Genomic DNA, 71494 nt, shown 5'->3' on the forward strand with positions numbered 1-71494 from the left:
TCCATGTCTGGAGAAGGGATTTGTGATTGGAGCTCATGCATGGTCTGGGAATTAAATGAGATATGACAGAAAGATTCTTCATTCCACTTGACAAAATTTATGCAAGGATTCATGGTGGGAACACACAAAGGCAAATCAAAGACATTCTCAAAATTCTATTCAACTTTTATTTTATTTTTTAGATTTATTTATTTATTTATACAAGAACCGGGGTACAGGCCAGATGTGCGGGAGGGTGAGAGGATTCACCAGAGAAAGAGCCAGGAACAGAACAGGCAGATTGACCAAACACACTGCTGAGGGGAGCAGCGGGCGGGGCAGGAGAGGTCTGCACGCCGTGCGGGACCCTCGCTGGCAGGTCGGGATGGAACCTGCGCGGACAACCTCACAGCCCAGCGCTCAACTGCTGTGCCACGGGACGGGCCCCTATTCAACTTTTAGAAACTAACTTAGAACCCCAAGTAATTGTCCCAGCTCCCCCAAACTGGGCTGGTTTCTCCTCCCATCAACTCAGGTTTCTCCTCAGCAAAGCTTTTCATTAAGGGCATTGAAAGTTCTGCAATTCTTGTCACACCCTCTTTCCCCTTGCAAGTTTGACAAGGGCAGGGATTGTGTTTATTCATTCCAGCCTTCTCAGAATTGAGCTTGACTGACTCCTAGTAGATGCTACAGAAATATTTAATTAAATTGAACAAAACCACCCTCCTTTCACACCTCAGATCTCAAGCGCATTCAGTGTGCCCACAGATGAGCACATAGCTAGTCCTAAAATATTCGTAGACTGAATAAAAGAACACATCCTGGGACTCAGGGACCTCACCACCGATTGAGGGGCAGTAGCAGAGGAAAGACTATTATCCCTCGTACCCCTCTCCTCGGCAGCTGCAGTCCCCAGTGCAGGAGAAGCAAAGCAACGAGACTCATGGGGACTTCACGGAGGCTTTATGGAAAAGTGACAGCATCAGTGGAACTTCTCGTGGAAGGGAATCCAGGGAAAGTCTGAGAGCAGGGGAAATGCTGGGTACGATCTGGAGCGGAAAGGGCAGCCAATTGAGGTGTGCCAGGAGTGGGCAGCTGACTCCAGTTTGGGGAGGGGCACCAGGGTGTAGCTCGCTGTCCGGCACGGCCCGACGGCCCCAGGTGTGGAGAGTGGGGTGCGGGACACGCTCTTGCCTCCACTCTGTCCACAGAGATCTGGAGCCCCAGGGCGGACTATCCCCACCCTCGCGCCCGCAGTGTCCGCCAGGGAGGGGCGGGCCCTGTCTCGGGTGTGAAGTAGCGGACCCGAGGGGGTTGCGTAACCCTTGGCTGCTGGCAGGCGCGACCCGGCTGGAGCAGGCCAAATTCTAAGACGATGATAATTTGGCCTGGAGCGGGGCGCGGCGGACGCACCGAGGGCGAATAAAAGGGCCGGGCTGCGCGGGGGCCGCTTTCTCCGCGCGGTGCCTGCAGCGTCCTCGCGGGCGGGCGGCCGGGCGGGGAGGCGTCTGAGCCGCCGCCGCGCTCCGGAGGACCCGGCACCTGAGGGCGGAGGACGGATCGAGCCTGGGCGTGCGGCTGCTTTCGGGCACCTTCCGGTACCCAGTGGGGTCGGCTGCAAAAGGGCCGACGACAGAGCCATGGCGGGGGCTGAGTGTGTGCCCCCGGCCAGGCCGAGCCTGACCTCCATCTCGTCGGGGGAGCTGCGCAGCCTGTGGACGTGCGACTGCGAGCTGGCCGTGCTGCCCCTGGTGCAGCTGCTGCGCCTGCAGCCCGGAGCCTTCCAACTGCGCGGCGACCAGCTCCTAGTGCACGGCCCCGCCGAGCCCGTAGCCGCGCGCGGGGGCTTCAACGTCTTTGGCGATGGCCTGGTGCGCCTGGACGGGCAGTCCTATCGCCTCAGCAGCTACATCAAGAGGTGGGTGGCCTCGCCATGCTTCCCAGCCAGCTGCCTGTCCTCGTAGAGGCCTCCACCCTGCTGCTGCTCCCGGGAGCCCTGACTGACTTGGCTTTACTCAACCCTGCCTCAGACAACCCCTTCCCTCTCTACTCCCTCCCCTTCCAGCTGTTTCTAGATATTTCTCATGCTAAGGTCACCTGGGGCTGCAAAAGTCTCCCTGACCTCACTTTTTCTGCCTTTTGCATTGACTTTTTTTGCAGCTGCCACTGAAGCCGCCCAGGAGGGCATCAGGGCAGGCTAATGGGGGAGGTAGGGTGGATAGCACATAACTGCCTGATGAGTTTCCCTTTCTGGCTCAACTGGTCAGATGAGCTCAAATTGGGGGCACACCCTACAGGGGATGTTTACAGAGAAGAGACTTACACCCTGGCTTTAGGTTTTGGAGAGAGGTAGTAGGAGAGGGTGCTCAATTCTGTGCACGGCTCCTTTTATTAGTGAGGAGCCCCAGTGAGCAAAACGTGCAAAAGTTCAAAGTTTCCTATCTTTGGCCTCCCTTTGTGTTTGTTTGTTTGTTTGTTTGTTTGTTTTAAAGAAATAGATAAACTGTGGCTCTGAAGGGAACAAAGCCAATTAAGTCCAGCCCAGAGTCTACTCAATGGGCTATCTTGCAGGCAGATTTAGGTTCTAGGGAAAATAAGCAGTTTCCTAGATCGTGGCTGGCACAACCACATTTGATGGTGGAACCCCAGTTTAGCCATTGTGGCTCAAGTGCCTGAAGATATGGAGCAGACTCCATATCTGTGGGGAATGTTGTCTATCTGAAGCTGGCTTTGATCACCCCTGTGTAAAGGAAGAGGGCACTTCACAATTGACTACGTGCCTGGTGCCTCCAGAGGTCACTCTGGGCACATATGAGTCTTATATTTGTGCTGCACAGCTGAGTTCCCAGAAGTCAGCAAGTACAGTCCAGAGTCTGATTCAGAGATGAGTAAGCCTACCGACTCTTAAGGTATGAAGAGTGCTACTAGAAAAGAGCAGCACTGTGGCACCCAAGAGGGGCAGACAAACAAAATGAGATGCTTAAAAGCCTTTTCCAAGGTGTCAGTAAAAAAAACCTCTCCCTCCACCCCCAAGCAAAGAGAGTGAGAGCTTTGAATATCTGAAAAACATTCCCCAGCAAGAATTTCTCCCTTTCTTACTGAATTGAAAATTCCAACCCCTTAGCAGGGGACTCTAGGAGGAACTGAGTTAGAAATCATATTTGCAAAGATTTAAAAAGAAGATAACCACTGCATTTGAGAACAGAGAATAAAAAATAAAAAGGTCCAGAATTAATGGAAGCTACAGGTTGGAGCCAGTTCCCCCAATCTCAGCAAACAGTGCTACAAATTTAAAATGATTTATTATTTTTTTTTTAAAGATTTATTTTATTTATTTATACAAGCACTGGGTACAGTCAGAAGCACGGGAGGGTGAGAGAATTCACCAGAGCCAGAGCGGGGAGCAGAGCAGGCAGAAGGACCGAAGTACACTGCTGAGGGGAGCAGCGGGCGGCAGAAGAGGTCTGCGCGCCATGTGGGACCCTCCTCCGGTGGCCGGGGAGCAGCCGGGGATCGAACCGGCACTGCAGAGGCAGCGGGCAGCTTCGCAACCCAGCGTTCAACCGCTGCGCGAATGATTTAGAAGTCTGGTTGTTAAACTCTTGCTTTGAACACCTCCTACACAAAAGGATTTTTAACGGTGCTGGTCCTCTGGCAGTTTAGAGTCCAGAAGAAACAATGACAGGCCAGGGCACAAATAGGAATTAACAAATAAAAGGTTCTTGGTGTCTAAGCAATTGTGTGAGGGCTTTTTACCCTGGGAAAAGGCAGGGAGCATCTAAGAATAATTTGAGTGATGGAAGGAATGTTCTAACTTCCTCTTAGAGGATGTACTATGGCAGGGGAAGTGGACTTTTATAACTGGTTTTATAACTGAGGATGACTGGCAGGGGTCTGGTCTGAATGGACAAAGTCTTCTAGAAAGAACCAGAACACTGGGTAGTAGGCAGCAGTCACAGATTTTGCCCTCATGGATCAGGAGTTGGGTGGCCAGTCAGGATTCTGACATCTGAAGTTGCTGCACCTCAGATATGCCAAATTTGCTCAGTTGTTCTTGGCTTTGGGGATAGCATTCAACTTCCCCTCTTAAAATATTGCTCTAAAGCAGACATTCATTCTCTATCTCTCTCTAACCCTCAATCCCTCCCTCTTCCTTCTTTCCTTCTTTCTTTCTTAAATAAGCTCTGGCCGGTTATACTAAGGAAAAACCTAGAATGATTTACTTTTTACCAGTCTGTTCTGGCACACTTCTAAAGATGACAGACTCATTGGATCAATGACAGCTAGTGTGCATACTCTGCAGTATTTTCTCCTCCCAATGCTCAATTCAGTATTATTGCCTCTGTAGTGTTGGACACCAGTTTCAGTCACTACGGCCTACTTCAGATTTCCTCCAGGCTATGCGGCCATTGGTAAAGATGAGTTTGGCTTTGCCTTGCTATCATCTTAGAGTCGGCCTGTTCCCCAGCACACACTTCCCACTTTTCATAAGGAGATGGAACTTAAAATTGATGGACCCTGGGCACGTTTTCCTCTTCTGTGCTACCACCATATTCCTGCCTTATGTGTGGGACAGCCCCCAACCAAGAGCAGCTGCTCAGATGGCAGGGGGAGGTGAGAAGGGCAAAAGGATGATTCTTAATCTCTTTGGGCCATAGAGCTCCTGAGATTCAGATATAGATTTTTTTCCCCCCAGAAATGTAGATGAATACCCAGTGTCACCTGTCACTTAAGGAGTTTAGAAGATGCTTGGATCCAGTTAGAATCCTGGTTCTATTCACTAGTTGCTTGTTTGTTGTTGTTTGTTGTTGTTTTTTTTTTTTTTTTCCCCCGGTTTGTGTTTCATTCAAAAAATATTTTTGGCATGAGATTAAGCCCACAACAAAAGCAGGATTTCTCTTCTCAGTCTCAGAAGTGATGCTGTGATTTTCTTAAGGGCCTTTCTCAAAGTAGCTCCAAAAGGCTAGGAGCTACTAACCTTTGCTGCTATAAGTCACTTGCTCAGAGAACCAGAGGACGAGTTGGTGGCTCCAATTACTCCAGTTTGTTTTCTAATACTTGAATATTTTTCTAAATACATACTTTGTAGATAAACCTAAGGAAATCTTGGGTGGTGGGTAGGTAGTGATGGTCACAAAGGTCTTTAAAGCACCTTCAAGAAATTGCTTTAAAAATTCCCCTATTTGGGGGAATTTTTGGCAAGATTCTTATTGTTATCTTCTTTCTTCCAAGCTTTGAATTTCCATCCACATTATAGACAAAAACCTATTCAACATACCAGGTGTAAATCACTACTAACTCTCTCTCCCTCTCGATTTCTTTCTTACACATACATATTTTTCCCCTATAATTTACTCTATCGGTGAGATGAACTGATGAATGCTTGTCAAAGGGGAAGTCTGATTCCTCATTTCAATGGTCTCCTAGTAAGAAAGAAGCTGCTCAAGTAGTAAAAGAAGTACAGCAATAATAATGGTGGTTACTGATGTTTCCTTGAATACTAGGAATGGAGCAAAATACTTCACAGTTACTAGCTCAAGAGATCTTACAAAAGCATCACTATTTCTCTTTTTCCCAGATGAAAACATCAGGACCCAGAGCGATTAAGTCATTCCCCTGAGTAAGATGCGGGTGAGCAGTAGTGTCAGGGCTTTTAGGTAGCACAGTCCAGGTACAAGGCCTGTGCGTTCAGCAAACTGCCTAAAATCTGGATATAATTCTGGGTTGCTATAGATCACAGCAGGTTTCTCAGAAATTTCTCAATCTGCAAACAAAAAACTGGAATTTTATATACTTCCTGAATAATTGGTCTAAAAAGTAAGTCCAGCGATTTTTTTTTTAAAGATTTTTTATTTATACAAGAGCTAGGGTACAGGCCAGAGTCGTGGGAGGGTGAGAGGATTCACTAGAGACAGAGCAGGGAGCAGAACAGGCAGACAGATCGAAGGCATTGCTGAGGGGAGCAGCGGGTGAGACAAGAGAGGTCTGCCGTGCCATGTGGGATTCTCCCTGGCCTGCCAGGAATCGAACTGGTGCTGCGGAGGCTGCAGACAGCTTCACAACGCTGCGCTGAACCCACTGCGCCACCAGGGAGGCTCAGGTCCAGCGATTTTAAGGGAGCTGCTAAATGTGAAGATGTGACCTGCTCCTGCCCAGGTCTGACCAGCTGTTCGGTGATGACAGTCACACTCTCCCAGGGTAGGCAGCAGGCATGGAGGGTGGTGAGAGGAATGAAATGGGGAAAGTGAGAGTTACTTCAGCACTGGAACACACTCAGATTTTTACCCAGAGGGGTGGGGAAGTGGGAGGTGAGGGGACATGCTCAGGCTCTGTGTGCCCTCCCCCAACACCCAGGGCCACCTCTCAGGCCACCCTGACTTGAGGGGAAGATGTGGGAACACTCCCATGCCATGTGCAATGCTGTCATCCTGTCCTGTCCTCCTATCTGGTCCTTTGTCTTAATCCCTCTGTCTGAGTCTTGGATTGGGTGACTTGTCTAGAACAGCAGCCCCTTAAAAAGATGCATAATGATACTGAAGAAGTTATTATATATGTGTTGGGCCATGATTTTTATGAAATTTAATCTAGAGGAAATGTGGGGCAGCATGAGGACTAGGACTGAACTGCCTTGGTTTGGATCCTAGCTCTGCTGCTTGAAGTTGAGTGACTTGGGAAAGTTATATCATCTCTGTGACTCAGTCTCCTCATTATAAAATGGAAATAGTAATAACCTTATAGGGTTGTTGTTCAGAGTTTAAATTTTTAAAACCCATAAGACAGTTATTGGCACATTTGATCACTTGACAAGTTGTAGTTTTATGAAACAGCCCCATAAACCAAGTACACCCACATGTTGTGGGTGTTAAAAAAATCTGTTACCAGATTTTCTCAGTGAGGAAACGAGTCTCAGCAAAGTTTGAAAATTGGCTGAGGTCAGAGACAGAACTTGAACCCTGACCTGATGATTCAAAAACCACAAGCCATTGATATCTACCTTCTGGACTTCCATCCACTCCCTGGTCTACCTCTTACTCTCAGCTCACCTGTACTGTGTGCCCACGTCCCCCAAGTTTCAGCTAAACTGTAACTTCTCCTGGGGTGCTCATCTCCCCACATTTTGCTGCATAGTGTATTTCATTGGAAAGAAAATCCCTCTTTTAACACCTCAGATGAATTAGTGGTTCTAACCCCAGGTCCCTCCCACTTTGCTCCTTCTTACTTAAATAACTAGGACAAACTCCCACTGGAACTTGGACAAATGAATGACAAGAACTATGCTTTCCCTTGGCATTTATGATTTGAATGATTAATTTATTTGTAAACCTCTGAATGAGAGGGACCATGTCTTAGGCATCTCAGACTTAAAATAAGCTTGAAAGTCTCCTGAGGATCTTGTTAATAGGCAGATTTTAGAAGACTGAAGCTGGGACGGGACCTGAACTTCTGCAGTTTGATAAGCTCCTGGGTGGCGCCCAGGTGTCTCAGGATCACTTTTTTAAGCAAACTATCATCTATCATTTTCATATCAAAGAGATGCATTTTCTTTGTCTTCCAAAAAGACTGTATGCTTCTTGAAAGCAAGTCTATTTACTAAGCAGCTTCCTGGCAAATGTTTATTCAGTGAATGAGTGAATGAGTCATTCTCTGTCCCATCATGGTGTTTTACTCACATTGGGCATCCACAGTTGATGAATGAATGAATATATGTGTTCTTGAACGGCGTCACAAACATTAGAGTAATACATCTGAAAAGTTTGCTTACTGTCACTAGAGTTGGGGCAGAAGAAGGAAAGGTAGAGAAAGAAGGAGCTGTTTAAGAAGTTAGGGTAAGGCTCTGCTTGAAGCTATCAAGTTAGCTCTGGAAACAGGGCAGGACTTCCTGCTGGCTCTCTGGGGCAGAATACCCCTGCTCGCATTTGCTTAGTGTCACAGCAAAGGGTGATGAAAGCGAGAAGCAACCTCTGGATCTTCTACACAACTATTTCAACATGTGTTTCTCTTTTTCACTGCCCTATATTCCAAATTTAAAAAAAAAAAATGAGTGCATGCACACACAGCCTCAGGTAGAGCCATTGGCTTGAATTCTTATTTGTCTTTGAGCAGCAAATTGTCAGAACCAAGGAAAATTGGGAACAGCTTTTCAGGTCATGCTAGAGGTGATATGAAACCTGAATGAACATCTGGACAAAGGTAACATCTTCAAGGGTGGGGGATATTTTAGCCACTCCTAGTTTTCTAGAAGCAAAATCAGTGCCTTCACCAACTTGTTCCCTATAGCCTTCAAGCTGAAAAGATTAAGAAAGCAACTGGAGCAAGGAAGGGCCACTCTTGCTCTGTTATTTTTTAGATATTCATTTTGTCCTCATAATCTGGTAATTCAATGGATACACACCTGGTGTGTGTCTCGAGCTTACAGAACAGCAGCCTGTGGCCAACAGACTTGGCCAGGATTAAAGATACTAACAATATTTTTCAGGCATTTACTATGGGCCCAAGTGCTTATGTCTACATTACATGCACTGCATCAGGTCATCAAACAGAATACTGTTATATACTGTAATACTGTTATATTCCTTTTACAGATGAGGGGACAGGTTCAGGCAAGTTAAGTAACTCACTCAAGGTCACAGTAAGTTGCTGCTCTGGAACTGAATTCACATAACCAGTCAATTAGGACATGAATTGGATCTTCTCATTTCAAATCACTATGCTTTCCACCACGTTGTTCTGCCTTTCAATCTTTGCATTGAATCAGACATAGAAAATCTCAGTCTACAAACATTTGGGGGCTGGGGTAAAAGTAATGAAGAAATGAAAGTTTGAAAGACTATCTTTTAACTGTTTGCTTTTCATCCCTAATGATAACTTCAGCAAATGTAATAAATATCCAACACACAGAAGCAATATTTGCCTTAGTAATTCAGAAATACACTTGATTAAAGATAAGATAACAAGTCCCTGATGTAGCCTAGTAAGGCTCCACTTAAAACCAATGATTGACTGTCAGATACTGAAATACCTGCAAGACTTAATAAGTAGGACTTCAATCCTTTTGCACTTTAGTGACTTACATATCCAAATTTTCTAACAGTGAATTTCAAAAGAATGCTCATTATTTCTTTCACTGAAATTGTGAGTTATATTCACTGGAAAAAATTGAATCATAATTGGGAGGCTAGGAATGGAAGAGTTAGAAGGTATTTCTTATTTGTAACCTGGTTTAAATAGTGAGTTTAATTAATTAGGGATCTTGCCAACATCTCTTATCTTAAATTCTGTATCAGAGTCTCATACAGCTGCGTTTTCACACGTCTATGGTACAGTGCTAACTGATGTGTGCTGTGATGATCTTTACAGCCCCACTAAGATCCTAAAAGTGCCTCTAAGTCATCAAAAGAAAACTAAATTAGTTTCCACATGGTTTTATTATTCAGGGCATCTTATTAAATTCAGGCTCCAAAATGGTTGATACATGTATAAGCTATACATTAAACTCAATGTAGGACTATCCAGAAGCACCACTTCCCCAGTCCCATTCTCTGATTATACCAAGTAACAGTTCTTTGAACCCCACAGCGTTCAAACAAACCTTCCATGGAATTCTGAGGGAAAACCAATCATCCTCCCAACCAGTGATCAATTATAGTTGTTTTTTTTTTTTTTAATCTTTTCTCTGTGAGCTGCTGATTCATTGAAACAAAATCATTGTTTCCTCCAATAGGATTGTCAATTGATTTTGTAGGCAGAGGGAAGTACTGCACTATCATTTGTGCCATCGGAAAAGTAATAAAAGCTTTGAATTTTCTAAATGATCTGTACAAATGCCTTGTGTGTGCCCTGGACAATGACAGTCAAGCCATGGGTATTATGAGAACAGAAATAGCGTCCTGAGGAAAATACGAAGTATTTTAAGTGACTATAAATTAACTACATGATGAACATGGTGGGAGAACATGAAAATCCACCTTGGATGGGTCAAAGGTGGTACCCGATTCCCACCTCAGTGTCACACATTACTTTTTCATGTTTACTACAGTCAGACTCAATTTTCTTCTGCTGCTGCTGCAGGAGTTTTCTTCCCCTTTTCTCCCTCTGCATCTCCTCAACTCCCAGCCCTCTATCCTACAACCATAAACCTCACCAGTCTCTCTCCATCTTCTTCCTGAGCAGCTCTGGCCTGCCCCAGCAGGGTCCTTGGTATAGCAGGAGATTCGAGGGCACAGGGATACCCCTGTCCTGCCACCCTCTGCCCCGCCCCCACTTCCTAGGCCTGAGCTCCTTGGAGGTAATAAGGCACATGTGAAGGCCTACCTGGTGCATAACTGGTGCGTGATTAGTGTTGCTGAGGGAAGGAAGGAAGGAAGGAAGGTCACATGAACTAGCACATGGTGATTCCCTTTCTCTTTCCTTCTTTGCTTCCTTTCTTCAGTACCTTTAAGCAGTTGGTCAATTGGGGAAAAAAAATAACAAGTAGTTTCTCCCTGCTGATGCGGAACACAAATGCTTCTCCACTGCCTGTGCCCCCACCTCACCCCGTTCTCTCTCCACACTGTGCTGACAGGTGAGGGGAGGGTGGAAAGGGACAAAAATTCCATCTATAGTATCTGACCTAGTCCATTCTCCGGATACTCTGCAGGGTCCTTGCCCTTCTTCATCCCCACCCTCCTCTCCTCTACTGCAGCATTCTTCACCTGCACCCCTGAACATCAACCACAGCAACCCCCTATTCTTTCTTGGAATGCGACAGCCCATTGTCTTCCCCCTCCCCCATCCCAGGACCAGCCCCCTAACTACCACAGTACCCAGGGGTTGAGAGATCACATAAAATGTCTGGTGAGACAGAAGGCAGGAAGAATTTTAGAGGCCTCTTCAGGGGTCAGGTTTTAAAAGCTTTCCAAATCAGGTCTAGCAAGCCCAGAAAATAGATAATAACACAGATTTTAAGAAACCAAGCTGGGGAACAGACACGCTAAAGTTGTGTTTTTCTGACTTGGGGATAGATATTTTCCTGTGTACTCTTGACTCATGCTTGGGTCACTGTGCTATGTGCTGGCCCCTCTAAATGGATTATGGAAAGTAGGTTGGAGGGGGCAAAGGGGCTGAGAGAACTGTGTGACCACTGTTCCCTGCAGCATGCTCGCCAAGGCTGTGATTTTCATGTCAGGCGTTGGAAAGACAAGTCAGAAAAAAATGCTGGAGCTGTCTCTTCTCACTGTTAGATGTAAGAAGGCAACACACTACAGTGTAGCAAACCCAGGGAGTGCTGTCGGCAAGGCAGCGCATTCACTCCATGCAGACTCTGTGCTTCCCAAGGGGAATTCAGCTCCGAAGTGAAGAGGGACAGTGGCAGAAGCATCACCAACCTGCTGGATGCCATTCAAAGGGTGTCCATGTGGTATCAGAAACTTTGGTTAGAAACTTGACCATCTTCTTAAAGGAAGTCCATTTGAGTATGGATCTTTCCTCTATCAACAATGTGGGTAAAGATAAGAGAAGGACTCCTTGGAAAATTTGTAAAGCAGGGAGAGAACTGACATGTAGAATGACAGTCACAAAGCAAAAAAAAAAAAAAAATCTTTCCAGACTGGAATAATAAACTAAACCCAAGGAGATTAAATTTAACAGGACCATGAGCAAAAATCCAACATTAATTGTTGGGTTTTGTTTTTCTAATTACACAAACTCAAGATCAGGGAGACGAAGGGAGAGCTGAGTTTATCTGGAGGTTAGAGAAAGAGGGGAGGAGAATGAAAAGAAAATTTCAGACCCACCAGTTAAACTGGCCTGGAGAAGACCCAGCTAATTCCACTTATTGAGTGTAATTTATTCTCAATCCAGAAACATAGAGTTCTTATAGCTGCAAATAAATGCTTCCAGCCCCGAAGATAAATAGTGTTGGTGGTCTTATGGAAAAGGCTGCCCCTGAGAGACAGGCATTAGTGCCAGGTCCCCCGAAGATCATGTCCATCTCTAGATTGCACACTGATGTCACAGCACACCATGGGAAGATTTATGTGTATGGTACAAATATGGCTGCCTCCAGCAGGATACATTTTGGGGGACTTCCCTCAAAAGATTACTCTGGTACAGCCCCTTCATGATTACGTTGAAATTGCCTCTGCTTTCTTCATAGATATGTGGAAATAACCAACTACTTCGATTATAAAGATTACAGAGAGACTATATTGAGCAAACCAATGCTGTTCTTTATTAATGTACTGACCAAAACAGACACCTCAAAAGGTAAGTATAGAAGTACGTTTGGTTTGACGCTGCTTTGCTGGATTGTGTACTGTGGCATGCTGATGAGGTGCAAAACAGAGTAGATGTCAGCTTGAGATGAGGCTGGGAAAGAGAAGCCTGGTGTGTTAGACCATCTGAAGCACAGCACAAACTTGCAGAACAAATCTCTAAATGAGCCTAGGGCAGAAGCCATCTGTCTCTTAGTTTCTTTTGTACTTCCTCTCTAGACAGGAAGTGATTCAATGTTCTCAGCCTGTGGGGGGTACAAAAATGACTAGAGTGTTGAAGGTGATATTTAAAAATACCTACAGTGTATCAAACACATATGCAAGGCATAGTCTAATGTCATTTATTGTCACAGTGGCCCTGTAGACTTACCATTCAAATAGAAACACATTGAGCTGAAAGGCTGTTAGTAAGTGTACAAAGATATAAACTAGGACTGGCCAGGAAAACTAGAATTTGAGGTACCCTACCTAGGAAGACTTCACTATCCCTATTGTGTAGGTGAGGAAATAAAGGTAAAAATAACAGCAGCTATAAACGCTTTTGTATTTCATTTTCCAGTGTTCAAATTTCAGTTTTAAACATCTTATTATTTCTTCCAGTAAATCCGACTAATTGATAAGCAATATATTAACTCAAAATTCCAATATGAGAATATCTCAGTTTTCCTTCTTCCTCCTGCTCAGAGTAATATGGAGGGAAAGTTATGGGCATAATATTCTGTGATAGGAGTAGAATTTCTTAAACTTACTTCTAAATAACATTTTTACAATGAGTCCAAGGTAATAAAGAAGATCTACAAATTCCAAATAGACTTCCAGAAACATTCACTCTCATTCAAATTCTCTGCTCATTTCATTCTGAATCATTTTGATTTTCTGCTCACTTCATAATGCAAAGTCTCTCTGCTCTCTCAGCAGGAAGAGTCAGGACAGATGCAAGGTAACAAGCAATGCTCCTTAGAGCATCTGAATCACTGATTTTATTTGACTTGATGATGACCAGAAAGGCAGAGAACTCTCTGGGAATGTAATTCACAGATGTGTCAAGTACACCTCCTGCCTCAATCTCTCAGGAGGAATTTTAAGAAAGAATAAGAGACCTCTCCATTTTAATATGTTAATGAAAGTGCAGGGAATGGCACAAGAAGATGTTTGCAGGTGGCGTACAAAGGTACCCAGTTGTATGACAACAATTGTGGAAGCAGTACAGACACCCAGCACTGGTTAGTGTGAGGAAAGTTATGAAATGAAGAGATTGCATAATACAGAAGCTCAAGATGGTCGAGTTTAAATTAGGAGAATTGTGGTTAAGACAGTAGCCAGTCCTGCTGCTATCCTAAAGTGTACTTTAGTGCAAATTGGAAAAAGACCATTATTAGTTCACCACCATTTGCTAATTCTCCTTAGAAGTTAGTTTGTCAAAATTAATATACAAATAGACAATGTCTGTGAATATGAATAACATCCTCTAAGCTTGAGCAGTGCACAACCTGGGGTATCCAGCACAACGGTGGAGTATGGTGATGCTGACGATCTAAACAACCTGGCTTAGTTTGTGTAAAAATTAATTAAATTAATCAAATTGCTTGCTTGCTTGCCTGATTGTTTAGTTTGTTTATTATCTTAGAGAGAATATAAAGTAGTTTATATGTAAAGTTCCCCCAAAAATGGGAGAAATAAGGATAGGAAAAATAAGATGATGTTAATGCCAAGGTTAGTAGAAATGTATTCTTCAAGGATTTAACATTTTCATTGGTGGATCAGAGGTTTGGTTATCAAAGCTAATGCAAAATTTTCAGTTCCCCAAAACGGTGGGCATGGCTGGGCCGTGGCCCTTAAACATAGGGTGACTATTAGCGTTCTGTGTCTCCCTAGGAAAAGTACTTGAGTAATTAAAGCCATGAGCTTGATTCTGGGGCCTGGAAGAGTTAAGAAGTTATTGGTTAATAATATTCAAATTTTCTAATGAGTAAGCAGCTTTCCCTTACTTAGATTATATAGAATTAGACAGAATTAGATTTAAGGGATTACCAAAAACAAAACAACTATCCACCTGGACTTCAGAAACACGATAGTGTTTAAACAAAGGGCAGGACTTCTCTTCCCATTGGGGACTGTTTTGGGGGTAGGGCAGAGAGATCAATCTCAGCTTGCCTTGATCCCTTAGAAACCTGGACTGGTTCTCTGGCAGAATGAATGTCAGGTCTCTAGTGGCTGTGAAGAGAAATGAGAAGGGAGTGGGGCAGACTCCTTCCTAGGACTTCACAGATTTTCTGCTTTGCATATGAGGACAAGGTGGGAGCCAAGTGCTTTTTAAATATCCAGGAAGGTGGTGCCTTGAAAAGCAGCCGTCTGAGTTTTCTCTCTAGCTCCCTGTGCTGGGTGCGGTGGCGAAGGCTCAGGTCTCATCTGCGACAATTACAGAATGGGGTTTTTGATTTCTGAGACACAAGTGACAAACTGCAGCCTGGGAGAGCCGATTCTCTAACCTGCTTTTACACTATCCCAGATCTTCCTTCAAGTCTGTAAAATACTCTGCAACATTTCTAGAAATCTGGTTAGGCTTTGTGGTAAGGGTTTGAAGGAGCAGCGAGGGAGATTACAAATGAGAGAAATCTCCAAATAAGGTGTGAATCACGGCTTTATCAAGCACTAAGAAGAGGGTTTATGTCATACATGCCTACTTTTTGAATTCTGCTTCCTCATTTCTAGAAAGGACATATGCATTTCTTGTGAACACAAGACACCCCAAGATAAGAAGACAGATAGAGCAGGGGATGGACATGATCATTTCCTCAGTGATTGGAGAAAGCTACCGGCTCCAGGTAAGCCTTGGTCTCTCTGAACCCAGGCTGCCAACCACACCCTAGTGGTCTGTGCATTTCTTGCCAGGACTGTGTCCCTAGAGCCTCGCTATACCTTAAGTGTATCCAGGCACCATCAGCTCCCCACTGCTTCAATATATTTACTAATAAAGTGAGCTTAGCTTCTAGTAACTAGAAATCACTTATTAGAAATGTGGTAAATTTAACTTTGAGTAAGCTGTTGAAGGTCTTTCGATGGATTATGATGCCATTACAAAGACCTGTTTAAAAAAGTAATAAAGGCAATAACCTTAAACTGTATCAGGGTGAAAGAGGAGTAAGAGGTATGCTATTTTGGATATTTAGCCAGCCAATTCTATTGTAATACATATTACATTCTCTAATATAATTATATTCTCTAATAAAGGCTATAGTTAATTCATGAAATTAATTAAATGCTTCTTTCTCTTTCAGTTTGATTTTCAAGATGTAGTGAAGGATTTCTTCCCTCCAGGAAATGAGGTGGTTAATGGTGAAAATTTGAGCTTTGCATATGAGTTCAAAGCTGATGCATTATTTGATTTCTTCTATTGGTTTGGGCTCAGCAATTCCACTGTCAAGGTGAATGGAAAAGTTTTGAATTTATCGAGTACAAGACCAGAAAAGAAGGAGACAATTAAATTATTTCTGGAAAAAATGAGTGAACCTTTAATCCGAAGGAGCAGTTTTTCTGACCGAAAATTCAGTGTAACTTCCAGAGGTAAGTTAAAAATTCTCAAGTACCTGGGGACAGTAGCTCCATAACAGGGTAGAAGACTGCATGGGTGAGGAGGGCTGACTCATGGAAACAGCAAGGCCCCTTGTAACAGTGCAATATAATAACACATAATTCAGAAATGAGAAGTGTTTACTACCAAAAAGAAAGGTAGTGACTTTTCCTTTTATATGGCTTAATGTTTTTGGACATAGTTCTATTGTGCAGCACACCGAGGTAATAATTTTTAAAGGTATTGACTTAAATACATATTACTATCATTTAAGTATTATTAACAATAATTTAAATATTACAAGACTTTCATGGTGTGTATATTTGGGATAACAGAATGTTATTTCAAAAGGCCAGCTCAGAGAGGACACTTCATGGTCAACATCTTTAAAAATATTTGGAAGGGTTCTCCAGAGTTTGCAAGAACACAGAAGGATAACTCTTGAGAATGCTTTGCTTAACAAACTATGAATTATAGATGGCGGATCTGGATTTTAATATCCAGTGCCTCCTCCGCAAGAGCTGGCCAGACTTTTGTCTGGTGTGGCTGAGGCAGGTGACATCAATCAAGACCTGTCTGGACTTGTCTTCTGCTGAGCCCATTCACCAGGCCCTGCTAGTCTGCTCCGGAAAGCAACTTCCTGGAAGCAGGACTTTTACTGGTGGTTGCCAAAAAAAAAAAAAAAAAACCAAAAAAAACCAAAAAACAACCAAACAATCAAAAAAAAAAAAAACCAAACCACCATAAAAAGCACCAGCACCAGTCTGTATGAACCTGCAGTTCTCAAAAAGTTCAGATATCAAATAATCTTGTCTTTATTGATTGTATTTAATATAGTTTCTTTCTTCCAGTGTTTATAACAAGAATGCTTATGCCTAATTATTCTTATGCCAAAAGTTCTCTCTCTTCCTCACGCCCCTCCTTATTTCCCCCTCTCTTTTCCTGCCTCCTTCTCCCCCATTCCACAGTCTTTAACTTTCTCTGCCTGAAGGCTTACAAAGATACTTTAGTGGGGGATTATATAGCTAATAATCTTGGAGAAGATTAACTCACCAAGTCTTGGCTCAAAAACTGACCTCTGCCCTAGGTATCTGTCCCCCAAACATGTACCTTTTGTCATCAAGTAGAAAGGGTGCAGCCAACTCACTGCAGACTACTCCAGCCCAGAGAAGGAAATGACAGTTCACATCCTACTGATAAGTACAAAGCAACACATTTCTGTTTAGCTTTTTGTATTTTTTCTGAGAAAGCTGGGATTCTCTATTAATTATTGTCATGGTTACATTGTATGTTGTGTGAGTTGTAAAGACTCTTGTTTTTTCAGTAATGGTAATGAGGCATGTCTTGTTTGCTGTCTTCAGGTTCAATAGATGACGTTTTTAACTGCAATCTGTCACCCAGATCATCTCTGACAGATCCACTCTTGGCAGAATTACCATTTCCAAGTGTTCTGGAATGTGAAGAGACGCCCAATCAATTGATCTGATTGGACTGAACATCTTGCAGTTACTCCTACACTCCAGACCCATACCAGAACTGGAGGCTGAGAGGAGAAAGTGGGAGGTGAAGGTTGAGGGAACAGGTTGGTGGGAACCTGGCACTTCCTCCAACTTGTCAACCTCTCTGTTCCTCCTTGGTTTCTACAGATGGCCCTTTTTTCCCATTTGCCTGGGTGGCACACTGGCAGCTGACTTTAGGATGTGAGGATTTTGGCTCCATGACTGAGGGGAGCACAGGTATCCTCTCCTTTTAACCCTTTTCCAAAGAGGCAGAGGGAGCATCAGGGTCCTGCTACCCTGACCACTTTGCTTAGTGCGTTTGTAGCCTGGGACTTTTCTTACAGGCCCTGTGGGAGCAGTCTGACCTGGTGTTGACCCATGAGGCTTCATAAATCCGGGTTTGCTCCTCTGCTGGGACCTCTGTCTGAACCCAAACACAGCAAATATGGGGTCAGTGGTGCTGGTCTCTCACAAACCTGGCTAGGCAAAAATTCTAGGACACCTTTCACTAGAAGGCAAGCTTGTTTTTCATCCGGCTTACAATATACCTTAGGAGAAACATTCACGATAAGGTTCATTAGGGGATTGGCCAGGTTGATAGGATGGAAACTGTCTCCTACTGCCTGAAATTTAAACTTCCTTGGCCGCCTTCTTAACAAAGTGGTCTCTGTAGAACTAGGATAGATGATGTGGTACCAAGCAATGGCAGGGGATGGATAATTTATACAGCAGTGTCCTCTTCATTGAAAGCACATTATGCCAGTTGGGTATTTTAAATAAGCATTTAGCAATCCTAACACAAAAAGCAAGATAGAAGAAAGTTGTAACATTACCATAATCTATTGTAACATCAATACATTTTCATCTCATAACTACAATTCTTTTTGAATTCTTCAAGAAGAAAAAAAATCATCTTATCTACATGTAGAAACCTGCAAGAATGAATTACTACATATGCTTATAATGAAGATTTATGGGCCCCAAGTTTAATTTTTCTATTTTTTTAAAAGTATTCCTGTATTACACCTTTTGATAACACTACTGATTGTTCTTTCATTTTTATTTGAAATGTTATGTATCATGTTTGTGCAATTAAAATTTTTCTTAGCAGTCAACTGGTTAAATTTGTGGACAAATGTGTATGTGATCTTTCATTTGTAGTCTACAGGTCATATATTTGTCTTGTAACTTACTAAATTACATAAGAATTCACAGCCACTTTCTTAAGATGAGCCTTTTGAACAATGGTTTTATTATTTGGAGGAAAGAAGCACAATTTGATAATGACCTTTCAGAAAAGCAAAGGGAAATGTTCCTTAATAGCAGAAAAGAGTAAACACTTGTTATTCAACTTAGTGAAAAGTGGAGTATTAACAATATGTTTTCTACCAGTGCAAACAAACCTTAAGAATCAAAAATTAAATGCTTCCCAAAGGAAATAGAAGTTCTATTCACAAAAACTGACAAAGAAGATGTTTTAAACATAGCTGAATTGAGAAAAACCATCAAAATTTATTTCAGCAGTGGATTCTTTAATCTGAAATGTGTCTTTTATCATTAGAAATTTATTTTTCCAATTGACTCTAAACCAAATGCGTTCACTTATTCAATATTCACTCAGCAAAGCTTTGTCAGCTGTCTATAAAGAAATAAATATGGGGCCTCCCCTGGTGGCGCAGCGGTTGAGTGCTGGGCTGTGAAGCTGCCCACAGCCTCTGCAGCGCTAGTTCGATCCCTGGCCACCAGAGAGAGTCCCACGTGGCGTGCAGACCTCTCCTGCCACACCCGCTGCTCCCCTCACCAGTGTATTTCGTCACTCTGCTTGTTCTGTTTCTGGCTCTGGTGAATTCTCTCACCCTCCCCGCTTCTGACTGTACCTAGTGCTTGTATAAATAAATAAATAAATCTTTAAAAAAATACATTTCAGAAGTATCATGCCTCTGAAATAATTTTAGGAAAAAAAAAAGAAATAAATATGGAGCAAGTATATTTTATTGGCAAATATCACACAAGTGATATTGGAAAATCTTTTAAATAGATGAAAAATCTAAAGGGATAGATATTTTTCGGTGAAAGAGGCATCCATCTGGGTGTCAGCGTGGAGTTATTCAGACTTTTTTTTTTTTTTTAACACTGTAAGATTCATAGAAAATCCCTTTATCCATCCATCTGTCCATCCATCCACCCATTTATTCCATATGTGTACAGTACACTGAGACACCGAGATGGATGCTGGAATAGAAAATGCCTAGCCATTGCTTTTGAAGGGTTCCCAGTCTTATATAAGAAGACGCTTACAGGGGCTCCCCTGATGGCGCAGCGGTTGAGCTCTGCGAGGGCGAAGCTGCCCGCAGACTCTGCAGCGCTGGTTGGAGACCCGGCCGCTGGTGAGGGTCCCACATGGCATGCAGACCTCTCCTGCTACGTCCGCTACTTGCCTTAGCAGTGTATATCGTCAGCCTGCTTGTTCTGTTCCCTGCTCTGGCTCTGGTGAATTCTCTCACCCTCCCGCACTTCTGACTGTACCCAGTGCTTGTATAAATAAATAAATAAATCTTTAAAAAAAGAAAAAAGACGTGTACAAACTAATAAGAACAATATAGCAATGCTATGAGAGAAGTTCAAAAAAGAAAACATCTAAGATGCTTATGGTACAGTTTTGGAAATAATGAAGTATAGCCATAGAATTTAATTTCAGAACAAATAAGGATTGACTTACCCAAGTGACCAATTTGTTGAAACTCTCAGTGATTGAGGGTCTGTTAATTTATTCCAAAAACATGCAAATCCAATATTATCTACACAATGCAACAATTTTTTTTTTTCATTGCCTCATGGTTATAGATTGATTTCCAGTCAAGGATAGTGTGGCCCTTCTTGACCACTACCTTAATTGTCAGCTCAAATGTTTTTTATGCACCTATTTTAAAAATTTCATTGGAAAGTGTATCAGTTTGTAAAGGCAGTTTCTGAAGCACTTCAAAAATGCTGAAGAATTTCAAGAATTTCATTGGAATAAATCATTACTTTGAAGAAGAATTAACTTGAATGAATAAATGCCTATATAATTTAGAATGAGCATTCACACTTGATATTTACCACCGGAATAAATATGAGAAAACGAACAGTATGAGGCATTGGTAACTCCTCAGTGACTGGTGTGGCCAGCTTACCTCTTAATAGCTTAGAGGAAAACACAAGAATTCGAGGCAGCAGGGATGCTCCTGCCATTTATGTCCCTGTGTCATTTAGACAGGATTTGTTAGGGGGAAATGATGTCCTGAGTTAATCCCATACAGGCTTTGTGGACCCCACCCCCACTCCAGACTAAAGCCATCAGGACATTGGGAAAGACAAATCCCATCACCACCAAGGGGAGGGTGGCTGGGACCTGAGGGTGGAGTTGGGTAGCCAGGTTGGATATAAAAACCAGACACGTGGGCCTTGGGCTCTCTCTGGCTCGGGATCCCTCATCCCTCGCCTCCTGGCTTCACCGCTCCTGGCTGGCGGCCAACTCTGAGAGCGCCATTTTGGGATTCCTGATCGGCGGATCGGGTAGGACGCATTTAAAACTTTGTCCCCCACTTTTCTCCCAGAGCTGTACATTTCCTCATTTCCCCTTCCCTTGTAAATAAACCTTTTATTAACCTTTCACGTGTGCCTGCAGTAGAGCATTGATAAGTCCTTTAAAGCGCGCGGGTAAGGACCCACAGTCAGGCACCCCGTTTTGTATCGGGGTTGCTCTACAACAGTTTGACAAGGCTGTTATAGAATCAACAGTTTGAATCCACTGCTATGGCTTTATCTGGAAAAATATAAGTTTGGTGAGTGGTCAGTCAGAAGCAAAGCTTATAACTGACCCCATTAAGTTGGACTGCTCTAATAGAGAGTGTTATAGAATTTTCTTTGCTGATTTTTTCAATAAAAGGATAGCAAACATTTTTGAACTGCTTAGTGGTGTGTTTGAACTAAATGACCTCAGGGAGATTCAATTCTATGATGGCTGATTTTATGTGTTAACTTGGTTGGACCACAGTGCCCAAAATATTCTGCCAAACATTATCGTAGAAGTTTCTATGTAGGTATTTTTTAATGAGATTAACATCTGGACACATGAACTATAGGGAATACAGCAGCTTGCCCTCCACAGCATGAGTTGGCCTCTCCTATCAGCTAAAGGCCTAAACAGAACAAAAAACTGACCTCTGCAAGCAAGAGTAAATCCCATAAAGTAGCTTTCCACCTGAAATGCAGTGTCACCTTCTGGTCTCCAGCCAGTTGTCACGCCCTGGAGATTTTGGGCTCCCCAGGTTCCATAATTGTAAGTCAATTCCTCAAAATATTTCTCTCTCTTTCTACACACACAAAGAAACACACACACATATGCACACACACAAACACACACACTATTGGTTCTGTTTTTCTAATGAACTCTGAATGGTGGAGTCCATCACAGAAATGGAGAAAATGTTTTAAGAGTTCATCAATCAACTAAAACCAAGGAGAAAATAATTTTTTGACATGAGGACCCTTGAATAAAAGCACAGCATGCTATATAGCAATGGAAAATCTTTGGTCCAAATATAACAACCAAACCAGAAAACCAGAGACACTCCACTCAGTGTTCACAATCAAAATTTGAGTGTTCTGAAATTGCTGACTCCTCCCTCCACAACCTTCCCATCTTTACTCCTTCATATTATATTTGCTCTGCACACGTGCTGTGCATGTAGAGAAAGAACCTTATTATGATAATTTAAATTGGAAACAACCAATTAATATGTTACTCATTCAATATAACTACTCTCATTGTTTTTTGATCAAAACTCTGTAAAAGGCACATTAGTGATTTAGTCTTAATTTCTGAATGATTCACTTATTTTGGCAGGATGATAGTGGAACCTTGCTTCTCAAACTCCCTCTTAGAATACGAGAACAGGACTTCTTAAACTTCTGACCTAACCCCTTCACCTTGTGTTTAACCTACTTCAGTGAATTCTCCTTGCACTCAGGTGAAGTCCAAGCTTCTCAGCATGAACTGCAGGGTTTCTGCCTCAGTTACCTCTCGGCTTAACCCCTGTTCTTTACAAAATGGCAATGCCAAGAGACTCGTGGTCCCTGGAGTCCACAGGCTGCTCCATCCCTCCTGAGCCTCCCTTCACCTGGCTACCCCTCAGGCATCTTGAAGAGCTCGGCTCTAATATTTCCTTCTCCAGGACAGCCTGCCTAGCTCCCATAACATCCATTGCCCTCAGTGTCATCAGACAGCCCCTGCCCAGGGCACAGATACTGGAGGAAGGCAGGGAATCTACTTAATCCTTAAAGGAGGTTGCCATAAGCAACCCACATTCAAAGGCAGGGGTACTGCTGGACTGCACACAATAAATGGTTCTGCATCAAAGGCCATTTGAAATAGAAGAGAGTCTATAAAAAGAATAGCAATAAGACAGAGGAGCAATACCTTAGGTTTCTGTGTTTTCAAAATTTATAAATTGTTGTTAGAATTATTCATATTTACAGACAAGGGTAGGTCAATTTACAGATCAGGAAACTGGGGCTCAGAGAAGAATCTACTTTACCCCAAATTCCCCACATAGGAAGTACAAGGAGATCTTCTGGTTTTTGACTCAGTGAGTATCCCACCACTTCACAGCCTGTCTGAGATGAGACAAATGGAAGATATTAATAAAAATGCACTTTTAAAATTCTATATACTCACTGCTCTATTTTAAAAATACATTTCTCTTCAATTATGCTATGCTAATTAGCTCTACCATTTCCAGACAGTAATCTGTTATTGGGTGTTACTTTCTTAATTTAGCTGCCACTACCTAATCCTAATTTAGACTCATTCCTTTTAATAACGTTGACAGAAGTTGATGCGTTCTCATGTGCTCCACCATTCATTGCTTTAAAATCTGCGAGTCTAAAATGTGTTATATTCATTCCATCATATGGCTAGGAATCTATCCTCAGAAAATTCTAGTTTAGCTCTTCCTTTTTAACAAATTGAAAGCACATCAACCTGGTATTCTTACCTTTATGCCTACTCTGTCTCCTTTGATACACTCCCCTTTGTTGCACATGACTATTCACCTAAGTTTCTATTTTAAAATAACCCCTCAGGGCCTCCCCAGTGGCACAGCGGTTGAGCGCTGGGTTGCGAAGCTGCCCGCGGCCTCTGCAGCGCCGGTTCGATCCCCGGCTGCTCCCCGACCACTGGAGGAGGGTCCCGCATGGCACGCAGACCTCTCCTGCCGCCCGCTGCTCCCCTCAGCAGTGTACTTCGGTCCTTCTGCCTGCTCTGCTCCCCGCTCTGGCTCTGGTGAATTCTCTCATCCTCCCGCGCTTCTGACTGTACCCAGTGCTTTATAAAGAAAGAAAGAAAGAAAGAAAGAAAGAAAGAAAGAAAGAAAGAAAGAAAGAAAGAAAGAAAGAAAGAAAGAAAGAAAGAAAGAAAGAAAGAAAGAAAGAAAGAAAGAAAGAAAGAAAGAAAGAAAGAAAGAAAGAAAGAAAGAAAGAAAGAAAGAAAGAAAGAAAGAAAGAAAGAAAGAAAGAAAGAAAGAAAGAAAGAAAGAGAAAGTAAAAAACTCTCCAAAAATTTGTTTACAAATATAAATAAAATAAAATAACCCCTTCACAGATAAGATGGCTGGAAGTTACTTTCTAAACATGGCACCTGTATCCTCCAAGGTGTACTTACTGTCTCCTCTTGGCACCCAAGTGGGTAGTAGCTTTTCCCAGCCAGGAGGCAGTCAGTATTACTAACTATCTACTATGGGTCAATTTACTGGTTAGTTGCAAAGAATACAAAGATGAAATTATCTCCACACAAAGGGTCAGACAAAAACAGACTTTAAAACCAGCCCTTGGAAACTGACCATAGATCTGAGGCATCTGGGAGGGGAGAGAGAGGAAGAGGGGCAAGAGGGAGAGAGCACAATGGACTGTGGTGAGGACTGTGGGTGCTTTGGCTGTGGGAGGGCTACCTACCTGAAGGAGAAATTCCATACTGTCAAAAAATTAAACGGAATGTAAGACAATAGTATTTCATTTAAAAATATTTAATATATCAAACCTCCACATTCTGGGAAAACTCTGACATATATGTGAGTAGAAGAACAATTAAATCAACAATCACCAAACACGAATGTCCATGCCTGGAACGTGGCCTGGTGAAGAGAAAGGCATCGCAAACATCCCTGTCCACTCCTGTTTCTAAGCACACTTTCTACCTTCCTGCCTGCTCCCAATCCCTCTTCAGGGATGCTCAGCTTGCTAGAGTGAAACTCTTCTTGGAAATCCTGGTTCTAGTTCTATTGATGCGAGATTTCTTGTGATCTTGTCTTCCTGCTTGTTGCCTAATTACTGCAAGATCCCAGACAACTTTACCCACATTTACTTAAGCTGAGAGTTATGCATAAGTGAAAAATTTGCAGTTGAAAATCTGAATATTTTCTATTCAATAACTACTCCCCCTTTTGCTCTTTTTCCCAATGTCTAATACAATTCACAGGAAAGTTTATTTCAAAACTGTACAAACACGTTTAAGTACCCATGTCATTGGAAACTCGACTTTTTGCCTTTGCACCCCCTGCAGCCCCTGACCTGGTTAAGGATTCGAAGACGCTCTTGCTCACACCTTCGCCTCAGCACAACTGCGAACTGATCCGCGTCGCCATGGAGACGCGTCACAAAGCATCAGCGCGCGGCCTCAGCACCGGGTCCAGCTGGAGCAAGGGGCTCTACAGGGCCTCTTCGGGTAAAGAATGGCATTGCCTGGGCTGGAGGCTCCACACACGTCTCAGTGTTGCTGCCAGGAAATTTCACCAAGTAAGGCTGGGGACAAGCCCTCCCCGCGGGGGCGGGGGAGGTTTTTTTGTTTTTTTTTTTTCCCGAGAGAAGGAGTGAGCTGGAGCACTGGCTGTGTGGGTGTTTAAGTGCGTGGGCCTCCCTCTTATGGGTGAAATCCAAAGTAAGGAAAAGCTGGGAGTCAGGGAGCGGGTGTTCATGACTTCCAGCCCTTCGCCAAACTCCTCCCTAAACTGCTCAGGTGATTTTTTTTTTTTTTTTTTAAACCACACCTACGGTGTATCTGACTAGGAGGGCACAGGAAAAACTGACTAGTGCCGTTCCCAGAGATCAAGGTCAAAGGCAAAGAAGAGAACAGAGACAGCTGGAGTTGTGACCCCCACGCAGGATCTGGGAAGCACAGAAAGTATCTAACACAGGGAAGCCGCCCCCAAGAAGGTCTGCAAAGGACCTTTTGGCTGTGGCTTTAGCGCCCAGGCTGGGAGCAATGACTGGCGTTCAACTCGCTTTAGCTTTTGCTGGTCTTTCCTTCAAAATGATCTTGCATTTAGATGTAATGCCTTTAATACTAATCTTGCATGCAAATGCAGCAGGTTTACTAACCCAGCTTTTTGTGTCAATGGAGGGGAAAGTTGTCTTGCTGGATGCCAAGTGGCATGTTCACTGTGTAATTCCAGCACAGTGGCCTTTCTTGTGGCAGTAATAACTCATTCCTGCAGTCTGGCTGAGTAATTGTGATTCCACTGTGGCTACATAGCAATGGGAACTGTTCAGTTGCAAGTATCTTAGAATTGTAGTCCCATGAGAGTGAATGAAATAGGGTATTTTCATTCCATTCATCCCCTTGTAAGTTAAGGACGAAAAATAAAAAATGCCTCATTAGAACAAAAAATACTTATAATGACAAGTTTCTAGATAATCTCAAGGCAAAGTGGAGAGACAGAAGAGGGTGAACTTCCTACCCAGGATGACCCCCGCCCACAGATGCATCCCCCCATTCCTTTTGAATCTCCTCTCTTTCTATTTCTAGCCACTGTCTTTGTTTCTGTCCTTGTCTTCCCCCCACCCCACCCACCTTCTTATCTGGAAATGATGGTGTTGTCCACAACTTACTCTTTTGGGTTCATATCCTCTACATGAGCTGTCACATCCTGCCGTAGAGCTTCAGGTCTACACAACGGTGCTAACTATCAGATCTTTACCTCTAAATGGGACATTCAGTTTTCAGACTAAAACACTCAGCTGTATCACACAATCCCATTTGGATATCACAGAAGGCTCTCAGATTCAAAATGCACAAAATTTCACTCTTGTCCTCTAGACTCTGCAAGCTCAATGAAAAGGGTTCCAGATGCTCAAGAAGGGGGCAGCTTCACTGACACCTCAGTTTCATCACCAGGACTCACTAATTCTACCTCCAAAATTCTCCTTCCTCTGGGTGTTTGAATATTCACATCTAGACTTGGGTCTTCCCTCTGTAGCTGTTGCTGTAAGTGTCATCTCGACTACAAGGTGAGACTGATGTGTCACTGTCAAGCTTTGGTTCAAAAATAGAATGAGTTGATGAGCCAACTGCTATTGAACTATTATCTTAAATGCTGATTACTTCCAAGGACAGCCATAAATTACCACAAACTGGTGGCTTAAAACAACAGAAATTTATTCTCTCACATTCTGAATGTTGGCATGCTGCTCTCCTTCTGGTGGCTCTAAAGGAGAATCTCGTCCAGCTGCTGGTGGCTGTGGGCATTCTCGACTTGTGGCCTCACCACTCCAGTCTCTGCTTCCATGCTTCTCCACCTCTGTCTCATCTCCCATTGCCTCTCTATTATAAAGACATTGAAATTGCATTTAGGGCCCATCGGATAACCCAAGATGATCTGCTCATGTCAAGATCCTTGATTGCATCTGCAAAGACCCTTTTTCCAAATAAGGTACCACCCAAGATTCTGGGGGTTAGGTCAAAGATGTATCTCCTGGGGACTCCGTTCGTTTTACTACAAATGCTTTAAATTGATCATCTATAGTCCTCACAACAATGTTGTGAAGTTACAGTTATCAGATATTGTTAATACCTGCTTTATCATGTTATTGTGGGAATAAAATGAGGTAACATTCTGTGGAAACACTTTGTAATATGTGAGATGATGTACACACACATGTTGTATAAAACACATTTTATAATGTTTATAAAACTTATAATTGTGAACAACTCCAGAGATGTTAGCAAGGTGAGTGCAATAGAGCCTCTCTGCAGCAGGATATAGGAGGGCAAACTTGGCCTCACTGACCTATGGTGGACCATTTCTCCCCTGCTACACTCCCATTGACTCCTTGTCATGTCCCTCTCAGATTTTCATACCTCATGCCACTTCCTCTGTAAAATGTTTCCCTCCACATCCTCCTATGTTTCCTTGTCAAAGTTCTTCTGAACTAAGTCCCAGTTCAGATGCTACTACTCTGAAGTTTCTCCTCCTGCCCCAAGTGCCCTCTCATCTAAGCAGAAAGGATCGCACCATCACCCAGGATCCCAGGGCACAAGGGACATCAGCATATTTATAAGCTGTGCTTAGCGATATTTGTGATTTCATCTACTGGCCTGTGCGTTCTTTAAGGCCAGGCCAGGACCTCGTGGCCCACTGCCTAGCATGAGGTTTGTTCTTTGGGACAGGCTTAGGATTTGTTTGTACTTAAGCGGTAAATAGGAGATGGAAAAAAGAGCCAGGCAGACAGAATTACAGGAGAGGTAGCAAAGAGTTACAAAGATATTGAGATACTTACCCAAAATAAGGGCAAAAGAAACCCTTGACACAGAGAATGCATTGGAGACAGATTTTTATAACAGATTTCTATAAACATTCTGATTATAGATATTTAGTATTATTTCTGAAAATGTAGAGAACTCATTCTAGTATTATTTCGTTTTTACAACATTTGTCAATGGAAGTCAAAAAGCAAAATGACATTGGCTTCCCCGGTGGCGCAGCGGTTGAGCGCTGGGTTGTGAGGCTGCCCGCAGCCTCTGCAGCACCGGTTCGATCCCCGACCCGAACGCTGGTCGAGGGTCCCACATGGTGCGCAGACCTCTCCTGCCGCCCGCTGCTCCCCTCAGCAGTGTACTTCGGTCCTTCTGCCTGTTCTGCTCCCTGCTCTGGCTCTGGTGAATGCTCTCACCCTCCCACGCTTCTGACTGTACCCAGTGCTTCTATCAATCAATAAATAAATCTTTAAAAAAAAAAAAAGCAAAATGATACTTGACAAAGAAGAGGTGTAATAAGGAAGATTATTAAACACGAAATTAAAGAAAGGTAGACCAGAAACTAAGTGTGTGTCCTTATGTTTAACGCAGGTGGGTTAGAATTAGGAAGCAAGAAGACACTTCTAGGTCTGCACTTATGTAACGAGAGGGAGAGAAAGTCTGGTCTCAGATCCTAGAAGCAACCTGTTATGTCCCCTGGCCCTGCAGCTTTCTGGAATAGGCACTCAGCAACAGAAGGCCTCCAGGCTCCAGTCTGTTCTTAAAGGAGAAAAACCCCAGCCCTGGGAACACTGAGTTGTGTAGCTCGCCCCATGATTTACTGGGAGGTGCTGTCAGGGACATGATATGATCAGGGCATTTAATATAGGTAAGATCTGAGTTAGGTTCATGTTGTATGTCTTGGGGAAAAAGGAGAAGTGTTGTGCTATCTCTGTGTTGAGGATTTTTCCCAATTCTTCCAAGAGTGAAATGCAGCGATTTTGATCAAGTTAAATGAAGCCTGCCTTTAAGAGCAGCACTGTCTCACTTACGTCTCCCACTTACTCTCCCACACTTGAAATTCTCTTAACAAAGAACATTTAATTCTGCTACTAAAATAAAATGCTTTAATGCATAAAATGATTCCCAGTAAAGCAGGAGTGTGACAAGATAATTCTCATAGAGTGGTGTCAGAGGGCAGACCAGGAGTCTGTAACCAGAGAGGGAGAGGGGCATGCAGGGGCTTGGCTGTGGCAGTCTCTAGGTGTAGGAGAAACTCAACCAGTGTGAAGGCAACTGGTAAATCTTCACAGATAAGCAGATCCAGCTGCCTGGCTGGGCTCCCGGAGCCTGTTCAATTAATCAACGAGACCTGGGCGGCAGGGAGTGGGGAGGACATGTGGACGTCAGCAGGAGAAGGGCAAAGATGAAAGGTATGGTCTGTTTGCTCAGGCCTCTCCATGCAAGGCAGTGGAAGTTGAAGAGGTATTTTAGATACTTTACAGCAATTGTTTTTTGAATTCATGAGTGTGAGCAAATGCCAGCAATGAAGTGACTGACTGCAGTGTCTAGAAGTCAGCTAACAACCCCCAGACCAGAGTTTAGCCATAAAGGGGACATTTAAACCCAGATTCTAATGGAATGTAAAAAGCAACAGGTAGGGCCTCCCTGGTGGCGCAGCGGTTGAGTGCTGGGTTGCGAAGCTGGCCACAGCCTCTGCAGCGCCAGTTCGATCCCTGGCTGCTCCCCGGCCACCAGAGGAGGGTCCCACATGGCGCGCAGACCTCTCCTGCCGCCCGCTGCTCCCCTCAGCAGTGTACTTCGGTCCTTCTGCCTGCTCTGCTCCCCGCTCTGGCTCTGGTGAACTCTCTCACCCTCCTGTGCTTCTGACTGTACCCAGTGCTTGTATAAATAAATAAATCTTTAAAAAAAAAAAGATTCTACAAATATCATTAAAAAAAAAAGCAACAGGTAACTGTTGGCTATAACAAGGGAAGGATGACTGATTTAAATTTGAAATACATATTCCCAAGAGATTTGGTGGCACTCTGTCACCAACGGAGGTTGGCTCAGATCAATGCTAGCTGTGGCTAGCATCTACCTGATGGCAAATTCTCTGTCCTTGCCCCCCTAGATCCTACCAGGAGCATTAGCCTTAGGCAGCCCCTTCCTCCCCTGTAAACACTTTCTTCCTGTGGCTGTTAGGATGCCGCATACTATCCGTGTTCCTCTCCTCTCAGTGACTACTCTGCCTACTACCTTTACTGGCTCCTTCATCTCCCCAACCTCTGATACGACCCCAGACTTAACTTTTGGACTTCATCTCCTCTAACTATGCTCCTTTGCCTGTTGATCTCATCCACTTTAAATAACACCAATACCACAGAATCTTACACAGTTAATACAAACATGAATTAGAGCTATATCCAATGAGTTGGGGGGGTTCCAAAAAGACACTATTGTCACGGTAGAAGAAAAGGGCACTGTTTAATATGAGTGCATTTTTGTAAAAATGGTGAGAACTGAAGCCTAATATGTCAATGTATTTGCATATGCATATATAAACCTACATGTGATTATAGCAGCAGGTGTAAAAGTAAAAGGTACAGCTGTTAACATGGTGTAGGGAGGAAAGGAGAGTGATAATACAGAGAGGAAGAACCAAGGAATAGGTGTCCCGGATAAACCTTGACATGTAAAACATGAGCCCTGCTGTATAAAATCACCTCATATGTTCAATATGTCTAATACGATACATGAAAAGCTGGTCACTAAATAATAGTGAGCATCTTTTCAATGATAGGATTTCAAATGAACTTTCTGCTTTCTATTTTTATGCATTGCTTGAACAAGAATTTTAGAGAAAACTAGCATGTATGTATTCTTGAGAAAAATAAGAGACCTGCTTTTACTAAGGGAGGAAACTCAGAAATTAAATTGAGCTTTCCCTCTCTCCTAATAGAAGGCACAAGCTTCCCTTTATTCCTTTAGACTCTAAATCTGATCCAAAATGTTTTTCTCTGGCAAAATCATTGTAATTATTAAAATAACATTTGATCAAATTGTGCTGGTTTGCCACATTTAAAACTGTTCTATTATGCTTTAGCAGGTGATACCAACTGGGATTCCTATGCCACCACGATGAAGACTGCATTCACACCCAAGACAGGAGCAGTGCCTGCCTTGATTCGGTAGATCTTTATTTGAGTCAGGTTGATTTACACATTCTAATCTGTTCACCTGTATTCTATTATTCAGAATCCAAAGACAATAAAAAAAATAATCAAAGAAGGCTTACACAAAATGCATTCAGTTAGGACCTATGGCATGTGCAGCTCTCCTCCAAGCATCAAAGAGAGATCCCCCTTCCAACAGTATCCAAACCTCCAAACTAGGAAAATTAATGTGGATTCTTCATAAAGTTATAAAGCATGCATCATGCTTTATAATAGCTTCAGCATATATGTCAATAGAATTGCACTGCCTAAAACACTGTGTATGAATTGAACCCATTACCTGATACATAGTAGTAGGCAGTCAATGACAATTGAATGAATGAATGCTATCACTTCCATCATCAATACTAGTCTTGGAAGCTGAAGGAAGGTGCAATCCCCTTCCTTCCTTACCCCCACATCTCCATTCATTGTTTGCTAACGCAACTAGGCTTGTAACTTCTCCATTTCCATCTGAACTGAGGGTCGTGGGAGCCTCCATCCAGTGGATGCCCCTCTAAGCTCCGGGAGGGGTGAGGGAGAGTGGGACCAGGAAAGCCATGCCGTCTTTCATTGGATCAGTTGTGATGGGAAATCAACATGGGGAATCTTCACTAACCTGTGTTTACTCTGTGAATTGTTTCCAATAAAGAGGATCTTTTCACCTTAGAAGTTCGAGTTATTGAGAAGTCAGATGAAGTATTGGGAGACAGTGGCTGCAGAGTAAGACAAGGGTGGGTTCTTACTCAGCTCTCTGCTTTAACCCTTATCATCTCTGTGCCTCAGGCAAGTAACAAGCTACCTGTGCTCAGATTTATGGCTGGTGAAGTGGAAATGATGACGCAGGCCCATGGTGGTGGCTCCGAGCACAGAATGAAAGCACTGCAGTGACTAGCACAAAAGACTTACTTAAAATGTTTTCATTAATTTTTCCCCACAGCACAATATATGACAGATTTCCAAAAAAGTGCAGGGGCTGCAAGGCTTCTGATTTCCGAATTACTGTGTATCCCGCTGAGTTGCATTGTATCCCTTAACCAGGAGATGTATCATCTGACAGTAATGATTATACCAGCTTCCCAGACAGAAACACAATCTAAAGAAAGAAACCTTTGGGCTGAAAGCCAAAAACACATGGGTGCTTACTGAGTCTAGGTCAGTGGTCTATAAATTCACATTTTTTCTCTTCATAGGAAAGTTTTAAATTAAAATAGCTGCAAAAGATAAAATTCCCATTCCACCCTAAATATTGATATTTTAAAATAAAACTATTGAGTCATTTCTTTAAATAAAACCAATGGGTAATTTAAACACGTGATCGAATTGAGAACACAATGATCCTTTAAAAAAATACAGAAACACACCTTTTAATAGATAATTTATTTCATTCCTAGTGCTTCTTGAATGCCTATTCCCACACCACTTCCTCAGCTGAATTTTACCCTGAGGTAATATGTTTAAAAGCAATTTATTGATCATTCCATTGTACTTCTTTACAAGTGTTTCAGTACATTAATTGAAATTAATTTTTAAACATGTTATATGACCCTAAGTATTGAGCTCTCACAATTATTTTTAGTATACTGCTGGCCAAAGCAATTTTACTACAAATGTAAATAACTATAAAAGACAAAAAGTAAATTTTTAAAAACACATCTTAATGAGATAAATGGGGCTGTTTTGTTTTCAATTAATTCTGTTTATGTATCCAGTTTTGAATGTCATTGTTTTTGGACTAAGACCACATTCAGCATCACAGGTTTTTGCTCCTTTTTTTTTTTCAATTTATACATGCTAACATTGGGAGGCCTTCCTCACATAAATAAGTAGATGTGAACGAAGTGAGTTTTCATGTAGCATTGTCACTCAATAGTTTGAACTCTTTCTGAGTTCTATGCCAAAAATTACAAGGTGATTTTCAATAACTGATCAGCTGACAACTTGGTTTTTTCAAAATAAACAATTAGATGATTTGTCATCCAGTTATTGAGTTATTCCCTATCTCATGTTTTTCTGGGAAGTATACTTCTCAGAAAGGCACATCTTTACAAATGACTATTAAATTACATCTGTTACACTTTCACTTGGTGGAAACTTGTTTGATATTATATAACCAAAAAGGACTTAGGAAAATAGGAACATTAATTTCAATAAATGTTTCCAGTCCAATCTTATTTTTGACAAAATGCTCTTATCATAAAGTACTTTAAATATATTTTTATCAGGGCCTCCCCGGTGGCACAGCGGTTGAGCGCTGGGTTGCGAAGCTGCCCGCGGCCTCTGCGGCGCCGGTTCGATCCCCGGCTGCTCCCCGACCACTGGAGGAGGGTCCCACATGGCGCGCAGACCTCTCCTGCTCCTGCCGCCCGCTGCTCCCCTCAGCAGTGTACTTCGGTCCTTCTGCCTGCTCTGCTCCCCGCTCTGGCTCTGGTGAATTCTCTCACCCTCCGGCGCTTCTGACTGTACCCAGTGCATGTATAAACAAAACAAACAAACAAACAAACAAATAAATAAATAAAACATGCCTCTATAAAATATATATATATATTTATCAAAACCTTGGAGTTGAAGATTTAACTCATGCAATTTACATCATGTTTATCTAGTGATAAAATTAGTCTCTGTTGTCAAACCAACAAGTAGAGTTAAACTTACTTCCTGTGACAAAATATGACTATGCTTCTATTTCAAGTAAATGTTAATATGTGTTTTAAGGAGTATTATGAAAACTACTAATAATTTATGCAATGAATATTTTAGGAAAGATTATTAAATGTAGACAAGAAGTATAAAAAGATTCAGGTCTAATAAGATTAATTATATCCAAGTAATACAAAAAATGCAATGAAACGTTGTAGTTAAAATGTGTGTGCTGTCTGTAAAGTGAGGAATGTAATTTTAAAAGATGAAGTTCCTCAGTTAAATGTTCTCATGTAGAACTTTGGTACTTTACTTTGGAAAATAATTTAATCGTTACATATAAAAATCAGAAACAATTTCATTAATTTTTATATACACAAAATCAAACATTTACTATGCATTTAATGAAATTAATATTATATATGCTAAAAAATTAATTGTTCTGACAATCTAGCATATATTTTCATGTTTGACTACATATTTCATAGGTAAGATAAAATGAGAACTGGCTAAATGGGAGTATTTCATAATCTGGGTGGATTTAAAAAAGATTTAAATACCTATTGAATAATAAATACAAAATCTAAAAAATACCATAAGATTTTTATCACCAGTCAGTTTTATACCAAGATCTTTAAAAAGTTGATAATCTTAGATTCCAGGTGCTTTAAAAGAGTCTGCGTTGCCAATTTGTGCTGCTTCATTGACTCAGAGATATTTTTCTTTCCAGCAAATGACATGTCCCAGAGACTTAACAAATGTTTTAATTTAAAAAAGTTGAAAAACGGTTAGCTTTAAATACATGGGGAAAGGGTCATTTCAGCCATTCCATGTTTTCTGCTCTCCCTTCAGAGGCCTCTCCCTGAAGAAGGATGTACACTTGGTAATTGTTAGATGGAAAACCAGACATTGCCTCAGTCACATCACCACACAATGTACAGTAGTCTCCCCTTATCGACAGAGGATACCTTGGAAGCCCCCAATGGATGCCTGAAACTGTGGAGGGTACAAACCTTATATATCCTATGATTTTCTTATACATACATAGCTGTTATTGACTGAAATATTCACCATTGTGAAGCAATTCAAAAAAGGTTTTTAAAGAGGATATTCAGAGCAAATTCAGGGAGACAGCCTTCAGATTTCTCTGAGTGCTAGTCTCATTCTTCAAAGGTTTGGTTCCAGTTTATATCACCATTTGTGTAGCTGGGCTACATGCACAGAAAGGACACATAATTCCGTAACAGAGATAAAGCAGACATCTGTTTGCATTCTTCATTCATGATAAAGGAGGATGCTGTGTATAATGTAAAATGATCTCTTACCCTATAGTCAGATATTATCCATGTGGGGGAAGGTGCAAGCATCAAGGCTTAGATTTTTTTTTTTTTTAAATACTAGAGTGTTCCTGAGATGTGAGGGGAAGACTGTGTGGCCAGCTGCTCATTTCTAGTTCCTTCCTGTAGCCACTTGCATCTGGAGGGGGGATAGGGGTGTTAGACTTGGCCCCAGGGCTTTTGCATTTAATTTGGCCACAGGCTTCCTCACAGCAAACATCTCCCACTGCCTCCAGGCTTCTGTAGCTGTTCTGCATTGTTTTCAGAGCACAGACATCTCCAACAGACAGTAGATTTCTTCTTTTAGTCCACACTATAATAAAGTTTAATTTATAAATTAGGCACAGTAAGAAGTTAACAACAATCATAAAATTTTATATCATAACAAGTTATGTGAATGTGTTCCTCCCCAAAATACCCTATTGGATATAATATTCAGACCATGGTTGACCAGGGTAAAGGAAGCAGTGGCAAGCAAAACCTAAGATAATGTGGGACTACTGAGGTAGCGACATTCAGAACACCCCACATAGCCCCTCACTGTCATGCCTGGCTTCGTGCTCTCAGAAATATGCATCAGACCTAGTGTGACAAGCCCAAGGCACTTGTGTGGGACTTGGGTTACAAAGCAACTATCCTGAAGCCACTCTGACAAAGTTTCCCTCTATTGGGCACTCTTCCAGAGGTTGGAGGCTCGCATGCTGGAGTGAAATGCACTTAGTGAAACCCTGTGTGAACTGCAGAAGGGAGAGAAGGGACCCAGATAGACGTGTAGGTTTGCTCTTAGGTAGATGCAAGCTGGGAAAGAGTGTACTGAGAAATGGAGGTCTGAACATCGACTCTGCTAAAGCTTCTTGTGCAGTGTTCCTCTTGGAAAATCTTCGTGTGCCTTTGATTACCACAGATTGATTTAGGACCACAGTCCCACTTGACCCTACGCATCTGGATGACAAGTAAAATAATCCATCACCCAGATGTATCCCGCTCTCTGGATGTTGGTTTCTTGCAAATATAACTAGGACTGAATCCAGCCCTCTTTTTAAAAGTAGTCAACATGAAATATTGTAGACATACAACATACAATGAGTATCCAGTTACCACGCTGCTTTAATAATCGACAACCTGCAGGCACTTCATGGATAACTTCCACGCAGCCTTCCCAAAGGATGACGTTGAAGCAAACTCCAGGCAATCAATGTATCATTTCAATTCTACATGTTTTTCCTGTATCTCTAAAAAATAAGGACATCCTAATAATATATAACAGTGTTATTATCTCAAATAAAAAGCATTTCTTTAATATCAAATAGCCAATTCTCTATCAAATCCCCCAATTATTTAATTATTTAATTATCTTATAATTAAAAACAAGCAACTGATTCAAAACAATCTAAATTAGGTCTGCATGTTGCATTCCTTCCTCCTCTCTTTTTTTTTTTTTTTTTTTTGAGACATTCTTTGCAGAAGCAGCATCGCTGCTCTTGATTTTCCTCTTTTTGTGTGTTTCCTGTAATCTGAAATTCCAAAGATTTCTGACTCAGGTTGGGTATTTTGGCAAAAATATCTAATAGACAGTGGTGTAAATGTTCATCCACAGCATATAACATCTGTTGGTCTCTCTTTTTGAGCTATGGTTAGCAACTGCTGGTCCTTACCTTAGGAATTTGCAAACCAGTGGTATGCTAATATTTTTATTTATCCCTTTTATTAACTGGAATATTTCTGTAGAAAAAAATCCATTTACACTGAAGGTACTGTATGTAGAGTAGAGGACTTAGGACTTAAAAATTAGAAATTTAATATATTTCAAATTGCTGCTCTTTTATATTTGATTTAAGGCCTCCCATACTTTGGTTAAGAGCCGTCCTAAAATATAGGATTGCTTCTTCTCGGAGGAACCTGGGAATTAATTTATTTCTGACATTAAGTCTTAAGCTAGCCAATCTTTAAAAAACTGTCATGAGAGCTTGTTTGGAGGTTCTAGCAGGGGAGCGCAGCTACTCGTATACCCTCGACCGAAGACCGGTCCGTCTCTATTCGGGGAAGGCCGTCCTCTTCGACCCAGCGCGCAGCTTCGGGAGGGACGCACATGGAGCGGTGAGGGAGGAAGGGGACACCCACCTAGCCAGCCAGATCAGCCGAATCAACCCTGGCGATCAATGGGGTGACAGATGTCGCAGCCAGATCGCCCTCTGTCATGACATATGAAAAAATGTTCAACATCACTTGTCATCAGGGAAATGCAAATCAAAACTACCATGAGATACCATCTTACACCAGTGAGAATGGCACATATTAAAAAAACTAGCAACAACAAATGTTGGCGAGGTTGTGGAGAAAAAGGAACTCTCCTGCACTGTTGGTGGGAGTGCAAACTGGTCCAACCACTATGGAGAGCTGTGTGGAGATTTCTGGACCTACTAAACATAGAGCTTCCATATGATCCAGCAATTCCACTCCTAGGTATTTACCCAAAGGACACAGAAACATCAATTCCAAAGAACACCTGCACCCCTATGTTTATAGCAGCACTATTTACAATAGCTAAGCTTTGGAAACAGCCCAAATGCCCAAAAATAGATGACTGGATCAAGAAGATGTGGTACATATATACAATGGAATATTACTCAGCATTCAAAAAAGATAAACACATGCAATTTGCAGCAACATGGATGGCGCTGGAAGGGATCATGCTCAGCGAAATAAGCCAGAAAGAAAAAGAAAAATACCGGCTGGTCTCACTCATAGCAGGAATCTAGAAAACTTAAATAAGGGACCAGGAAAATGAATAACTATAAGAAAGTGAAAATCAAAATCAACAAAAAACTATGAACCAGAGACACTTTTTGGGGGGTGGGGGCCGGGAGGGGAGGGATTGGGGTCAGAATGGGGCATGTGCAGTTGTATGGGGGAATATAAAAATAAAATTTATTATTTAATAAAAAAAAAAACTGTCATGAGTAAAATCAATTGACATGTGTAGAGTCCTGAGATTTGGTATTTAACCCTTTAATTTCCACTGTCTTTTCTTATAGTCAAAAAAGTATCAGAAGATTAGGATATACATACTCACTTAGCGACCCTATTCCCAATCAGACACAGTACAATGATGAGTATGTTTGGAAATCATATTCTAAAGAAGATTTGATCAAACCTGGGACTTCAAGAGGAATCAAGAACCACAAATCTCACTACATTCAAGTAAGATAATATCTACATACCTGTTGAATTTAATACTGTATCAAAACCCATAGGAATGAAAGGTTTTTTTTTTTAAATCTATATCAAAAAGTCCTTCATCTTCTACAGTATGATTCTTATGAGACTATTTCTTGGCAACTGTTTCACATTTCTGTCTATCTACTTCTCCCTATCTCCTAAATTTACAAAAAATTATAACTAAAGTGGAATTCACACAAAAAATTAACTATTTTAATATAAACAACTTACTGGCAATTAGTACATTCCTAATGTTGTCCAACCACATCGATCTCATTTCAAAACACTTTCATTGTCCCAGAAATAAACTCCATACCCATTAAGAAATTATTGTCCACTCCCCTCTCCTCTAGCCAGACAACTACCAATCCATTTTCTATCTCTATAGATGACAGATTCTGGGCATTTCATATGTAGAATCAGACAAAATGTGACCTATTATATCTGACTTCTTCCACTTAGGGTAATATTCACTTAGGATAAAGACTAATGTATTCTTCATCAGTATTTCATTCCTTTTTATGATTGAGTAATATTCTATTATATGCATATACACTAATTTGTTTATCTGACAATGGGCATTTTGGTTGTTTCTGTCTTTTGGCTATTATGAATAATGGTGCTATGAACAGCTATATACAAATAGTCGCACTTGGTACTATATATTTTCAAACCACAGGCCTTTTATCATTCCATTGACTCTGTAAAATAGAAATTTTTTTTTAAAAAAAGCTTATCAAAAACTACTACAGTCATGTCAAAATTGAAGAGGTGCCTGCTAGCCTAAGATAAGATAATTTGAACTTCAATAGATAATACATGTGATACTTTGAAACACATCAAATATGTGTAAATCTGTGAGTTCTGTTTAAGAAATTGGGACACTTTCAGAGAAAGTAGGAAGCTCATTATTATCTCTAAAACTGATAAGGGAAAAAGATCAACTGTTTCCTGTCTTTTCTTTATGAACAATGGCACTGGAGAACCAAACTATAGTTGAGAGGATATGTCTCTTAATAAAGATATTCTAACTAATAAAAAAATGGAAAAGAAATGATAGAGTATCACACTTTGACTCAATTAACCTAGACATCGAGTAGCAACAGCTGCTAACACAGTCATACCAGAGGAATAACTACAATATCTCCTCCTACAGTCTTTCCAAACACCATCTCTCATCTTGACAATGGGTTCTCAAATAAGTTTAAGTCAGTCTCTGGATCTAGTTTCCAACAAGCAAGAAATACAGGGCACACAGCACAGTAAATATATAATCAATAAAATCCAGATTATGGAAAGTTCTATACATCAAAAGGCTTAGTTTCTTCAGTAGAGAAATTAGAAGGGAAAGGAAAGGATGGAGGTGGAACTTGAAAGTAATAGAGACTTAAAAGACAGATTTGTGACAGTGAGTGCATGTAACTATTGTGAGGAATTCCAGTGTAAGGGGCAGGTGAGAAGGAGTAATTAGAGGGGTTTAGTGTGAAGAGAGTGTTTTCTCTTTAAGATTGGCAAAATGAAGGCAAGCTTGATATTGATGGCAATGACCCAGTAGAGAGAAAGAAATAGAAGTTGTGAAAGAAAAATAAGAATTGTTGGGGTGATGTGCTGGAGCGACTGAAGGCCATGGGCGGGGACTGAGCCCTCTAGGAGCACCTTGGCTACCCTTCAATCCCATTGAAACATAATGGCAGGCCATGGAGGGTCTCTTCATGTGGTTTTATCAGGAAAGTAGGAAGCAAAGTCAAGAGAGAGGGAAGATGGAAGAGGTAATGGAGGTTTCAAGTTTTATGAAGTCTCTTTGGAGGTGAAGAGGAGAGAGGTCCCACCCTCTCAGTTCCTACAGGATGCTGCTGAGGCTTCTGCAGTGAGGTTGTTGTCTCTAAGGACAGGGCTCTTAAGGGGAAGAAGTGACTATCTGATCCTCGGCCAGGGCTGTAATTCATGTGTTCTTGTCTGGAAGAGATGTCTGGTTGCAGGCACAGCTCTTTGCAATCACATTTTTGTGGGCCCAATGTTAAAGTCAAAGAAATGATTGGGTACCTGCATTACAGTTGGGTATCCAATGAGACCTGTTGACAGGCTCCTGCGTCTATCAAAACTGTGCTGTGGTAGCCGATGTAAAGTACTCAAAAGAACATGTACACAGAGACACATACTTTCTTCATTCCAATACTTGAAGCCAAAAGGATTTTCTTGAAAATTGTGTTTGTCATAGGACTGCTTTCTCTGGACACTACCTCGAGGTCGATCAGCATCAGTCAAAAACTACTTCCCTTGGAAAATTGATGCTTCAATGGAAGAGGTCAAGAAGGCAATAGCAAATCAGTTTATTTCCCACACTAAGAGAGACTTTGTGGACAGAACAAAAGGTAAGCATGTTTAGTGTTTTCCTAATCCTTGTACTGCATGGGCTTGATACTGATGGAATGAGCAATATGATGCAGTCTCTTTCCTCAAGGAACTCACAGTGTAGACAGGGAAGAAGGTGATTCAGTAAACAAGAAGAATGCGGTATAAAAGATGCACACTGTAGGAAATGCAGGTGCAGTGGGTACTTACATAAGGTGCTGAGGGGGGAGAGGTCAGGAAAAGATGAGCCTGAAGGATGAGACAAATTAGCCATGTAAAGATGATGGGATTGAGTTATACTTGTTTCCAGTTCTTAACTGCTCATTTGCTATTTTAAAACATTGATTTAATTTAATTAAACGAATGCATGTATCTACTTAACTATAGTTACCTGCAATGAAATGTACAATGAAATAACAATGTACAATGAAATAACAGCACCTCTCTCCACTCCTAGTCCTGCTCCCTTTGGCAACCAATTTTAATCCTTTGAACTATTTCTTCTTATGTGATCCTTCATATTAAAAAAATATATCCTTAGGGCCTCCTTGGTGGCACAGTGGGTTGAGTGCAGCGCTGTGAAGCTGTCCACAGCCTCTGTCCACAGCTGTCCACAGCAGCACAGGTTTGATTCCTGGCCGGCCAGGGAGATACCCACATGGTATCTCCTAGACCTCTCCTGTCTAGCCCGCTGCTTCTCTCAGCAGTGTATTTCAGTCAGTCTGCCTGTTCTGCTCCCCACTCTGGCTCTGATGAATATTTTCGTACCCTGCACCTCTGGCCTATACACCAGTTCTTGTATGCATAAATAAATAAATCTTTTTTAAAAAAAAGAAAAAGAAATAGTGTGTGGAGGAACGTTCTTGAGTGCATTCTTCTAGGAATGTCCTTTTTTCTTCTTTACACTAGTCTGATAGTTTGGCTGGATATGATGGCAATCTTCCCTCAGACAGTATTCCTCCAATGTTTCCCAGTATCTAGGATTTCTATGTGGAAGACTAATGCTGTTTTGATGCCTGAACTTTAGTATCATTTTATTTCCTGGAAAAGTTTTTAAGATCTTCTCTATTCCTGACATTCTGAAAGTTTACAATTGTATGCATTTGTGAGAATTTTTTGCCACTCATTATGTCCGACAATCAAGGGCCCTTTCAATTTAGAAATTCACGTCCTTCATTCTGGGAACTGTTGCCAGCGTAGTCCTCACTATTGTTCTCCATCTCTTTGTTCTCTTCTGAGATTCCTGTTTGTCTGATTGATCCTTTAAATTTCTTATCTTTTCTCTCCTAATATCTTTCTTTTTGTTAAAAGAAATTTTCTTTTTGAAAAAAATGCTTTTTAACTCTTCTACTGAATTTTTAAATTTAGCTCTCATATTTTCAATTTCTGAGCCCCTTTTCTTCCTCTCTCTGATTATTTTAAAGCAGCATTCTGTTCTTCTATAGATGCAAAAATCGTCATATGTTTTAGAATCTTTGTTATACTTTATTTTCATTGTTTTCATCTGTTTCTTGCATGAGCTCTATTTTCTCTGAGAGTCTTAATGGTCTGGTAAAAACTTTGTTTTCTGTTTATATTTACAAAGGAGCAAAGGCAGATTTCCTATGAAATTAATAAAAATTGAATCATACTCCATGTGTTCTTAAAGTGGGTATGATGGGGTTTTGTAGAGTTGCGGGTCCTTGCGTTCACTCTGGGAAAGGTTTCACCAGAGCTCCTATTTCAGCGGCACATGGTGAGTTCCCCAGGCGAGTTTCTCCATGAGATGGAGACATTAGTCATATTTAAAAAATAGGTTTATTAGGGAAGGGGAAAGGGACAGGTTTGCTAAGAAAAAGCCTGCATGGTTGCGGGCGGGTGACATTGAGGAGAGCGGCCTCTGCTGAGGGAGGTCAGTGGAGAGAAGTCCCGACAGGTGCAGGTCACAGGCAGGCAGAAGGCTGCTGCCCTGTAGAGGGAGAGAGTTGGTGAAAAGAAGCACCTGCATAGGCACAGGTGGGCAGCGGGAGAGCTGCACTGAGCCTGTGCAGAGACTGCACTGATATAGTCCTCTTCTCTTTGGGAGGGGTCATTCCTCCATGGAGTGGCCTGTTTGTTGCTGATTTGGAATAACTAGGCAAAACCAGGAAGGGACCAGAGATTCCAGGATGGGCCCAATCACCATCTCTTTACCCTCGGGTCTGTGCTCTACTCCCTGTAGCATCTGATCCTGCTTGGGTCTCATGCCTTGTGATAAAGCACTGGTGCCTGAGGATCACGACCACTACAGCTGGGTAAATAAATGGTCATGTTATTCCCCTCGACCCCCACCTCCTTGTGAGTCAGGTTCTGGTAGTGGGGCACCTCCTTTCCAGTCTTTCTATTCTTTTTTTTAAAATTTTTTTTTTAAAGATTTATTTGTTTATTTATTTATACAAGCACTGGGTACAGTCAGAATTGCGGGAGGGTGAGAGGATTCACCAGAGCCAGAGCAGGGAGCAGAGCAGGCAGAAGGACCAAAGTACACTGCTGAGGGGAGCAGCAGGCAGCAGGAGAGGCCTGCATGCCATGCGGGATCCTCCTCCGATGGGATGGCCGGGGAGCAGCCGGGGATCAAACCGGGGCTGCAGAGGCTGCGGGCAGCTTCGCAACCCAGCGCTCAACCGCTGCGCCACCGGAGAGGCCCTCCAGTCTTTCTGTTCTTGTCCTCCATCAGTTATGCCCAAAATATGAAGCTCAAGGTCCACAAAACCTACCAGGGTGTCACTCAAATCTGATTGGAAATCACATATAGAGATGGAACTTGTTAGCTGGTGCTTGACTTAGGTGAAAGATACACATTTGGCAGTTGACATTCTGAGAGCAGGACTAGGGAGGGAACTGGATCTTCCTGTTGTACAGACTTACTGAATCCCTCTCTTTCTAGTCCAGTATCTCAAGTCACCTACCTTTAATTGTGCCTGTGTCCCTAAATCCAGAGTTTCTCTGGTTCAGTTCTACAGAGAATTCCTGGTTAGGAAGGGATAGTTGTATGAGTGCATATGAGGCTAAGGAGGTGATCAAGGAAACCACCATGTATCCATGTTTTCGCCCAAACTCTTTAGTTTCAGCCCACAACCTCACTAACTGCCTTCCACTATAGGTGTTACTTCTAAATTTCAACCTGTTGGGGTTCTGTAGTGTGGATGAATTCACTTTTTTGTTAGCCCCCTCTGCAGATTGTTAGTTTCAGTTTCCTCTACTTTGTTAAATCAATTGCTTCATCTCCACTTGGTTTCCATCTTCTAAAAATGGGTTAACATCTCAACTATTATTCTGATGAAGTTTGGGGAAGGAGGTGCTTCCCACAGGGTTTCGTGGGAAGCACCATTAACCTCTTCACTTTTTAATCCCTTTCAACCTGGTCTCTGCCCCCATCATGTCATTGAAAGTGCCCATGCCAAGGGCCCCAGTGACTGTCAGCGACATTTTCCTGTCTGCATCTTACCCGACCTTCTAGCAGCATTAAATGTTGTTGGCTGTTTGCTCTTTTTTAAAACACTTACCTTTGGGCTTCTGTGACACCACACTCCCCCGGGCTTCCCTATTCTTTGATGTCTTCTTTCTGATCCTTTTTCTATTTGACCTCTAATAATTTGAATTCTTTCGAGCACCTGATTCCTTTCCAGAGCATCTCTACTGAGGATTAACACAGTTGTATCTCTTTCCCAAACCTCTCCTGAATCCCTGATTTTATATATTTGGGGACTGAGTAGAAGTCTCAGAGGGATTCCAAGTTATGACCTATTCTTTTCCCTGTCAACTAACCTCCCTACATTAGCTATATCATACATACTTTATTTATGTCCCCTCCATTGCCTTTGCTACAGGGCAACTAACTGATCTTTTAGACATCTAAATCAGATAATATTATTCTACTGTTTCTTTTCACTAGCATCCCACTGAACTTTGTATAAAACACTAATTCCATTTCCTTGTCTTAATTCATAAGGTCGTGCCAGGTGAGCTTGGTCCTTGCTTGCTTTCTCATCATTCTGCATTCTAGCTCCCTCATTCACCAGGTTTCAGTCATGTGGATGTTTTTCTAATTCCTATAAGATGTCAACTGCTTTTTCACCTTTGGTCAGTGTTTAGGTTATCCCCTATGCCAGAATGATGTTCTCCCAGGTCTTTCTGTGGTTTCCATTTGTCACTCTGTTTAAATGTCACCTTGTCTGCGAGATGTTTCTTACTCTTTGATCTGACCAGCATGCTGCCACCGTTTATTTCCTTCTAGCACTTTGCATTTTATAGTCATTTGCCAATTCTTATCTTTTGTTATCTTTGTTTTGTTCTTTCCTCTGCTGCACAGTAAGCTTCCAAAGGCCTTTATCCATCCAGGGTTTAGTGCAATGCATAGTGTATAGGAAGCACTCTAAATATTTGCTGCATGATGCAAATAATACATGAAAGTATGCTTTTTGAAGCTAGTTGGGTATGGGATCAAAAGACCTCCATGCTTGCAGCTCTATACATTAAGTTTCATGGAAAGCATTGGAAATGTCAGCATTCTTAAAATATGTCTTGACCTCCCAATCAAAGTTGACCTTTCAACATGTGCAAATTGCTATTTCCCCACGTGCAGATAAATACCCAAGACTCCTTCCTAAACTTTTTAATGCTGTCTGCGTCTCTCCCTCCCCACAACCACTACCTTAGTTCAGGCTGCCAAGGTCTCTCCCTTGGATGACCTTGGACCCAACTCCTTTTCCAGTTTCTTCTAATCCACTGGCTATACTGTTTCTAGATGTGCAAACTTTACCTGCCTCCTTCAAACACTTCAGTGACTTCCCATTGTCTTCCAGATAAAAGCTAAACACCTTAGGCCTCCCTGGTGGTGCAAGGTGTTAAGCACTGCACTATGAAGCAATCCACAGCCTCTGCAGTCAGTCTGCCTATTCTGTTCCCTACTCTGTCTCTGGTGAATCCTCGCACCCCCCCCACATCTCTGACCTGTACCCCAGCTCTTGTGTGCATAAATAAATAGATAAAGCCTAAAAAAAAAAAAAAAAAAAAAGCTGAACACCTTAACAAGAGTCCTATGTAATCTGGCCCTTGTCCACCTCTCTAAGATCCTCCCTTGCCATCTCCCAAGCTATGAGATTCATTGCTTTCCACCCTCCAGACCCATGCTGCACATACACCCACACCCTTTGTGCTTTTCTTTTTCCCTATGGCATACCTCTCCCCTCCATCTTTTGACCTTTGTCTACTTCATCATTTCAGTGTAACTGTAAGCCTTATTTCTCTTCCAGGAGTCTTCTCTGATCCTCTCAAGTATGTTTCCCAGACCTTCCTCTTACTTCTTTTACCACATTGACGCCATAATTCTGTAATTATCTTTTTATGTAACTGTATCTTCAATACTTTAAGCTTCTGAAGCACAGTCACAATGTCTTATCTTTGTATCCTCATTACTGAATTGAAGTGAATGAGAAGCATTAAAAGGTGCTAGTTTTCACATACAGACTTAGAGAACTAGGCTTTGATGAAATAGAATAGCAGTGTAGGGTAAATGGTTTTCAGGCTTTTCTGCCCTCCCGCCATTAGGATAGCCCTGCCTGATGGGGCACCTGCAGTTCTTACATTGTTGTAGGCTGTGTTGTTTACTTCTGTGGGCCATGGCTCAGTATTGATATATATAATATCAGCTGCCAAGAGAAGAAGAAGCAGGAGAAGCGAGGAGAGAGGAGAAAGAAGCCCGAAGAGAGAGAGAAGCCCTGAGTGAAGACTTGCTGGGGGCTTGGAGGCCTGCTGGCCTCCTGGCCCCCACAGCACCCCTGCCTGCCGTGTACCTGATTGCTGCACTATATATAAAAGCCTGAGAAAAGCCACCGAGAGCTTCAGGACTCTCCTTTACCCGTCTGCCGGGCCAGAGAAAACCTGCTCAGTGCCTTCCTGGCACTACAAGCAGGTAAAGACAGCACAACTAGTTCTCACTTGGCTATAGATTAGGTGCCAGTGATCCTAGTGGTTTTGAATAGTCCTTGCTGAGATTTCCTTTTGGATTAGACCTTTGTGCAGACACTGTATCTCATCTCCAATGGGCCTCTTTGGACTATAACTACTCTTGTACAGTATCATAATTATCAAATGCAAAAGAAATCAGCAGGGAGTGGGAGCTGAGCTCCTGAGGAGCAGAGGTTCTCCCTTGAGGGGCTATAGTGCCAGGAAGGGATGGAGCAGGATCTCTATGATTGGACCAGATGCATAAAGGAGATTCCTGGAGACCTCGGTGGCTTTTTCAGGTTTTTATTGGGATTTTACATGTAGTGAGGCAACCAGGTACACAGCAGTCAGGGGCAACAGGGGGGCCAAGAGGCCAGCAGGCCTCCAAGCCCCCAGCAAGTCTTCACTCTGGGCTCTCAAGTGCTCTTTCTCCCCTTCTGTCTCCTGTTCTCTCTCTTGCCTCTGCTTCTCTTGGCTAACATATCAATACTGCAGCCATGGCCCACAAAAGTAAACAATACGACTGAAATTAACAATGTAACAAAATGCAGGTACCCATCATCAGGCAGGGCAATCCTAATGGTGGGAGGGCAGAAAAGCCTGAAAATTATTTACCTTACAGGGGCCCAGTTCCTGGAGGTGTGGTTGGCACTGGGACAGGTTCACTCTTAGTCACAGTTGTCTTATCTGCCAATACTTCAATATGACTGCGGGAACTTCAGGCCTTGGTTTAGATCCCTTTGTATCAAGAGTTCTCTTTTTAATAATACCTGAAGGAACTCATTAACATGGAATTTTATAAAGGCAATAAAGGCATAAGTTGAGAAAAACTAAGAAATACTTTAAGTATATATCACACAGGCAGTTGCTAGAGTGTGGTTTAGATTGCTAATCCGTAGCGATTATGTTTCTAATTTTTTCTTTTGTCTCGCATTAATTTCATAAATATTTAATGAGACCTATTACTGTGTTAAGTACTAAGGATCAATGAAGAATAACATAATATTTATGTTCAAAGGAACTCAGAGTAAGTCCTTATTTCTATATTCTCTGGGTCTTCATCTCCAGTTGCTGCTCCTCTATTCTGCTCCATCTTGGTCTGTGCAGAACCTTCCCAGCCTGCTTCTAAACCTACCTCTCCCGCTTCACCCACAGCTCCTCCTCCCTGTCCTGAGTCCTTCACAGTCCCACCAGCTAAACCACGTTCCATAACCGCGCTGTATACTTTTTGAGTCTGTGTTGACCCATTGTCAAAGTATATCCTTTCCTGTATCTGCTTTTCGGTTCTTGTCTTTCCTTCCCTTAACAGAGTTGACTACACTCTGGGCTTCCCTAGTACCTTTTCAAATCTCTGAGTGAGGGATTCTTAAGCATATGGAAGCTGGTTTGCTACATAAGTACCTGGATCTCTCTTCCAAAGATCTCCAATCTCTGAGACAGGCTCACCAGGTATATTTTGGAAAAACTATCCCAGGTAATTCCGATGTATAGCTCTATGTGAGAACCTAAGTTCCAGTGTTATGTTTGAAAGATACTGTATTCCTTATCTGTTCATCCTGTAAATACCCTTCTAATTATACCAGTTTGAGATTGTATTAATGTAAGTCAATAACTTAGTTATCTTTAACCTTGCACAGAATATACATAGGAACTGAAAACATTTGTGAATGGAATAGCTCTAGGGCAGAGGGGTAAATATATGCATCAAGTATTTCAACGGTAATTTGCTATTCTCCTAAAAAAAATTGGTAACTTATAAAAAAACAAGTTACAGATGCTGCTTACTAAAAATAGTAACAGATGACTTTCCAAAATATCTTAAGCAATGTCTGATTTTGAACCCTGGAGTTCCTCCTCCCCCCAATAACCTTGCCTTCTCCTTAGGCACTTTGAGGTCACCCTGAGAGCTACTGAGTACCTCGTTCTCTCCTCCTGAGTCATATAAATTAGAAGGCAACGTGCAGTGAAACCCTCTTCCCTGTGCTGGTCTAGACAGAGACCATTTTTTAAAAGTCAATGTGAAAATGCTCTTGGGTGCCAGTAGATGACCTCACATATTGCTTACTGTATAATTTACATTTGAAATTTTGAAAAGACCCATTGAAAAACTAATCTGGAACATAATTGAGTTTAGCATCAACAGTAATTTATGCTGTGTGGATATTTCTCATGAAATCCATTTTTTTTAAAACATCTTCGTCCTGAATCAAGTTGGTGCTTTATGATGTGCCTCTCAACTAACAAGAATTAGGAATGAACTCATTCTCAGTGAGATGGCTTGTGACACTTTTCTCTGTGACCTGGTAGTGTGTGTGCAACCTGATATTTAGTCGTTGCTCCATGGATATGTAATGATTATACATTTAGTGACTATTTCTTAGCAGGGTTATTTTAAGTAAAGGATAAGCTTCAAGTGTTTTCCAGGTGATGGGTATGAGATGGACTGCCCAATCTGGGGCTGCCAGTCTTAGCAGATAAAAATAAAGGATGTCCAGGTAAATATGAATAACACTTTATAGTAAATAAATAATGAATAATTATACTTACAATATGTGGTTACCCTAAAATCCTTATTTATCTCTCATTATTTATCTGAAAATCAAATTTAACTGGTGTCCTTTCTTTTCTCTCGGAACCCTAGCCCTACTTAACATACCTCCGCCTGCTCCCCACCCCAGCCCCAAGGAATGGGCAGGCCTACTGGAGAGGACAATGTCTTCTATGTACACCAAGCAGAACAAAAGGACACATGTAACTGTCACACAATATATTCATTAGAAACTGCTTGTAATAATTTCAGCATATACTTCTTGACTTGATAAAGCAGAAAATTATTTCTTGACTGAAATATCCACAAAAAGTACATTGGCCATACCTCTAAGTAAAAGAAGAGTGGGTTTTAGTGTGATAAAATGGATGCTATTGCCAGAAGCAAAATGGAATGAAAATATAATGCTTTTTAGAAATAACTTATAAAGAATAATTATTGCCTTCTATTTCTACCCTTCCCTTAGCTGAGAAGATTAAGCAAAGATCTCAGATGTCTCCAGAGTGGAAAACATTAATTCCGCAACCTGCAGACACCGAATTTCGACGGAACTACCAAATTCCAGCTAAAATTCCTGAGTTTCAGGATTTCGCTTTCAGATATGGATGCTATTCCAGCCTTCCAAATATTTCTCGGGGTATAGGTAAGTACGCCTGTAGTTTTTAAAACAACTTCATAGATTCTGCCCTCTTGCTATGAGATTTCCCGATGCTTTGGACCTTGGCAGGAGCCCTTGGAACTGTCATGGAGAAGGCAGTGGTCTTTGCACAGCAGCTAAACCATGGTGTCTACCCTCAAACACAAGGAACAGTAAGTCTCAGATGAGGCCTGATTGCTTGTGCCTTGAAATGAGTACATTCTCTGCATGTGTGTGGCCGTTGTCGGGATTAGGGAACACTCTCCCCCTTTAAAGTAAAAGGTTCAGCTGCTATAAAAGGCAGAAGAAGAGAATCGATGATAGTCAAAGAAGACTTGTCAATTATCCACTGAGATTTATGCATGTGACACAAGAATCTTCAGATCTGGCATCCACTCAATTAAAATGTTCTTTTATGATCCCGATTCCCCTTGTTTTTTAGACAGATGTTTTAAAAGTCCATGACCGGGGCCTCCCCTGTTGGCTCAGCAGTTGAGCGCTGGGCTGCGAAGCTGCCTCTGCAGTGCCAGTTCGATCCCTGGCCGCCGGGCGAGGGTCCCACTTGGCCCGCAGATCTCTCCTGTGTGCCTGCTGCTCCCCTCAGCAGTGTACTTTGTCAGTCTGTCTGTTCTGCTCCACGCTCTGGTGCTGGTGAATTCTCTCACCCTCCCGTGCTTCTGACTGTACCCAGTGCTTGTATAAATAAATAAATAATAAATAATAAATAAATAAATCTTTAAAAAAATTAAAAAATAAAAGTCCATGACTAAGCTATCTTTAGGATACTAGTTAAGAGGATAATTTGATGTCTTTGTGAAATCGTGATTTATTCCTGCACAGAGTTAGGATCAAGTATTACTTTAGACAAAAATCACAAATAGAAGCTTAGGATCTTGAGGTTAGAAGGTAACCTAGAAGTTACTTTGTCTAGGTCCTCATATCACATGTGAATCTTTCTATCAAATTCTTGCCAAGAGGTGATATCAGCCCTGTTTAAACTCCTACGGGAGTACCTGTCCCCCAACGCAGCTCCTTACTTCTTAGATACTGTTGGAAAATCCTTAATAACTGGAATCTTCGTCACTAAATCTCTAGCCACTGATTCTACTTCTCCCTACAAAATAAACTAAAATAAATCCATTATTCAAGGAAAACCATATTACATGCCTTCTAAGTCTTCTCCACTTAGCATTTCCAGACACTACCAGTACACTTCTCAGGACACACCCTCAAGTCTCCAAGTCTCCTCATCCACCTGGCCCCTCCATCTAGCCAGTGGTTCCTTTACAGGGGACATCTGTAACTGAAAGCGGTACTTAAGTGTCCTTAAAGTTTATAAAGATTGGGTAAGGAATAGAAATTATGCTCTCACATCTTGTCTTCATTATTTTTTTCATGATAATTCCATGACAGTTAAACAAAAATTTAGAAATAAATATAAGTAATTTTTGGCTTTGCATTCACCTCATACTTCTACTAGTCTGAACAATAAGTGCTGACCATAGATATCATTCTTCCAAAGTGCTCATCCTAATACACTTGGTCCCTTAGTATGTCAGTCCACATCTGTACAGGAGATGGCAGGAAAAGGAAAGAAACATCAATGAAGGTGTTCATTAAGCAGGTGGTGAATATTGACATCCTAACTGGTCTGCAGAGGGGTCCCTTTCAGGGAGTACTTCTTTTCAGAAACCTGTGATCAAATGCAACCTCTGGCTGTCCTCTCCAATCATTCCCACTTCTGACAGCAGCAGCTTGGGAGTCCCAGCTGCTCTGCACTGTCTTAGTCATGGGCTCCAGCACTTCATGCAGCACCTCAGCGGCCAGTATCAGCAAGGATGTTGATGGAGCTGCAAGTTGAACTCTGCGCTGTCCTGGAATGTGCACCAAATAAGGATTGGAATTCCTTGCTCAGTGACAGCCGCCCCTTCCTTATTTTGTGTTTCCCTAGTACCTTCTGTGCTCCACAGCCACATGAGGAATCAAGAGCTCACAAAGACACAAACTATATACCAAAGTGATTATGGGAAAGACTACCTGGATTTCTTAACACTTTTGAAAGCATTCCCTCCCTCTCAAGTCCAAGAGTACCTTCACAGTGTTTCCTGCAAAGGTAAGATGAGGTCTTCAGTTACTGTTTAATGTATCTGCAGGTCATTATCCATTGCTGTATACCACACAAAGATTGTTCCAACTTCCAGGCATTGCAATTAAATGTTCGCACACACAAAACACTGCCTCAAAAAAATCCCATAGTTTTGTGTAAAACTCGACCATCATTGAAAATATATTTTTCTTAAAGGAGGCCCCAATGACTTTATCTCCACTTAAAAAAGGAAATTCATCGTTTTTCATTCCTTTCTGATCTTGCATTGCCTGGAGTTGAATTGCTCCAGGAGGACTCTCTTTTTCTTACAGTTAATTGATTTCTCCAGCGGGTGTTTGTCCTTTTGCATAGTTTTGTTTTATTTTGTTTAATCTTTATTTCCTGTTTAGTACTTTTTTGTGACAGGCTTTTTAGAATACATGAGAGTCTTGTATCACATTCTCAAAGAGAGCAAATGTCAGTCACAAAACAAAGACTCATCCCAGTTCAGGGTCTAGTGGTGAGAGTCTGTTGGGAGAGTTTTGGGGATAAATGCTGAGCCTCACTGCATGTGAGTAAAAAGCCAACTCAGAGAATGAGTTGGAAACGAAACTCTTCCAGCAACTGCCCCTCAGCACCTGATGCTAGGGAGCTACCGACCATGCACCTGATCACTCCTCATTTTGAAGCATGTGCCCACCAAATGTAGATGGATATTTTATATAGAGAGAATTCCCATACCACTAAACTAATGTATTGTGTGCATTTAAAAACAAAGAAAATGTTAAAGTTTGAGGGAGTATAAAGCAAATCTAAATAGAGTTTGCAGTATTTCTTCCTGCACACAGTAGACCATATTTTGTACCCCACTTAGTGCTCTAGGCTACGGGGAGTTACTGATGTGCATTGTTCCCCAGGGTCAGACTTAAATTCAGGACTTCTTTCAGCTACTCAATAATCCTCTAACTGTTCTCAGTCTCCTGCTGACCCCCTTGGGCCCCCAATTTCTGCCCTTCCCCTCCTCTCTAGTCATAATCAGAAATTGCTCCTCTGAAATTTTCGTTTTGGACCTTCTGCCCCACACAAGACTGAAACCCTACTGTAGGCAAGGCTGAAAGGGGGGTACCCTGTAGTGGAGGGGAAAAGGGGGAGTATTTTCCACCTTCAGAGACTGAGGACTGACAGCCCGAAGGCACTTAAAAGAGTTTGAATATCGTGTTTCAAGGAAATATAAGAAGCAGATGTTTCGCCTCACATTAAGCAGAGGCAGAAGTCTATATTTTCCACTGGGAGCTTCATTCCTCTCAGCAGATGCCTCTGGGCCAGTTTGACGTGTCAAAAGGAAACTGAGAGGCTCCTTGAGGTCTGCTGGTCAGATCTTCCCAGGAGGCAGAGCAGAAGCTGTGTGTTCCTTCCCAGTTTTGGTTCACATATATGAAATCATCATCTGCATTTTGTAAGGTGCTCTTTTAACCTTTAGGAGCCACATCTGTTTGACCCTAGAGGGTGAGTACTTCTGGGTTCCAGAAGCAGATGCTCCCGTCTGCCCAGGGACTCACACTGCAGATGGAGCTGTCACTTCTCTGTCTGTGTGGAAACGTGGTGGCTGCTGGGCACCTCTGCCTCTGTCTGTGTGTCATTTACATCCACTCCTTAGCTGTGTCCCCTGAGGGTGAGCTGAAGACTCCTCAAAGCATTCTGGCAGCCTCTACTCAATTCAGATCTACTTTCTTCAAGATTCTCAAAGTAAACTGATCCTTCACATAAAAATTCTGTCCACTTGGGGCCACTCAGATGAGGAAACATAATTTGTCAGCTTACAATGGAACTTAGGACCAGTTTAGCCTTTTGTTTCTTCATAGCTCTGTTTTCCTGGGTCACATAGGACATCATTTAAGGCAGGGACCTGAATGCCCATACCGTGGTCTTGTCACTTAGTGCTGGCTGAGGTGTATGTGGGGCTTCCTACAGGTTCTAATTCTCGTTCCTAGCTTGGCTTTAGAATGGCCACCTCATCAACACCAGCTGTGCTGATGGATGACAAGCAAATAAGAGATTTCCTTTGAATTCTGGCAGCCCAAACCTACCTCTTGTCATTTGCCAGTATTTTTGATACCTGTATTTTTTAGTCAGAGGTGGTTTATGGTGGAACTGAGCAAGTATACAAGAGGATAAGAAAACTGGGAGAATGACAGTACAAAACACAACAAAGTAAAAACAGACAATTATAAATAGGAGACATACTGCAGGGGAGGAGGAGGGAGAGGGATCAGAGGGAGGGAGGGAGGAGCCCAGGACACTGAGGTGATGATGCACGGGTGCCTTGGTGAAGGAAACTCTATGGGGACTACACCTGAGAGGGTGGGGGGAAGCAAATATTGTTTAAAAATGAACAATGATGTAAAAAAAATTTTAAAAATTAATATAAAAAAGTAAAGAAACCCAAAATATTGACATGAGGAAATCAATCTACCATTTTACAGTGAATACATTATTTGTGTAATAAGAAAAATAAATGTTATCAATAAAGAAGGGAATCTACCAAAAAAAAGAAAGAAAGAAAACTGGGAGATATTCGAGGCTGAATTGCTGTCATCTCAGATCAAGTAACTTTACTGGATTACCTCTCTAGAAAGTATAGCACCCAGAACAGGTACAGTTTGGAAGAGAGAGGGCCAGGGTCAGAATAATGGCCTAAGTCAGGATCTGGGAACATGGCAGGATGAGGTGGGATAGAGAAAAAAGCAGGTAGACAAAAAAATAGAGCCGAGGCCTCCCCTGGTGGCGCAATGGTTGAGCACTGGGCTGCGAAGCTGCCCGCAGCCTCTGTAGCACCGGTTCCATCCCTGGCCGCCTGGCGAGGGTCCCACTTGGCAAGCAGACCTCTCCTGCCGCCCGCTGCTCCCCTCAGCAGTGTATTTAGTCGGTCTGCCTGTTCTGTTCCCTGCTCTGGCTCTGGTGAATCCTCTCACCTTCCCGTGCTTCTGACTGTACCCAGTGCTTGTATAAATAAATAAATCTTAAAAAAAAAAAAAAATAGAGCCGGGGAAGAAGAAAGGAAAAGCAGCTGAGATGAGCCTTTTATTTTCATTCATTGGGTGTCACTATTGAGTTTCTGTTTATAACTTAAGGAAATCAAACTAGATGTCTTCAGTGGCCATTGTAGTTTCAAAATTGTTTTAATCTCTGGGTGTGATTCAGGCCACCCAAAAGTTTACCCTTTGGGCTTCTGCTCTCTGTTGGTACAGATAGTCTTTTTTTTTTTTAATAGAGGAATGTTTTATTTATTTGTTTGTTTGTTTGTTTTTGTTTATACAAGCACTGGGTACAGTCAGATGCAGGGGAGGGTGAGAGAATTCACCAGAGCCAGATCGGGGAGCAGAGCAGGCAGAAGGACCGAAGTACACTGCTGAGGGAAGCAGCGGGCAGCAGGAGAGGTCTGCGCGCCATGTGGGACTCTCCTCTGGTGGCCAGGGAGCAGCCGGGGATCGAACTGGCGCCTCAGAGGCCGCGGGTGGCTTCGCAACCCAGCGCTCAACCGCTGTGCCACCGGGGAGGCCCGGTACAGATAGTCTTATCTCTGCTACTTATCTCCTCCCCTAGAGGGATATTATTATACAAAATCTGTTTTTTTGTGAATTTTTCAACTTTGTCTTCCCATTTCTTTTTCCAGTTAAAGCTGCCATGGATATAGCTATCAAAGGGGTGTTTCTTTATAGGGGATGATTCAGGATTGTTAAGAATGCATTTATTCCCTCTCTCAGTGAGTTTCATTGACTGAATACCTAAAGTGCTATCTTGATACAAAGATAAATAAAAACCAAATCTGTCTCAGGAATGTATTGTCAGATATGGGAGACAGAGTGTAGTTAGAGTATCATAAACTCTGTAATGGAAATAGTATTTGAGCATATTAGAAACCTGTAAGTGGTCTACCTGTGCGTTGATAGGAACCCAAGAGACCCCCCCTTAAAAGTCAAGGATGAATGAGCATGACAAGGAGAGGCAGGAAAACTCCTATGCAGAAGGTACAACTTAAACAAAATCCCAGTGAATCTGCCTTTGCAGAATACAGGTAGCATTTGAATGACAACAATAGCCTTTTTGAATGGGTGTTTAAATTGAAAAATTTGACACTCATCTGTTTTATTAAATCATGCCCAACTGTTATATTTAATTTATTTTATTATTAGAAGGAAATTTTTGCTTACTTAAAATTAACTTTTTGGGATAAGGTTTAAAAATTGGAACATTTTTTGCTCATAATGAAAAGGATTGACGATACCAAATGTTGACAATATGGAGCAATACGTTGCTATAGGAGTATCAGGTAGTAAGATCACTTTGGAAACAGACCTAGCAGTATCTGATAAAGTTAAATGTATACCTACTCCATGACCTAGAAATTCCAGTTCTGGGTATTGACCCAAGAGGAAAAAAAAACCCATAAATTCACAAAATTACTTGTACACAAATATTTATAACTATTTTATGCTTAATTGTTGCAAACTGGACATAACCCAAATCTCCATCAACAAGCAAACTGCATGGTATAGTCACATCATAAAATACTACTAGTCAATCAAAAAGAACAAATTACTGATGTAGTGTACAAAATGTATGAGCCTCAAAAACATGCTGAGTGAAAGAAGTGAAACATAAAAGAATGCATTTTTATGCCTTCATTTACTTAAATATCTACAAGAGACAAAAGTTATCTATAATGAAAGAAATCTAAACAGTGGCTATCTTAAAGTAGACATTATTGACTGGGAAGGGGTGTAATGGGTCTTTCTGAGGTGATGGAAATGATCTATATCATCATAAGGGTGTGGGCTACACGTACAGGTCAACCTATTGAACTGTGCATGGAATATTAGTGTATTTCACTTTATGATAAATATACCTTAATTTTCAAATGTTGTAGAAATGATTCAAAATTAAATGTGAGAGAGGGCTCCTCTGGTGGCACAGACGGTTGAGCACCGCACTGTGAAGCTGTCTGCAGCCTCTGCAGTGCCGGTTCGATCCCAGCTGGAGAGAATCCCACATGGTGCGGCAGACCTCTCCTGTGTCGCCTGCTGCTCCCCTCAGCAGTGTGTTTCAGTCAGTCCACCTGTTCTGTTTCTCTCACCCTCCTGCGCATCTGGCCTGTATCCTGGTTCTTGTATGCATGAATGAATAAATCTTAAAAAAAATTAATTGTGAGATCATATAAACAAATACATGCAAATAGAGGCTGCATATTTGGAGAGTAAAACAAGAACACACACACACACGCGCACACACACCCCTGATCTATAGACCTCAGCTGGCATTTGTAACATTGAACATTACAGTATGGACATTGAACATGATATGTCATCACTTGCATTCTTTGTCTCTCTTGGTTTTGGCTGCAAGCATGACAATTGCTAGGGGTGAGCAAAGTTTTACAGCTCTACTTTGTACTGTTAAAAAAGTCCCTGCTGGCACAAGGGGTTAAGTCTCAGCACCATGAAGCTATCAGCAGTCACTGCGGCTTCAGTTTGATCCCCAGCCAGGAAGCTAACCCACAGGGCACAGCAGACCTCTCCTGTCTCGCCCACTGCTCCCCTCGTTAGTGTATTTCACTAAATCTGCCTGTTCATTCTGTCTCTGGTGAATCTTCTCACCTCCCCCACCTCTGGCCTAAACCCCAGCTCTTGTATGCATAAATAAATAAATCTTTTAAAAAAAAAAGTCACGTATTTGAGGTTAGAGAATGGAAGATGTTCAGAACCAGACAAGACTCCTCCATTTCACAGATGAGGAAATGGAGACCAGGCTACAGTCCCCTATTAATCAGTTATCACTCAGAGTTTGCAAGCCATACCAATGGTGGTGAGCAGAAAAACAGCCCCAGCTTCAGTGAAAAGTAGGGAATAGTCTCTATTGTTCTTTTATCATCAGTGCTTCTTGCTATGGACTCAGTAATAAAAGGATAAGGCGGTACTATTGATTGTGATTATCTCTTATGAACAAGGTAGTGTCTAGGTACAGTGCTCACAGTGTTCCTAATCCATTCCAACAACCAAGAAAGGTAACTATTATTACCTTTGTTCAAAGATGAAGAACTGAAGAGATGGAGAGGTTAAATAATTTGCAAATATGTGACAGCACAGAATTGAAACCTAAGTCTGTTTCATTCCAAAATCCATGTTCTTTCCAGTAAGTTTTGCTCATCCTTGAAGTTAAGATAGCTCTTTAATCAATAATCACCCAGTTGTGACTTTTTTAGCTATTAGACATAGTATTCTCTGGTTATTTTGGTCTCACCAAGTTTTGAATACAGAGAACTATTATAAGATCTGTGCCTATTTCCTAGAATTTTTCTGTTAGCATTTAAATAGTTAAATAGAGGTTTACATTCTGTTTTTCTTCATAATTTTCAGACAGACAAATTCTTGATCGTTTTATTCGCTCTCACATTGACATTGACGGAGAGACAAGATGAAAAAAAGAAAATGAAGAAAAGATATAACTCACTGGAAGTGTTAGGCCTTGCTGAGCCATTTTCTCAATAATCAAGGAAAAATAAGATGGCAATTGTTCCAAATATGTTTTGATATTCATGAGTTTGTGCAATTTTATTTTATTTTTAAACACTAAAATTGTATGTCTATAAATTCTTCCCTTCCCCACACCCCAACACAGCTATATAGCTTTACAGTAGGTTTTGCTATAAGGTCTTTAACTATTCTCTTTTGGATACTTAATTTGTGGTTTCAATTTTTATTTCCTCTTGGAACCAGGAATATTGTGGAAGAGGTTTCTTAATTTTCCAATAATTTGAGAAGTTTAAAAACTTTTATTGTTGACTTTTTGTTTAAAAGTAAAAAAAGGTCTCTGCACTGGGAAATTTAACAGTTTTCTTTAAGGCCAACTATATGATTAATTTGTGCATTCCATGAATAAAAGTGAAAAATGTTAACCAGTTTATTACATTTTTCAACTCCTTTATCTTCACCTCCTCTTTGCCTTCATTGTATATGAGCTGTCAAGTTCTGAAATAATATTAAAACATCCCCAAATAAAAATAATTTCATCAATGTCTCCTTGCATTTCTGGGCAAAATATATGTGTGTGTGTGTGTGTGTGTGTGTGTGTGTGTGTGTATGGCTGCTATCTTGTTTACCTATTAATGTTTATGGTTCATACAGAGCTCTTTATTGATAACTTTTCCCCTAATTACATTTTATTCCTCTTAGACCTCATTTATTAATGCTTTTGATCTTTAACTATATTTTAATTGATATTAATATTGCTATTAAATTCAGTTTCTTTTTCCCGTTGCATTTACTTAGTATGTCTTTTTAATTGATATTAATATTGCTATTAAATTCAGTTTCTTTTTCCCGTTGCATTTACTTAGTATGTCTTTGCCGTCCCTTAAATGACAATTTTTCTTTGTAATTGTAATTCCTTTTGGGGCCTCTTGGATCAAGGAAAATGAGCCTTAAGGGAAAGCTGGTCAATTTTTGGTTTCGTGGATAAACAATAAAGGGGTGGTAGTGACAGAGTTCAGATAAGTGTTCCATGCTTCCCCTGGTCTCCTTCAAGTAGGGGATGGCAACTCTCTCTCAACTGCACAGTCTAGGAAAAGTATATCCCGCTATTGCAAACCCCTCCAGGTGTTGTGTATGTTATATAGCTAACATGCCTGGGCAGTTCCTCTTAAGAACCATAAGCAACAAGTAAACCAGGTGTGACTCCTTTTGGAAGGAATTTTCCCACATCTGCCCACCTGGGGCCATCAAAGAGTCTGAAGTCTGAGGTCTTGACTATGAACTCCAGCAGAGAGAGACTTTCCCTATAGCCCTGCACCTCCTGCTTTATCCTGGCACCAGGTTTCAGGTGAATGAGGTCTTGTATCTACTCCAAATCTCTGAAGAATATGTGGCTTCACATATATCCCAGCACCCTCTCAATAATGCTCAGTTTGGTTGACTGTAAGGGGACCGGGAAGCTACACATTTTTCAGAGATTTGTAGTAAGTCTTCTTTGCCACATTCACTGCCCTTTCTTCTTTTGAGGAAGTCCTTGTGGGGAGAGGAGGCACCTCTTCTCTTCCCCCTGCCCTGAAGGACAACTGCCAGTAAGACTCGCTTGGAAAGGCAGCCTGAGCACTAGATTTTCTTTGCATCTCTTTTGGGACCTGTCCTACATTCTGCTTCCATTTTGTACCTTAACAGTAATATCCCACCTGTGCTTCTTCCAGATGGGGGTAATTTTCTACCAGTTAGCTGGTGTGTGTCCTCCATTTGTAGTTTTTGGCCAGTGTTCGAGCATCAGGCTGCTGTCTGTGTCTTTCTTGGAGTGCTAAGGCAGAGTGCTGTGTAGCCAGTAATTTCACATGCACTCTCGTTTCAGTGTGCGAGATTGGTATTTCCTGACTACCCCCACAATGATCATGCCAAAGAATGGAACGATCTATTCAGGATCTAGAACCAAGTATTAAAAAATAAGAGGCCCCTTCATTCAATATTTGTCAAACACCCACTATCTTTAAAACAGTGTTTTACGTAATGGGAATACACACAAAGTGAAAACACACCAGCAGATACGGTATCTGGTAGGCTGTAGGGTAAGGTAAAAAGTGTCCGGCTTTTCTGCCCTCCCGCCATGAGGATAGAAGAGGGAACCCTGCGGTCCTGAGTGCATGCCTGATGGCGGGCACCTGGAGTGGGTGCACCTGGGCTGAGAGACTGAGTTTATAAGGGTGGCATCACGGGGATGCCAGCAGAAGCCAAGAACGAATGGAAGCCGAGAGAAAAAGAGAAGCAGAGAGAACGCCAGAGAGCCCAGATAGAGTGAGGATTTGCTGGGGGCTGGGAGGCCTGCCAGCCTCCAGGCCCCCCAGCACCCCTGCCTGCCTGCCTTATGCCTGGTAAATCTAAATAAAAGACCTGCAAAAGTCACTGAGGGCTCTGACTCCTCCCCTTACCCCGTCTGCATAGAATCATAAAAAACCTGTTCTGTGTCATTCCTGCCTCTACATAGGCCATCCTGTAGAGAGGAATAGAGTTTCTCTGTGTCCTCACATGTCCTTACATTCTAGAAGGAGTGACAGATCATAAATGAACATTTTAATCGCAAAGTATAAGTGTTACACTCAATATACACGGTGCCGTGCTGGAGAATAGTGGCAGACTCCTCCGAGGAAGGATTTGAGTCAGTCCTTCAAGAGAAGGAACCAGTCATGTGAGGAGATGAGGCAATAGCAGTCCAGGCTTGGGAAATAATGAGACAAGTACATTAAGGTAGGAAATATCTCAAGTGTTCAAGAAACAGCAGGAGACGGAGTGGTAGATGCTGCACCGCCCCCCGCAGTGACCTTCGAAGAGTCAGCTAGAGATGGAGTAGAAGAACTACCATACAAACAAGGAGGCAGGGATCACATCACACGTGGTCTGATTTCCACTGATTTCTGATAACATGGACTCTCTTCATTTAGTTTCTGTATCTCAGAATATTCAATAATTTTCTGTTGAATCAAGTTGTGGCTCACTCATAAACATGGTTTGGTGTTATGCTAATCCTTTTCCTCAAACTGTGGTAGCAACGCTTTGTCCAGAACTAATGTTTTTAGTCACTGCAGACATATGTGGATACATCTTCAGCTTTCCAAGTACCACCAAAGGAGAGGTTCCCTACCCTGGGAGTCCCAAAGGGGATCTCCAATATCCTACATAACAAGTTTTAATTTCTATACATTGCATTTCATTCTTTGTGCTGTAAAATTCTACGGGGTTCAACAAAAACATAGTGTCCTATCCACCATTGCCAGCCACATCATACGATAGTTTCACCAAAAAAATCATCCTGTGCTTCATTTATTCAACAATCTCCTCCCATCCCAAACCCATCATAAGTTCTTTAGAGACAGTGTTGGTATTCAAAGAAAAGGACAGTCAAGAAAAGCCACCATAACCTCCATTGCCTGTGACAAAAGGGATCCTCTGTACAGAAGTTGATTACTTGTCTGTGACTTCCATTTAGGGCCAGAAATTCTATGTGTAAATACAGTGTTAGGACACACTCTTTGGCTGAATGATTGTTCCTGATTCTTCATCTCTCCCAGTATCCACATCCTTGGTGTTGTAACTTTGCAGTCCCTCCTACTAAAGATGGATTGTATTTTCCCAACATTTGTGAGCTTGGCAGTGTGATTTTCTTTAGCCAACGGACTGTTAGAAGACAGAAACCTAGACTGTCCCAGGGTTTAGAGGACGGACATGTGGAGGAGAGCACTGTTACAGCCTGAACATTTGTGTTCCCCCCCAAATGTCTAATCTCTGAAGTGATGGCATTGGAGATGGGGGGTAACTAGTCATGAGGGTGGAGCCCTTTTAAAAGTCTCCACAGAACTCCCTTATCCCTTTTATTATGTGAAGATATAGAAAAACCACAATCATCAAAGTGAAGAGCCCCATTCAACACCAAATCTGCTGGGATCATGGAAATGGAATTTACATCCTCCAGAACTGTGAGAAATAAATGTTTGCTGTTTATAAATGACCCAATTATGGTATTTTGTTATAGAAGCCCAGATGAACTACCCTAGTAGACCTGCCAAGTGACCCACAGACTGTGAGTGAGAGACACTTTCTGTTGCAAGCCACTGAGGTTAACGCAGCAATAGCTAACTGATACACACGTAGGATTTATTTAGAAGACACATCTCTGGAAAGACTTGGTTCAAATCAGTTCTCCCTCTTAAAAATATTCTCTGAGCATGATGAAAAAATGTGTAGTGTTTCAAAAGTGATTGTGTTTTAACATAGAGGAGTATGGTTGTTGTTCTTTTATATTTTAAAATCTGCCAAATGGTGAAGGTATTTAAAACATTGAACACTTCAAAGATTCTCATGAGCCCAGTGGCCACTGCTTATTTTAATATGCCAAAGGGTATAAATTATTGCTTTAATATGGTTCCTTCCCAGAGCAGATTGTCAAGATCAGATCAGTCAACACACTCGACATGAGTTAATTATGTAGCACTAGTACCTCTTATTATATTTCAAAGAGAGGAGTGTTTCAACATAGATAATGATTCTGAAATTTTTTTCTTTTTTGGTCTCCAGTGATGGCTCTTTGATTCCCTTTCTAGCCTCCTGCGAAACTTAATTCCACACATACACTCAATCAAAAAAGTACATACAGCATGTTCTGTTGCTTTCGAGAAACATCTGTTCTTTGCTTTTAACCCCTTGAGGAAACTGTTACATAAATGTTTAAACTTGTTCTATTTTTGCTTTCAAAATAGTAGAAAGATTATATCACTTGAAACTGATGACAACAATTTGTAAAATATATGTAAGGAAGATGCATGAAAAGCGGAAAATTTTCACAAGACTGGATTATCAGTCTTTGAGGCCAGCTCCACCTCCCCGCAGGAAATGTTTCATTCCCCATTTTCCTACCATTGAAATGAGCTGGACTTCTGACACTGGGAATTTATTGCTTTCTAGCTAATACAGAAAGAAAGTTCAGTGGGCATGCTGAGAGTTACTGTAAAGGCAGGACTGGACACAGTGTAGGTTTCCTGATCCAGCAGACCGGGTAAAGGAGGAGTCAGAGTCCTCAGTGGTTTTTTGCAGGTCTTTTATTGGGGTTCACCAGGCATATGGCAGGCAGGGGTGCTGGGGGGCCGGGAGGCTGGCAGGCCTCCCAGCCCCCAGCAAATCCTCACTCTATCTGGGCTCTCTGGTGTTCTCTGCTTCTGCTTCGGGCTGCTTCTCTTTCGGCTTCTCCTGGCGTCCCCATGACACCACCCTTAAAAAAAGCACAGTCTTAGCACAGGTGTACCCACTTCAGGTGCCCGCCATCAGGCATGCATTCAGGACCACAGGGTTCCCTCATCTATCCTGATGGCGGGAGGGCAGAAAAGCATTATTTTACCTTACCCTACAGTTACAATAGAGCAATGTGTAGGGTGTTTTGGGATTTCTAAGAGGCTTTACCTCACCATTGTGAAGAGGCAGACAAGATTGCTAGAACAATGTAGAAACCAGATCTTTATTGGAGAAAACCGTGCTATAATTATGCTTTCAAAAGCAAGAGTCTCAAACTCAAAAGCCTGCAGGAGCTTGGCAGGTGACTTAAATGAGGACAATGGGAAGGTGTGAGATGTTAGGGAGTGATGAGGACTATGGTGAACTGGAAAGTGGTTGCCATGTCTACAAGCGGCTGCTGAAGTCCTTTCTAGTTAATTATGCCCATTGAACATATCGGTTGTATAGGGTTCCTGAAAAATCCAGATTTCTTTTTAATTTAGATACAATAAAATTTGCCCTTTTCAGTGTACTATGCTTTAGATTTTGACAAATGCATAGGGTAGCATATCCACCACTGCTGTCATGATATAGAATAGTTACAACCTTGATTTTCAGCCATATAGTTTCACTTTTTCTAGAATGTCATTTAACTGCAATCATACAGTATGTTACCTTCTGTGTCTAACTCCTTTTACCTAACAAAATGAATTTGAGATAATTTTTGTTGTAATCTATAGTAATTTTTTCCTTTTTATTGCTGAGAATGGAAGTATGGTTTATCTCGTCGGTGGCTGATGGACAACATCTGTGTTGTCTCCAGTTTTTAGCAACTATCAATAAAGCTGTTATAAACATTCACATACATTTTCATTTCATTTCTTTTTTTTAAATTTTTTTTTAATAGAGGCATGCTTTATTTATTTATTTGTTTGTTTGTTTGTTTCATTTATACATGCACTGGGTACAGTCAGAAGCACGGGAGGGCGAGAAAATTCACCAGAGCCAGAGCGGGGAGCAGAGCAGGCAGAAGGACCAAAGTACACTGCTGAGGGGAGCAGCAGGCGGCAGGGGAGGTCTGCACGCCATGTGGGACCCTCCTCCGGTGGCCGGGGAGCAGCCGGGGATCGAACCGGCGCCGCAGAGGCCGCGGGCAGCTTCGCAACCCAGCGCTTAACCGCTGCGCTACCGGGGAGGCCCTTCATTTCGTTTCTTAAGTTTCATTTCTTTTGGATAAATATCTGGAGTTGCTGTGTCATATGCATGTTTAACCTTCTAAGAAATTGGCAAACATTTTGAAATGCACTACTATGCTTCCCACTGGCAAGCAACATGTCTGCTTCACAGTGCTCCACGTCCTCATCAGCAATTGGTCTGGTTTTGTGTTCCATGGGGAAGTCCACAAGGGGATGTGGACTTGCCCTGCGTCTATTGCTTCATCAGGAGCTACTCTCTTCGCCAACTTATATTCAGTCTGCACCAATCATTAACTTCTCTTGCCAAATTCTTCTTGTCTCATGTTCCACCACTTCTGTCCCAGGTAAGGAAATGTTAATGTCCTATTTTTCCCTGCAGGTGTCTGCGTATCCTCAGATTTGGGGTTTATTGGTTGTCCTATGACCTCAACTATCTTCTGGGCACAAGAAAAGTTAAAAACTTGCAACTAGTTTGACTTTCTGGTGTTCTTGTAAAAGTGGGAATCATACCATCTCCAGCTTTCTAGATCCCCAAGCAGAGCTGCTGTCAGAAATATAATTTTAATTTGAAGCATTCTGTCTTTAACAGTTCACCACAGTGTCCACATGCAGGCCAGTACATATCTAGGTGTGAAGTGGCTCTGTACTTCCATGTGTGAGCTCTGCTTCCAGGGTACAGCTGCTTCTTAGTGTCTTGTCAGTTTGGGGCCCAGGTGATGTCTGTTTCTGCCTAGCCAAATTGAAGGACAACTCAACAGCAAAAATAGAGAGAGAGAGAAACTGTGATGTCTGCACTCTCATGTTAATTGCAGCATAATTTATAATAACCAGCCTAAATAGTCAGCAACAGATGAATTGCAAAGGAATTGAGATATAATGATATATAGTGCTATATAGATATAGGTAGATAAGGTTATAAATATAGATACAGATACAGACATAGATATGATAATGGGATAGCATTCAGCCATAAAAATTAAGTAAATTCTGCCCTTTGTGACAGCATGATGGTCTTGAGGGCATGGTACTATGTGAAATAAATGACAGAAAAATAAATGTTGTGACCGTACTCATATAGAGAATCTAAAAAAGCACAACTCCTAGAAATAGGATTGTCAGAGGTGAGGAGTGGGAGGTGGGTGAAATGGGCAAAAGTACAGACTTCCAGTTATAAGATAAACCAGTTAGAGTTCCAATTATAAGATAAACCAGTTCTGGGATGTCACTTGTAGCACAGTGACTGTATTAAATCACTATCTTGTATATATATAAATGTTACTAGGAGAGTAGATCTTAAACATTATCACAAGAAAAAAATAACTATGTGAGGTGATGGATGTTAATTAAATTTACTGTGGTAATCATTTTGTAATATATACATATATTAAACCATTATATTCTATACCTTAAATGTATTCATTGTTATTTATCAAATATATCTCCATAAAATTGGAAAAGTTATCAAAAAAATTATCTCCATAAAACTGGAAAAACTGAAAAAAATTTCAAAAGGGTAAATTTTATGGAATATTAATTATATCTCAATAAGAAATCATAGTGTTAAAAATCTTACTGGTTAACATTTATATTTAATTGCTATATGTAATTAATCAGTCATCAATTATTAAGTAATCATTATTAGTAATATTAGTTTTTTAGTTTCACTTTATTAGTTTAGTCTTTCTTATTTTTATAGTAGCTATAAACTCCCATAAAATACCTTGTCTAACATTTAATAGAAATATATGGGACTCATTTGGAGAAGGCATAAAATTCACTAAGGGAGATAAAGTAAATCTTGAGTAAATGAAGAAGCATTGCAGTCTTATGTAGAAGATTCAATATTGTCAAAATGCCACTTTTTCCTAAATTGACCTATAAATTTAATAGCAATAGAATTTCTAACAGTATTGTATGAGTGTGTGTATATGCATGAGTGTAATTTTTTTTTAAAAGATTTATTTATTTCTCCATACAAGCACTGGGTACAGTCAGAAGCGCAGGTGGGTGAGAGAATTCACCAGAGTCAGAGCGGAGAGCAGAACAGGCAGACCTACGAAATACACTGCTGAGGGGAGCAGCGGGCGGCAGGAGAGGTCTGCGCGCCATGTGGGACCCTCGCCAGCGGCTAGGGATCGAACCGGCGCTGCAGAGGCTGCGGGCAGCTGGGCAGCTTTGCAGCCCAGCATTCAACCACTGCACCACCAGGGTAGGCCCTATGCATGCGTGTAATTTAACAAAAAAGTCTCTAAGGTTTATTTGTAAAAACAAAAATCAAAAATAGCTAGGAAATTTTTGATACAGATGCTAGACACAAGATGAATAATTAGGAGAAAATTTTCCTTACAAATATTTAAATATGTCACAAATTTATCATACTAGACCATATTGTAGGTGAATGGTTAAAAAAAAATAAACAAAAGGAGTTTCTATAAAAAGATTCAAATACATATAGAAGTAGGTGTAAAGGGGCCAGTATGCAAAACTATGGGAAGAAAATGACTAATGAAATAAATATCATTAAAAAATCAACCTTTGGGGGAAAAAAAGATGTATCTACACATCACTGTCTAATAAAAATACATTGCAGATGAATGAATGAATCAATGTAAAATGTTAAAAATAAAATTGAAATCATCCAGCTACTACAAATGTTTAAATCTCTGGCTAAGAATCCCTTTCTAAACATGTTGTAAAAGTCAAATCTTTATTAAATAAATTTGTCTACCTAAAAATTAAAACCTCTGCAAACACCCATCCCAAAGAACTCCTACCATGAAAATAAGACAACTGAAAAAATATGAGTAGTATATGTAATAAAATAGTATATTTAAACAATTTTTTTAATTCAATAAAAAATTAACAATCACCTTAGTAGAGAAATAGGCAAAGGTTTGCCATTTTGGCAGCAGTGAAACAATGTTGTCTTGCACCGTAGGGGAAGCACTCTTTGCTAGGGCTGCTGTAACAAAGTACCACAAACTGGGCTCTGCTCCCCGCTCTGGCTCTGGTGAATTCTCTCACCCTCCCGTGCTTCTGACTGTACCCAGTGCTTGTATAAATAAATAAACAAACAAATAAATAAATCTTTAAAAAAAAAAAAAAGCAGAAATTTGTTGTTTCCATCCTGGAGGCTAGAGGTAAGAAATTGACAGGGCTCTTCACCCTCTGAAGCCTCTAAAGGATTAACCTTTCATGCTTCTTCTAGCATCTGGTGGTCCCAGGTATTTCTAGTTCCATTACTTTAATCTCTTCCTCCTTGTCATGAGGCATTCTCCGTGTCTTTGTGTCTTCACATGGCCACTTCCCTTTCGTGTCCAAATTTTCCTCTTATAAAGATATTAGTTATACTTGATTGGGGACTGCCCTAAGCCAGCATGATCTTAGTTTGATGACATATTTCAGAGTTCACATTTGTGAATTTACGATAATGAGATATTTGCACAAAGGGGAGAAGTTATGTGCCCAGTTTGTTTTGAAATCTAAGTACTATGTAAAACTGCAGGAAAATGTCAGTGACCCCCGTAAGGGGCTGTTAAATAAGTTCAGAATGGAACAACTTGCACACATTTAGTTCTATATTCATGAATAACAAAGCATATTCTAGACATTTTGTTAAGTGACTAAAGTAGATTACAAAATAACGAGATATAGAATTGTTCATCTTCATGTAAATGTAAAATAAACAAATATACACAGAAGTCCACTCCAGTATACTTTATCTGCAGGAACTGATAATCAGAGTTGTATACTGGGTGGTATCTTACCCATACCACTTAAAGTTCGATATCTCCACACTTCGTATAAAACATCAGGAGAGACCACAGGTGGTGTGACTGTAGAGAAGCTCAGGACAGAGAGTCGAGCTGGCATGTCCCCAAACAGACCAACTATGAAACCTCAGGTGAGTCACATCCCATCTGGATTTGTTTTTTCATATGTAAATGAGGATCATAACACTTAAGAGAGTTACCCCCAAGATTAAGCTGATGAAATATTTTGGAGTGATTGACACGTGCATTCATTCATTAAACTCTGCTAGACACACTTCTAGGCTATGGGAATGCAGCAGGAAAAGAGGTAAATTCCAATCCATGAGGCTTATGTTCTTGAAGGGAGAATGCTGATAATAAACAAATAAATGTATGCTTGATTTAGTGGCAGTTCAAGTAATAATATGAGGAAAACCATGTACATATTAACACAAATACAGATATCCCTTACTTTTCAAAAGTTTGATGTCATTTCCCTTTTATGAAGGACATACATTTACTAACTTTAAGAAATCAGAGGAGGAATTTTGCTTTAATGACAAAAGGCAAACAAAACAAAACAAAACAAAAATAGTGCCCAGCATTTGTTTTACAAAAAAAGAGTTAGGGAACCCTCAAAGAAGGCATTACCAAGCTCCTCCCCTGGGAACTGCTTTACACAGGTTATGTATTTATTCTATTTTTTTTTTTTTTGTTAAATGTGTTAGTGTTATTTAGGTTTTATGTGTTGTTTGGTATGATTTGGTAGATAATTTGGGGATCTATAAATATGGTAACTGAGCCTTTAATTTACACCATTTACATTTAATAAAGGGTTCATAGGAATACTCTACTTTCAGATAGCAAAGGAAACCTGTGTGTACATCCTATAGAATATATCATGTAAATAAATTTTACAGGGTTGAATTCAGGAGTATGAAGAAAAATGCAGCAGCCCAAGGACAGAGAGGCATGATGAGCTGCTATTTTACTGGGATGTTTGTGCAGGTCTCTATAGATTGGCTTGAGCTCATTCCAGACAGTAGCAAGAGGCCGGGTGATTTGTCAGTATCCGGAGGAAGGACTTTCCAGGTGGAGGGAACAAGGACAGAGATTCTGCATGTTCTACGAGAAAATTACTGAGGCTCCAGAGAAGCCAGGGGAGAATAGTAGTCTGTGAGGTCAGACAGGTCATAGGAGTCTTGAGGCCATTTGAGTAAGATGAGAAGCATGGCGGGGTTTTGAATAGAAGGTTGACATTGTCTAACTTCAGTCTTTAAAAGATCACTCTCTACATAGAGCATATCGTAGGGAGGCCAAAATTAAACCAGAGAGACTAATCAGGAGGCTTTTGTCAAAGTGCAGGTGAGAGACATGAGTAACTTCGGCTAGAAAGTATTGCCGGAGAAATGTGAGGAGTGGCTGAATGTTAGAGGCTTCCAGGGTAGAATGACGGGCTTTGTTGGAAGACTAACGTGAGTTTGAGAGAGAAAGAGGGAAGAGAGATGATGCCCAGGGGCTTTCCCTAACCAAGAAAAACGGAGTTGCTCTCTAGGATAAGGAAGATGGAGAAGCAGTGGGATTTGACATTCAAGGGTTCAATTTCAGACAGTGGATAGCCCTCAAATGTAATTAGTATTAATTTCACCCTGGTAGGGTGAGATGATAAAGAAGTACTTTAATACCAGACTTATTTCCTCTTTGTTCACTGCCCAGCATTTCCTCCCCACCCCATCCCCCAATTCACATCAGCATCAATTACCTTCCCATGTGATGAGATTAATGTAGCTGGGGAGGGGAGGGGAGAGGAGGAACCAACCCTGGTACTCCAGTTACAAACCTTGGCGCAGTGGGAGGCAAGCCACCACCTTGGGTAGAGCTCGCCAGCATTAGCTGCTCCCAGAAAGAAAGCTGCAAGATTTTCTCTGGCCTCTCTCTGATCAGTCGTAAATATTCCAGAGGACAAAGTGAGCACAACTGTAATAGGTAAAGCAGTACTGAAAAATTTTGCTATCAAATACCATGAATTGGAGAAGAAAAAGAACAGGTTCTGCTTTGGGATGGTTAGAAACATCTCATGTTAACAGGTAAGAAAAGGTGGTCTTTTTTCCCTTTCTTTTTTAAAATATCATAGAATTTTCTAGAATTCTGCTTAGGATATAGGCAGAGAGCTGCTTGTTGTAAACATAGGTATTATAAGGTAATTGTTTACATTGTCAAGGAAGCAGATTTTGCTCCTCACGAGGAGGTAAAGCAAAGCCTGTCGTAGTCACTGTGGAGCCTGACCACACTCCCCTGGCCTGGCGTCAACGTTGGCTGCAGCAGCATTGCGTTGGGCTCAGTGTGTCAATCAGCTATTGCTATGGAATTTTACCACTGTAATCAGTACCTCTGACTTGATAACTTAATTATACTTAAAAAAAAAAACCTTCGAATTTGAGTAAATCCTGAAAATATCATGAGGGCTTTTGATTAATGTAAAATTAAAGCTCTTTTAGAAGAATTAATTGAATAAAAAGAACACCAGTCAAAGAGCTGTAAAGACATACCTAACCATTTGCAGATAAAGACACTAAAGTCATTATCTTCGAATCTGGTTAATTAAGGTTCTACGTGTCATCAAACATTTTGACTTGAAGGCCCTTTGTTTACATTTAAATGTATACCTAATTTTCTTATTGTCCCGATGATTAGGTATCTAGTCTTATTCCTCATGTTCCCCTATCATTCCTTTTCATATTAGCAGGAAAATAAGTCCTAGACTATTTCTAATTTAACCTTTCAACCTTCTTACTGGTCCATGAGTTGATAAAATATTAACATAATTAAAAGTGATCCATTTCTTTTGAGATGACTGAGACAAAATAAAGTTTTAGCTTTGAAGAAGAATTTAGTTTTTGA

At 41.4% G+C, this 71494-nt stretch overlaps 2 protein-coding genes and 1 long non-coding RNA gene across 10 annotated transcripts; 2 read left to right on the top strand and 1 right to left on the bottom strand.

Moving 5' to 3' along the window:
* Window positions 1-1526: 1526 nt before the first annotated feature.
* Window positions 1527-19176, top strand: MEDAG (mesenteric estrogen dependent adipogenesis). Its single transcript, XM_037527115.2, has 5 exons — window positions 1527-1897; window positions 12113-12222; window positions 14943-15055; window positions 15509-15794; window positions 17163-19176. The coding sequence occupies exons 1-5, from the start codon at window positions 1620-1622 to the stop codon at window positions 17285-17287; spliced, it is 912 nt and encodes a 303-aa protein (XP_037383012.1). The 5' UTR covers window positions 1527-1619; the 3' UTR covers window positions 17288-19176.
* On the bottom strand, window positions 5849-10685 carry LOC119258817 (uncharacterized). Its single transcript, XR_008554212.1, has 5 exons — window positions 10589-10685; window positions 10291-10411; window positions 8598-8768; window positions 7650-7746; window positions 5849-6169 (listed from the first exon to the last, which is right to left on the bottom strand). It is a non-coding gene; the product is annotated as an uncharacterized LOC119258817 (long non-coding RNA).
* Window positions 19177-24984: 5808 nt separating the features above from the next.
* On the top strand, window positions 24985-58916 carry TEX26 (testis expressed 26). 8 transcript variants are annotated; one of them, XM_037527120.2, is made up of 7 exons: window positions 24985-25133; window positions 30959-31040; window positions 38077-38242; window positions 40479-40632; window positions 49594-49770; window positions 51716-51877; window positions 58264-58916. In XM_037527120.2, the coding sequence occupies exons 1-7, from the start codon at window positions 25070-25072 to the stop codon at window positions 58323-58325; spliced, it is 867 nt and encodes a 288-aa protein (XP_037383017.1). In that variant the 5' UTR covers window positions 24985-25069; the 3' UTR covers window positions 58326-58916. The 8 variants fall into 8 exon arrangements, with proteins under 8 accessions (XP_037383017.1, XP_037383016.1, XP_037383013.1 ...); XM_037527119.2 differs by having other exon boundaries at window positions 24986-25133; window positions 30956-31040; XM_037527116.2 differs by lacking the exon at window positions 30959-31040 and adding an exon at window positions 26434-26624 and having other exon boundaries at window positions 25094-25133.
* The last annotated feature ends 12578 nt before the right edge of the window (window positions 58917-71494 follow it).

This window comes from Talpa occidentalis, unplaced genomic scaffold (genome assembly GCF_014898055.3).
Source record: "Talpa occidentalis isolate TD23 unplaced genomic scaffold, MPIMG_talOcc4v2.1 talOcc4.5, whole genome shotgun sequence".
NCBI lineage: Eukaryota > Metazoa > Chordata > Mammalia > Eulipotyphla > Talpidae > Talpa > Talpa occidentalis.

What these genes read in the sequence shown, in the direction of transcription:
- MEDAG (XM_037527115.2), top strand. Translation starts at nt 1,620, where the DNA reads ATGGCGGGGGCTGAGTGTGTGCCCCCGGCCAGGCCGAGCCTGACCTCC. An exon ending in CTCAGCAGCTACATCAAGAG is followed by an intron (nt 1,898 to 12,112) that starts GTGGGTGGCCTC and finishes CTTTCTTCATAG; the next exon opens with ATATGTGGAAATAACCAACT. An exon ending in CAAAACAGACACCTCAAAAG is followed by an intron (nt 12,223 to 14,942) that starts GTAAGTATAGAA and finishes CCTCATTTCTAG; the next exon opens with AAAGGACATATGCATTTCTT.
- TEX26 (XM_037527116.2), top strand. Translation starts at nt 26,464, where the DNA reads ATGCTCAAGAAGGGGGCAGCTTCACTGACACCTCAGTTTCATCACCAG. An exon ending in ACAAATCTCACTACATTCAA is followed by an intron (nt 38,243 to 40,478) that starts GTAAGATAATAT and finishes TGTTTGTCATAG; the next exon opens with GACTGCTTTCTCTGGACACT. An exon ending in TCACAGTGTTTCCTGCAAAG is followed by an intron (nt 51,878 to 58,263) that starts GTAAGATGAGGT and finishes CATAATTTTCAG; the next exon opens with ACAGACAAATTCTTGATCGT.